The 72,089-nt window shown below is 38.4% G+C and overlaps 1 pseudogene; it reads right to left on the bottom strand.

Moving 5' to 3' along the window:
- Positions 1 to 54,525: 54,525 nt before the first annotated feature.
- On the bottom strand, positions 54,526 to 71,423 carry LOC103661992 (annotated as a pseudogene).
- Positions 71,424 to 72,089: the final 666 nt, after the last annotated feature.

Genomic DNA, 72,089 nt, shown 5'->3' with positions numbered 1-72,089 from the left:
GTTTTCACCACAACACGGCCACCAAAGAATTAGTTGAACTTTTTTCTATACGAAAGGCAGATGGAGACATGGTTACCTTACCAATACCTTCCCCAAACCTATTATTGTGGCAAGGATCTGTCCTATTAGAGCAGCGTGGACGCCAGCACGGGTATCTCAGAATGCAACTACCATATTGTAACAAACTACTGTTTCCCTCATTCACATTGTAAATGAGATACCTCAAATATCCAGAGTATAATAAAACCCTTGATAAAAAAATCAGATTTCCTTACAAGTATGTTAACTACTTCAGTGATTAAACTTCTTTAAATAGTTGAGCCAAACATATAATTTCACATGTTTACTATCTAGTTATTTGAGGCTTTCACACATGATTCTCAGTTCTTCAGATTTTAAAAGGGCTAAAACCAAGCTTTACTTGCACAAGAAAGAAATATTTGCTCTACACTTGTCATTATTATAAAAGATGGTGCTGATGAAGCCACAGATACATACAAAACCCAACTGAATAAATGAAAGGAACACTGTTATTTAAAAAACACCATCATGAAGTATTGCATTATATATTATATACATAATATATATATATGATTACATTATATATTATTTCATATACTATATTTCAGAACCAGTGGCAGTGGTGATTTTTTTTTCTTTTCTTAAAGAACAAAATTTTCTTTTTAATTGCCTTCTATGGTTTTTACATGCATTTCTATTAGAGAGTATAAATATACAGGGTTGTCAAATCCTCATGCATTGTTTGCAAATTATAGCTGTTATTTTAAACACAAATTAAGTGATCCCATGTATTTTACATGACAGGTTTATAATTGTTCACCGAGAATAATCATATAGGCCCTTTATAAAAATTGCCCATGTGTGACTCATCATATTATTACAGCGTTCACATATAAAAATTGCCCATGTGTGACTCATCATATTATTACAGCGCTCACATAAAATGAACTCCACAAAAGCTTAGCTTTTTGTCCCAGATGCCAAAGGATTCTGTGTTAGGAATGGAAATAAGTGAAGCTGGTGGATTTTCCTTTTTCCTTGTTTTTTTGTTTTGTTTTGTTTTGTTTTGTTTTGTTTTAATTGAGTACAGCTGAGACACAGCATTACATTAGTAGGTGCACAAAACAGTGACTCAACTTCTATGTTCTGCTGTGCTCACCCCGAGTGTAGCTCCCGTCTGTCCCCTCGTGATGTTTTTGCAGTATCATAGGACATTCCCTGCACTGTGCCCTTCATCCCGTGAGTTACTTATTCCAGAGCTAGAAGCCTGGGTCCCCCACTCCCCTTCACCCATTTTTCCCACCCCCACCTCCCTCCCTTCCCACCCCCCCCACCCAAACCGACCATCAGTTTGTTACAGGTCTAATTCTGTTTTGATTATTCACTTGCTTTGTTTTTTAGATTCCCCAGATGACTGAAATCATAGGGTATTTGTCTTTTTCAGTCTGACTTACTTCACTTAGCATAACCTCTAGGTCCATCCGTGTTGTCACAAATGGCAAGACTTCTTCTTCTTCTTCTTTTTTTTTTTTTTTTCTGGTTAAGGAATGCTTTATTGCACACCCACATCTTCTTTATCCGTTCCTTTATCAATGGACACTCGAGCTGCTTCCATGTCTTGGCTATTGAAAATAATGCTACTGGAAACAGAGGGATGCATGTATCTTTTTAAATTACTATTGTTTTTATTTAGTAAATAGCCCACAAGGGAATTATTGGCTTATACGATAATTCTATTTTTAACTTTTCTTTATAAACTTACACACTGTTTTCCACAGTAGATGCACACTCACTCTCAGCTTTAGTCTAGCTTAAGTGTTATTTCCTACTCTCAAAAATGCTATGTGGACATGGGAAATCTTGAAAGATGAGGCATCTCCACTGTCCTGCCTGATGTCATTTAGTGTTGTTATTCCTGATACTTTGCCCCTCATTTAGTATTTAAGAAATTATCCTCTAGAGGAAAATGATGCTAATAATCAGAAGCCATTTCTTTCTTTTTCCCCCACAGATATTTCTAGAACTTTTCTTTCTAGAAACAAGGCATAATCACTGTTACCATCTGAATAGCAGGTATCTGCAAAATAAGATTACACAATTCAGAATTGTAATTGTTAAAAACCATGAGTCATACTGCAGGTGACATGTGTGGAAATTATTTCACCAACCATAACCTTCATATGTACTTTAGATAACTTTCATCCTCTCAGAATTGTTATTCATATACTTCAGGTTTCAGAGATTGCTCTCTCTCTCTCTCTCTCTCTCTCTCTCTCTATATATATATATATATATTTTAAGTTTGGGAATAATAATTCTTAAAAGATTTATTTATGTTAAGAGAGATTGAGAGCAAGAGAGAGAGAGTGTGAGGATGGGGGGCGGGCAGAGGGAGAGGGAGAGAATCTCAAGCAAATGCCCCACTGAGCACGGAGCCCAGTACAGAGCCCACCACGGGGCTCGATCCCCATGACCCTGAGATCATGACCTGAGCCAAAATCAAGAGCTGGCTGATTAAGTGACTGAGCCACCCAGGTGCCCCAATAATAAATTTTTTTAAGGAAAGAAAGTTATATGTATTTATTCCAGGAAATTAAATCCTTCCCATTGAGAGTCTCTTGAAAGCCTAAAGCAAGGAGCCCTAAGAAACCAGAGGATTTACACAAGGTAGCTGAAGGAGAGAGTCTAACGGTGTAGTTCTGTGCACAAGGAAAAGGACACCATTTGCTATAAAACAGAGCCAGCAGCTCTCACTGTGGAAACTAGCAGGATGGGTCTCTAGAAAGAAATGGGGGCTGTATTGGTACCACCCTCTGTGACTTGCACAAGATCTGAAAGATTGACCTCTATCAAGGGCAAGGCAGCCTCTTAACAAACATTCCAAACTCCGGATTTGAAAGTTGGGACAGATAGTGGGACTTAAGAGATGGTAAAACACACCCTCATAGAGTCACTAGCACTTAACACAGTGTAATTTGCACAGTGAACACCACAGTATTCCATGGAGGGGAAGGCAAAGAGCAGAAAGTGGTGATGGCATGCAAAACACACAACCACAGCATTCATGACATGGGGGGCTAACCTCAAAACTGGCTGCCACTTACAGTCACTCTGAGGGAACATGCAGAAGTCTGACACACAAGAATAGAACCAGGTGACAGAGAGGTCTTTCTGCACGTGACTGTCATTTACTTGTGAACAATAATGTGCCTATTGGGAGACTTGATTCATTTACTCTAAGTTTTCAGATGATATCTTTTATTTCAAAATTAAATATGATACTGTTGCAATTCATAAAATGTTTTCTAGGTCTCACATATGAGGCAGATAATGGGCATTTGACACTATTGAAGAATCGAGTCAAAAACTAGATACCAAAGAAAACTACCTGACTCAGGAGGCCCTGCTGGCCAAAGAGGAGGCAATCGGTACATCAGTAACAATAAGGCTGCCACAGATTAAAGATGAAGTCATGACTTCAGGCTGACACTAAAATCCTATCTTTATGGTCACATGTGGAAGATGCTAGAAAGCCAAATCATTAATCACAAAAATATAGGTAAAGAATAAAAACCCTGTTTCTCCTTGAGATAAAATGTATCTTGAGATAACAGTTGATGAGAGAAAATGATTTCTTGAAAAAAATATGTTTTTGCTAATAAAGGAGGCATAAGAAAATTAGAATATCACCGAATTTAATCAACAATGAAATAAAACAGTAAGAAACGTAATGCAAAAATGTAGAACTTCATAACAAATCATGCTGGGAGCAACCGAACCCATTTATAATTTTAACATCACAGTAAGACAACCCAGAATTTATGTGACTTCCAATGCAAGTTACCAATACCACAGAAGACAGATTCCTGCAAACAAAAAAATAAGAACTCTGAATCAGAGCCACACTTCACTAATTTAGAAGAAATACAGGGGAGTGAGTATATAATCAGCAAAACTCAGCATGCAGGAAACTCTATAGGACAAATAACTCAGTTCCTCCACTCCCCCCCCCCCAAATAAATGCCAAGTGGTTAAATTGCTAGATGTGTGCCTTAGAGAAATACAGTCACTTTTCCATTTCCCTGATGTACAAAAATTAAGATTCTGATGCTTTGTGATTCTTCTGTCTGCATTCAATATCACTGTTTCCTTTTCTGTAAGCAGTAGTAACACTTCCCCTGGGGTTCTTAATGCCTAATTTTCCCCCAAATGTATGAAAAGACTGCCATTTGATAATCAAAAAGAAGCTAATTTATTTCTTTTGTAATAATTTTAATTTGGTATGAAAGCATTTTTAAAGCATGGTTGTATGGAGAAGATAATAGTGCTAAAATCGTAGAAGGTAATTTATGTGCAGGATGCTGGATACTTTGAAATGTACTCAAAGATTACACATTATCATATATAGTCATTGTATCATAATTCTACCAGCATTGATTATGAATAATATCATTAATAAACACCTGCAATAAAGTTAATTACTGTTGAGGCCATCTTAACTTTCAGGAAGTAGATTTCCACCTACTACTGGGTCCCCGAGTTTGTTGCTCCCGTGGCCAAGAACCCTTAGCCCTTTTTTTGCCATTTGCTCTGATTCCCAAGAAGGACCAAAACAAGTACTGTTTGCTGTACTTCTTCTGTCAACTGACAGATATTATAGTCCTTGATCTCCCCGAGGTCCGTCTCCAGGTGAGGTCTGAGGTTGGTACTACCGTCTTACTAAAAGCTGGGGAAAGAAACTGTAAAGTGTGTGCACGAGGGCGGGCCAGAGACCCAAGAGTAAAGTGACTTTAAAGGAAACAGAACATCACTGTTTGTTGTATTTGCTGATTGAGAGATCAGTAGGGGATGCAAAGGGAAGAAAACTGTTTGGCATCCCAAAATCTGTGAAAGATTTTCTCTTTCCTGGTGATTCACACCCTGATGGCTATTAGAGGTTGGCACTGCATAGTGATAATTGATACTAATTTGCTTGTGGTAATCAAGCAATTTTAAAGAGATATTTATAGATAAATCAAGAGCAAAGCATTAATAGTTTTGAAAAACTGAAGAGATCAGAGACAAACAGGAAATAAGCAGTTTGTTATTATAGTTATCTGGGACAATTACCAAAGGAAATTATGAAGTATAAACATATTTTTCTCTAAATCTGAAAAAAAAATTAGAAGATGAATTATGCTTCAAATGCAGCCTTTCTCATGCTGAGAAAGAGGTTAACTGATAGCACCTCACAGTATAGTTTTAAATCTGCAGCAGGGTTAAGAATCAGTGCAGAAGGGAACACCTGGGTGGCTCAGTCGTTTAAGCATCTGCCTTTGGCTCAGGTCATGATATCAGAGTCCTAGGATCAAGTCCCATATTGGGCTCCTTGCTCAGTGGGGAGCCTGCTTGTCCCTCTCCTTCTGTCTGCTCCCCCTGCTCATGCTCTCATTCTCTCAAATAAATAAAATCTTAAAAAAAAAAAAGGATCAGTGCAGAAGTCTATTAAAAAAGCAGATTTCAGTCCTCCATGCCACCCTAATTTTATGATTCAATGATGGGTGGGGCTCAAGTTTGTTGATCCGTGCACCAAAATTTTAGAAATACTTTTATATTCTCTACAACAGGGTTTCTTAACCTCAGCACTATTGACATTTTCACCTGGAAAATTGTTTGGTGCGGGCAGGTGGCCCGTGTCCTGTAAGACATTCAGCAGCATCACCAGCTCCTACCCACTAGGTGCTAGGAGCCAGCCCCACTCTCATGCTTTGTAACAGCTAAAACCTATCTGCACATTGCCAGATATCCCCTGGGGTGGAATTTTTGTAATTGATAATCTCAGAAAAAAAAGTTTTAAGACAGAACTTGTTCTTATAGAAAAAATAAGGAACACATAGAATCTCAAAGATAAAAAAATAAAATTAAAATCTCAGAAGATAAAATGGAAAATAGAAAACTAGAGTGTGTTGAAGGAAGAAAACTATGAAAGGAAGAAAACTATGCCTCCACTGGCAAATGCCAGTTTACTCCTACAGAGAATTGTTTAAGCATTAGAGTTGCCCGTAACCCCAGAGAACAGAGGAATAAAAACCAGGGTCAAGAACACAAGTACTTTGCTGGCCTCACACTTCATTAGATGCCTGCTCTCCCTGACCACGCTCCCAAAGTCCAGTTTCACTAAATTAGGGGAGTTACCTCACCCAACCAGACCCATCAGCAGACTTTCTACATTTTCTCTTTTTCTCTCTCCTTCTCTCCCTCTTTATTCCATTCCCTCACCAACCTCATTAGTGGGAAAGAAGAAAAAAAAAAAATATATATATATATCCCCCTCTCCTATGGTTGAAACTGTAGAATATAAAATTAACAAGTGGAGGTAGCAGGTGCTCACATTTCCCACAGGGAAGAACACCACTCTCCAGTGAATGAGAGACAAAAGGCCCACAAGAACATAAAAGAAACCAATATGGAATCAGAGAGGTAGAGATTTGGTGTATCTTTAGGTCCTGGCACCACTTAAGAGGTCAAGCTATATCCTTACTCATTCTGAAATTTTGGTCTTTAACACCAACTTGCATTCTACAATCCGAATTATTCCATTTATCCCAAGCTAGTTCAGGATACATTGAGATGAAACGCATTTCTGAAGACACATAATGAATATTATAGAACGTACTTGTTTTGAGAGCAGATGTTATAGCTTATTCAGGAGGAAAACAAAGTCAGCATAAAATAGAGTCTGATATTTACACAGGGAAAAAGAGTGAGTTTTTGATACTTAGTGACTCACTGTTTAGTGATACAAAAGCATCGGTATGGAAATGACCTCTTGAGCACAGAACTGAAGGACACTGGAGTACTTATGGCCCATTCATTTATTCTTCCAGTTTGTAACTGTGTTGTGAGAAAGGATGATCTAAGAGGACTGGATATTAATTATAATAACATATGAGAATGATGGGTCCTTGGCAAGACATACATGTATACATCTCATATGAGCCTATCTAATCTGGCAACACAAACCTTAAACAGGTTGAAAAATGTATCCAAATGTATTTATTAATAGTTAGGCAGCCCAGGGATAGGTATCTAGTTCTATGTTAGATGGCTTATAGGACTTGATCCTTTTAGCATTTATCATTGACTTTGATAAAGATGTAGAGGGTACATTAATCACATTTTCTAGGTACATGAAGTTGAAGAGAGTGATGGCAGAATAGAAATACCCTAAGAGGGGCGCCTGGGTGGCACAGCGGTTAAGCGTCTGCCTTCGGCTCAGGGCGTGATCCCGGTGTTATGGGATCGAGCCCCACATCAGGCTCCTCTGCTATGACCCTAAAAAAAAATTTAAAAAAAAAAAAAAAAAAAAAAGAAATACCCTAAGAACATAAACAAAAGAATGTGACGAGGATTCAGCGCATCGTACATTTGGGTCAAGGAGAACTGGATGGTAAATTGTGGTTCTATACATCAGAACATGTACAAAAAAGACTCAAGGTTTAATCTACTTGAAACAATGTATTTCAGCAGCATAATGGGAACACCAAAATGTTAATGCAATGTTAGCTGCCTTTATGAATAAATAAAGGAGGTGATTTTTTTACATAAATACATATTTACACATAAATAAAGGAGGTGAAAGTTCTTTCTGCAAGAATCAGATCACATCAAGGGTGTTATAATAGTTCTAGATAACATATGAAAAATAACATTGACAAACTAGAACTCACCCAGAACACTATAAACAAAACCACAAACTGTTTTTGAAATCATTTTATATAAGAAATGGTTGACAATCTGAAGTAAAAAATAGAAATTTGGGACTTGTCAGCTTCTAGTTTACGAAGTGATTTTCCACTTGTATTGATTTTACCTAGAGGTGATGAAAGAACCTTGAGTACACGGAAAAAACTATAAAGAGGAATCTGTATTAAGCCAAGTATCGTATAACCCCCCCTTGCCCCCGCCAAGTTTGGCTACGGAGGGAACTCTTTCTACCAGTGAAGTCTTACAGATAATATAAACAAGAAAACAAAGATAGTTCTTTTTTGTGAAAGGGAAAGATGAAAGGACTGCCCCCATTTACACAATAGAGCATTATACAAAAGAAACTCATAACTTGAATTATCTTTCTTCTTCTATTTAGTATTAAAAAACAAACATCAAAGCACTAAAAAAATAGTGTGTACATGTATACAGTGTGCATACATATGCATGTATGTGTATGCTATATATTTATTGTTCTGTATGTATATACTAATACACAGATTATATATATTTCATATACTTTATATATTTTATAGATGGTATTTTTACACCTATTGGTAGAATGGCCATGAGACACGTAGCCTGGTTTACATGGGATGATATAGGTTTATGTTTACAGCACTGGTGTAATTGCTTTCATATCTCCTGCACTCCCCGAATTATCCTGGTTTAGTTGATAAAGTTCATAGTCACCCTATGATGGGAAGCTAATCATTTCATAAGTGCCTCTTCTCCGTTAGTATTTGTTAAGTTTCAGGGTATATGCCATACTCATATAAAACTTCATGGTTTTCATGCAAAACTTCATCTGCAGGGGTAATTGTAATAAGACGTCATGTATCATGAGTATAATACATCTGTATATAACAAATCTCATGTCCATTTTTCTTTCCAAGAAACAAGATTATTAATAATTTAACCAGTCAGAATATCAAGAATTTTATTCTCCCAAGTATGAAAATAAAAGTGGATTTTATATATTTTATGGACAATAATATGGGATGTGATGATGAATCTGTGGAATTTTGTTTCAGGCAAACGTTGATAAACATTTATGTAAAAAAATTTTTTCTTTGCCTAGTACTTTTTTTGTGCCTGATAAGTCCAGTGAATCAATGATTTTCAGATACAGTTTACAATTCATATATAGGTAGACTACAGTTTTTTAAATACCCCAGTATTTCAAAATTTATGCACTTTTCTATCTCACATTCTTCTTTGTTTTTCTATATGCGAGGGCTTTATTGGTGTTATAGTCATCCTTAACTCCTTTTATCACATCAAGGCTTTTAATAATAAGCTTAACTAGCCAAATAGTGAAGATTTATTGCTTTAATAATACATGTTGGGATATCATACCCTTGGTACAAAATCAAGTTCTTATGTTTATTTTTAAAGGCCTTCTTATCTTTCATGTGTAAAAACTACTGTAACTCTCTGCTGCCCTGTGATCAATAGTATCCATCCATCTATCTATCTGATGTACTGACTGGGAAATTAAAATACCATCCTGTCTATGAGAAAATTGGCTGCACCGACAACATTAAGAAAGTCACTGTTACACTCAATGACAGATTGGAATCATAGGAAATGAAAATTTTAATGAGACTATCTTTATCAAACTAATATCATAATAAAAGCATTTATTATTTTCCATTTTAATAAATAACTATTCTAAGTGCTTTGCATGTATCAACTGGTATAATTTTCACACTCTTCTTCAAGGTTAGTACTATTATTATTTACATTTTATAGATGAGCAACTGGTTTTGTTTGGACTAAAGTAATGTGTATTAGCAATTGGATTTGAATAGGATTAGAAGAGTAGTAGTATTGATACTAACACCAGCCAAGTCACATATTTATTTTCAATGGCTTGTTTCTACCACTCTTGCTTTGTGAATGACCTCTAAGTCTAAATCCATTTTTCTTTTCAAATTTGTTTATGGTTATTTAAGGGATTAATAAAACTGATAATTATCTAATAAACTATACATTATGTGAAAGCCCATAAAATATAAAGTTTTTAGTTTCAAAAATAATTTGTCTTTTACTTCCTCTGCTTTTTCCAAATTGGAGAAATCATGTAAGACCACAGAATTTACTGAAAACACTATATGACAAAGCCTATAGACTCTAAGTCAGACTCATTTGCACAGTAATACTAATTTTTGTGTGTTTTAAACAGATAGCCAGCCAGGCTTTGTGATTTCTTGCCACAGTGATTCTGGCAAGACAGGAAACAGAAGCAGCCTTTCTCCCGGTCTTGCAATATGATGGACCCAATAATAAGATTACCTCAGGGAACCACAGATGCCCCTTTAGGGACAGGGGACTAGCCTCCAAGAAGCAGTAATTGGAGCAGGATAAACCTATGGCAATTGGAAAGAGGAGAGGTGGCTTCCTGTCCCAGCAGCAGCAAGGACTTGGACTCTGCCTTCCGTGCAGGGAGGTGACAGGACATCGGAGCTGCAGGTGGCTTCTGGGAAGCAGAGTCCTTGTCCCACGCTGGGTCTCATGCTCCAATTTCCTGAGCTCCGAGTGTGGAACAGCAGTGCCAAGGCCTGAGCGGATGGAGCAAACAGCCACCCGGGGCAGCACAGTTAGAGCAGGGAGAGGTGGGGGCACAGGAAGTATAACGATACCCCAACTTCAGCTCACAGCCAGCTTGCAGGGAGAAATTCTCAGGGACAGATCGAGGTAACTCACAAAAATAAGGAATTAAGATGTCTTCAGCTCAGTCAGGCTAAAATGCAGGCCCTCAACGACTGTGAGAAAGAGAGATATTTACGCTATCTCAAACAAAACGTTTTACTCCAATGTTAACTGAGGACAGAAACTAGAGTTGAAGCGGCAACCTCTTTAGAGATAGGCACTGATCTCCTCGGGCTCTCCTCCATCGGTTCCGTGTTCCTTCCTCTGACAAATACTTTTTTTTCTCTTTACTCGAGGCTTCTTATTCCTCCGACCCATTATCTCTTCCCATACCCCTCTTCTTACTCTCTTTAGATAATGACCTTCGTGGCTTTGTTCCCAAATATAACTGGCCAGATTCTTGCAGTGCTCAGTTCAAATCGCTGAAAAAGAGGTCTGTGTGATTCAGCTCCTCTTAAGAGAAACCAAGTGCCTAAAGTTTTTGGTCATCATAGTCTGGGAATCGGCTGGTGCATGAAATGCTCACTTTGCATTGGCAGGAGAGAGAAGTAAAGAATTTACATGGTTCAAACATTTATTCATTCAATAAAGCAAGCAAATATTATGACCCAGTCATGTTCCATGCACACTTACTAAAACAGATAGCAAAACCAGATAAAACTCCCTGCCCTCACAAAGCTGACATCAGAAACAAAAATAACCATATATAGTAGGTTAAATGTATTGAATGTTACATGGTTGGGGTTACAGACTAAAATAAAGCACTGATGGGTGATAAAAAAGAGGTGTTTAGTTTTGACCAGGGTGGACAGGGAGATATTTATTGAAAAGTAACACCTGAGTAAACACGTAACAGAAGTGAACAAACAAGCCATAGGCAGAAAAGCTTTCCAGAAAGAGGGAGAGTTAAGTGCACGAGAGTTCAGATGACGTGTGTCTGGAAAAGCTTAAGGAGTAGCAAGAAGGCTGTTGGGTCCGAATGGGTAAGCCTGACATTTGAAAGGGCAGAAGACAAGGAGGCTGTAGACCACTGTGGTTACCTGGGATTTTATCCAGAGTGATAGAGACTGACACCAGAGTGTTTCACACAAAGGAGTGACACAATTTTACTTTTAACAGGTTTCCACTCTACACACCATGTTGTGGATAAAATGCAGGAGTTTGGGGGAAAGTGGACATGAATTAGGAGTCGCTTGAAATAATTTCCATGAGAGCTGATGATGAGTAGGGCCAGGCTGAGGGGATGGGGCCAAACTACTTTGGAGGTAGAATCGATAAGATCTGCTGATGGGCTGCATGGGATTGGTGGCACAGAGAAGGTGGTCAGGACCCCCCAGGAAGGCACTGGCCTTGCCACGAGGAGGACAGAGTTGCTACAACTGCGTGGGAAGACCTGAGTGCCAACTGAAAAGAGAGAACCATCAGAAGCTCAGTTTCGAGGAGACTCTGAGATACACAGGCAGAGAGGTCTCCAGGCAACTGTGTGTAGACTTGGAGGAATGGGTCTGCGCTGAAGAAAGAAATTTGGGAATGAGGATGGTACAGATGGGGTATAAAGTTCTCTGACTGGGGGAGACCATCAGGGGTACACACACACACAGTCCAGAGCACCCGTCTACACCACACACCGGGACGCCCGAGAGAGGGCAGCTCAGCCTGGAAGGTGATGGGGGCAGGGTCACCTCACATGACTGTAGGATGGCACTCTAGTAACCCTCGCTTCCTACCTCTGAAGGACTTCGCACAAATGCTTCCTGGATCATCGTTACCTCAAGCAAAATTCTGGGAACAGATATTATTATCAAGAATTCCTCTAACATATCTACCCCACATCTTACTCAGTTGATTTGCACTATTTCACCATGTTTCACACAAAGGACTCCTCTCCAGCAATCGTGTAACCCACAGACTCTCCACCTAGCAGTTCCCATTCTTCCTTTCCTGTGCTGCCTGAGAAGTGAGTAGGAAGTAGATTCTATAGCTTTCATCCCCATTATGCTCCTCGTTACTCAAGTACCCTTCCAACGACCCCCAAGTGCTTCATGAGGGGGGCTGGCTGATTTGGCCTGATCTTCAGGACAAGCCTCCCTTCAGGACTACACTTCTCTTCATCTTCTGTCCACTGCCCCTGCTTTCCCATGTCCCATTCTCATACCTCTTCCTATTTCCTTTTACTTTTTAAAGATTTATTTATTTTAGAGAGGGGGGTGGGGGATTGGTGGGGGGAGGGGCAGAGACAGAGGGAGAAGCAGACTCCCCGCTGAGCAGGGAGCCCCATGCGGGGCTCTATCCCAGGACCTAAGCTCATGACCTGAGCCAGAACCAAGAGCCACCTAGGCGCCCCATGTCTTCCTATTTCTTTTTAATCAAATAATCTCTATTTTGTGCCACTATATTACAAATACTGTAACATGATATTGACAGTTATGGCCATGGCATGATAAAACATACCAAACCCAGCTGATTCATCTGTGGTGCCCAGTAGTGGACTGCTATTTAAATGCTGGAAGCAGATTCCAGTGTTTGGGGCTGCCACATACCACTTCAAGCCTCCCCAGGTGCCATTCATCATCATGCTCTATAAAATGGAAGGTGAACCATTTTACTGTGAGAATAACCGTATAACACCACTTCAAAGCCCTAAGCCAGAGTTGAACTATGGCAATTCCCACACCTTCTTGTCAGTCCTGCACTCTATAAATCATACTTATAACATTTCAGAGAACAACCAGCTATAATTTACACTGCCTTCAAAACTCATAGGTGGAAAGTCAACGTTTTTTCCAATTCTTATTCTATTTGCAATGGTAAACTCTGCATGATACCCCTATTTTCTTGTTCTACGATGCACTTTTTTTTTTTTTACTTTTGTTGAAGATACTCATGTTTCCTATAATCGCTTAGTTTTGCCTTTGTAAGATTTTTTTTTCTTTTCTTATATAGTCGGTGGAGAAACATCTGAAATTTAGAAAAGATGTTTCTTTTCAGAGTATATATAAATCTAGGTCAAAATCACTGTATTTTTGTTACATTGTGGGGTTTTTTTATTATATTAATGCAAAAATCATTTACAGTGATGTTTGTTCTGTGTCCTGCAGATGACATTGATAGGCAGTACAGGACATGCCATGATTAAGCCATGAACAGATGCTGACGTAAGCAAGCAGGGTACTCTAAAACCAGACCAAAGACGATTTCGAAAACAATCCCTGCAGAAAAATGAAACAAAACAAAACAAAACATACAAAACCCAAACATACAAAAGCAGCTAGGATGTCAGATTAACAAACATCGACTAAAATAACAACCTGCTATTGTTTGACACTTAACACCACACCACAGCTCATTTGTCATCTAACCCTCACAAAGAAAACCTACAAATACTCATATGGTAAATAATAGCCCTGATCAACGATCTAAGCAGTTGTGGACACAAAAAAGTATCAAAGACAAATGAGCAGGTCTGCTGGTTCCAAATAGAGAAGTGCTACATTTTTATGCACTAGGATGAAGAGTCAACATGCATTTTGCTACCAGCTTGTGTCCGAACCAATCTCTTATAGTGGGGGATCCGCTGCAGTCAGGAATATAGGAGACAGAAATCCAGTTCTGTAGTTGACTGTGCTGACTTTCTTCCTAGGATCAACGTTTCCTTTCATCCTTACTAACAGTCTCCAATTTTAATATGAGGTCTGTGTGGATCCAGGAGAGTTTATCCCATCCCTTACTGCCAGGTTAAAGCAGATGTAACCACTTGCATCCCAATGAACAATTCAGTGTTGAACATGTGGTCAAACAGAAAGCTTTGACTTCTCAGGACCTTTCAGGGAGAGAGCGCAGGAAGGAAGCCAGACTTCTGAACCACTCTGGCATGCATGAAACCAGGCCCAGTTATCCCCATTGCGGATTTCCTCTTATTAACTCTGGGGTCAGTAAGTTTATATGCTAGTAGAAGTCAGTAGAAGTCATACATCATTTTTCTTGCAAACGAGAACATCTTAACTGATGCAGGTCTAACCTGGCTGTGTAGGGTCCTCTGAGCCGAAGGTGCAGGTGACACAGAAGGGAGACCCATGGACCAGCTGGTAAATTAGAGAGGCTGACAGGTTATTAAAACCTACAAGGAGAAGGAAAAGGGTAGAGTGGAAGTTTTTCTTTTTTAGGTAAGTTGAAGGAGGTTTACCTGAGAAAATGCAAAGCTAGGCAATACACGGGAGGTATCCTTACAAAGTAGACCAAGGACTAAGGGACTGTTAGTTTATACTTCAGAGACAACTAACCTTAGCCAGTACAGTTACTGCAAATATAGTCTCCTGAAATGGCTAAATAAAAAGTAACTACTGACAGCTTGAGCAATTCTAAATTATGCACATTATTAGACACAAACACACAGGAGGTTCCATTATATGTTATACTCTTTTTAGGACAAAATTAGTGGGTTAGTCCCACACAAGCCTCAACAATGGGATGCGCTGCGTTTCCAGTTCATACAAACCCAATATCCTTGGGTTGAAGGATTACCTCACGTTGCATTGTTAATAAATAGTAGCTGTGTTGTACTAGCCACATCTCAAGGGCTTCATAGACCCCTTTTCTCTAGTGACTGCTCACTGTATGAAGGGGCACAAATACAGAATATTTCCACCACTACAGAAAGATCTACTGGAAAGTGCCAATCCAGTTCTGTGTGTTTGAAAAGCACTTAGCTTACCACTCTTCTTTTCCTCCAATTCTTTCACTCATTTGAGAGAAACACTGACTGAGGCCCCAGTGCTTTCTGACACTAGGATTTGGTCCTGCACAGAACAAAGCCCTGCACTCACACAACATGCATGAAATGGATAAGAAAATAAACACGCATGTCATGTTTGGTAGCAGTGAGTGCTTTGTACAAGCAGGTGATGGTAAGTGGCAGAGAAATAGGCATGGGAGACAGCCTGGATGAAGGATGAGATGATTATCTTGGGTGGAGATCTGAATGGAGGGGGATATCTCAGTGTGCAGAGACAGAATAATTCATGGGGAGGGAAAGGTAGGTAACTACAAAGGTGCGAGGCAGGATCCTCCCTACTGTGGGTCTCAGAAGAGCGGAGGACAGGACATGGTGGGTGTAGGCAGGAATGGGCAGGGAAACAAGAGAGCCAACTGGAGAGGCGGGTAGGTGACAGGTGGTGCTGACGTGGATCAACATGGGAGGACCGGAAGTCCAGAGAAATTAAGACTTAAGACTAGTGTATATTTTCTATCTTGATTATGTCTTCTATGTGTCTACTCTAGTTTTAGGCCACCAACACAGAGTCCGAGGCTTGCATAATGCGTGATTATCATCTCTGCTGAGCAGCAGTCCCAGTGCTCTCAATTCTGACTCACAGTTGGTATGGGAAGACCTTGGCAGCTCTCAGAGACACTGGGCTACATGGGGTCATTTCAAAACCTACGTTTGCAGCTTTACAATCATTAATAGTTTCAAGAAAACAACAGTCTTCGTGTCTTTTCTCATGAGGATCATTTTCTAGTCACACTGAGACACACCTCTTCACACCCTTTACCTCAATGGTCATTTTTCTTTTGCCAATCACAAAGGACTATGTCCTGGTGCTCTTGGTTTTCAAAGATAAAGGTCACCTCAGATGCAATAAAAACTGTGTGCTCTACTCCTCAGTTTTCTTCCTGTTTCCTCATTTCATAGCACGTCACACATTGCTTGCTTACAATGAATTCAATCAGAAGTCAAATAATCAAGAAAGACACTATGAAATATTTCATGAAAAGAACACCCAAGCAAATATACAGATTTAAATACTCAAGGAATCTTAATTTTTTGTTAGTAATACTGGAAGTTGACCTAACTCAACTGGATGGATTTCACCACCTGGCTATCAATTGTTTAAAAATAGATCATGACATAATCTAATTTAATCCATTTTTAAATTGTGTGGTCCTTATGGTATTTTTAAAAATTTTTTTACTATGTATCAGACAAATTTAAGGCTACCTAGATGGTGGCTTTTCTTGCTGAGTTCCCTCCTAATGGTGTTTTGTATGTTCCAAACTGTTCCTACATTTGAAATAGCTCCTAATTTTTTTTTCTTCATAACCCCCCTTTTTTATGACTCCCATATGGATGCTTTTCAAGGACAATTTTCTATTTGATACTCACTTCAGAAGATGGAAAAAAAACCGGCCTATTCCTCATACTTGTATTCAGTATAAAACCCATGCCTTTTATCTATGGATTCCATCCCTATTCATCTTGCAAGGAAGACATAAACTGCGTGTTACACCACGCTCATTACGGCCGTTGTTGCTCAAGTAATCCGGAACATAAGACAACAATAAGTAAGCCTTCTCTGTAGATTCAACAGTAATCCTCTTTCTTCTCTATTCTATTGAAATTTCATCTCTAAAATCCCTCTTTCGTCTCAAATTCAAACCCTGCCACTTCAAGCCTTTTTATTGACATCACTTATTTTCTCCATTGACCGCAAACTGTTTATGTCTTTGAGGAACTTTTATATCCTCTCACTTTCAGTTATTTTTACACTGATCACGATGTCTGTCATATACTTTTCCCACATCTGTGCTATTTATGTTTGCCTTTCAAGAGATAAACATTTTCAAACAACATCGATGCTGTGCTCTTATGTGATGTAATCTTCCCTCTCACGTCCCCAGGGCCAAGTATCTCCCCATGTTCCTGGGCCCAGAGTCTCACTCCTTCTTCAAGACGTTCATTTTATAAATACTGTCCTAATTACAAGTAAAATAACAGTCTGGCCCCTCTATGGGCCAGACATGGTACTAATATTAACTCTGCTCATTTTCTTCCCAAATATTTGGTTCCTCTCCCTACTCTCCAGAAGAGAAATTGGGGGTTAAAAAATGTAATTGCTCAAGTTTAGAGAGCTACGGACCTGCTCTCTGACAAAGCTACTCTACACGTACATATCAGAGATTTAAAAAATAAGAAAGAAAAACCTATCCGCATGAAAGGCCTTTCCAAGAATAAGGAAACTATATTTGTAACAGCCAAACCATGCAAATAATAAAAATGTCCGTCAACTGGAGAACAAGAAAACCACGTTACATTCATAAAATATTCTTCAGCAATATGGAGGAATGCATTAGTGATATACCCAAAAGCATGGATGAATTTCATAAACTCCATGGTGAGTGAAAGAAATCAGGAACAAAGAATATAAATTTTAATGTTCCATTTTATATGAGTTTTTTAAAATTCAGTTAACACAGTGTATTATTAGCTTCAGAGGTGGAGGTTTATGATTCATCAGTATTATATACTACCCAGTGCTCATTCCATCACATTCCCTCCTCAATGCCCATCACCCAGTTACCCCATCCTCCTCCCAACTCCCCTCCAGCAACCCTCAGTTTGTTTCCTATGGTTGGTCCCCTTCTCTGATTTCATCTTGCTTTATTTTTCTCTCCCTTTCCCTATGATCCTGTTTTGTTTCTTAAATTCAGATGATAATTGTCTTTCTCTGATTGACTTATTTCACCTAGCATAACACCCTCTAGTTCCATCCACATTATTGCAAATGCAAGATTTCACTCTTTTGATGGCTGAGTAATATTCCATTGTCATTTTATATGAATTTCAATAAAAGGCTAATGTATTGTAATAGATAACAGAAGTTACTGACTGCTGGGGGTAGGGATAACCAGACAGAGATGATGAACATGTCATATACCTGGATTGCTTCGACAGTAATGTGGGTATATTAATTCATACAAATGTATTAAATAGACATTTAAAATCTGTGTATTTCACAGTATTTTAATTTTACCTAATAAAAATATTACAAGTATTATTTTATTCACTTAAAAATGCAATTGAGCTCTATTATTTGGGATTGATCATAGAATTGAATTATAATAAGTAGGCCATAACTCTAATAAGGATAAACAAGCACGATAATACTGAACACGTTATCGAAGAGCATAAAAGATTCCTACCTAAAATTGAATGTACTTCAAGTTGAAAAAAGAGGAAGTGAGAATCAAAATATGTTCTTTAATCTTTGCATTTTAATGGAATATTTTTGTAACAGTTTTTCCTTAGTTGATGGGTTTCTGTTTATTAATCTTTGTTTATTTACCAGAAAGTAATTCAACCTCCAAAAAGCTGCAGAAACTCAGTTTGAGATTCCAAAGATCATCCTGCTATCAATTCATTTTTGTAACATTAGTGGTTAATTTGTGCTAGATAAAGGAAAATCTTTTCATTAAAAGTAAGCATTTCTTCCAAAGCTCTATTCTAATTAGATGAAAGCATCTGATTCTACTTGCAAAAAATCCTTCCAGCAGAAGCTTCGGTGAAAAAAAAAAACTGAAGAAATTTGAATAAAGTTCTGCCAGTACAGAGGACCATAAAGATAAAATTAGGCTTTTGATAATTCATAAGAAATTTCTTAACCTATATAGCTTTATATGTGACTAACAGATAAATATAACCAAAAAATTCAATTGCATTTATAATATTTTAGAAATTAAAATACACCCATTATAATATTATAATACACCTATATAACACCTACAAGGTTTAATGTTTCAATACTATGACAAACTGTCTCAGTCTAATTCTTAAAATATTTCAGTAAGTCCTACAAAGATTAGAAGAAATTCTAACACAAATGTCTCTATTTAAAATAATGGAATTGGGGACACCTGGGTGGCTCAGATGGTTAAGCATCTGCCTTTGGTTTAGGTCATGATCCTGGGGTCCTGATGTAGAGTCCTGCATCGGGGTCCCTGTTCCTTGGGATTTCTGCTTCTCCCTCTGCCTCTCTCTCTCTCTCTCTCTGTCTCTCTTGGATAAATAAAGTCTTCAAAAAAATAAAAATAGGGGTGCCTGGGTGGCACAGCAGTTAAGCGTCTGCCTTCGGCTCAGGGCGTGATCCCGGCGTTGTGGGATCGCGACCCACATCAGGCTCCTCCGCTATGAGCCTGTTTCTTCCTCTCCCACTCGCCCGGCTTGTGTTCCCTCTCTCACTGGCTGTCTCTATCTCTGTCGAATAAATAAATAAAAAATCTTAAAAAAAATAAAAATAAAAATAAATAGAATAATGAAAGTAATTGGGGTGCCTGGGTAGCTCAGTTGGTTAAGTGCCAGACTTTTGGCTCCCACTCAGGTCATGATCTCAGGATTGTGAGACTGAGCCCCACATCGGGCTCCGCGCTCAGCATGGAGTTTGCTTAAGGCTCTCTCCCCCTCTCCCTCCACACTTTCATCTCTCTCGCTCTCTCTCAAATACATCTTAAAAAAGCATATAAAATAATGGAATCAATTCAAATTTCTGCTTTCTTCATGAATACTCAATTTTGTACAATTCAACTGAGTGACTTACAGAGGATCCTAAGGTTTAAAGCACAAGGAACCTTGAATTTGGGGCACTAATAACTTTTCAATGCAGGGTACACATTTCAATAGAATGATTTAATAATCTGAATGTCATTTTCTTCTTGAATCCGTGCATTTGTCTGAAGATAATTTTATGCCCAATATCTATTTTCAACTAAATAGACTGTAATCTCAGTCTCTATATAGCAAACCAAATAATTGCTCAGAGCACTACATATGTACTTCTGTGTTTATAACACTTGGTGCAAAGACAGCACCATGTTTCAGTGAGGATAAACCTACGGACATGACATTCTTGTTTCCTGTTACTTAGCCATCAGTTATATGGGATGATGCAAACCAAGATGTGAATAAAGTATAATCCCAAAGCTAGTGATTCAGATTTTATTTCTTATCTCTTCAATCTTATCCATAAACTGAAAGATAAATATTAGAAAATTGTTTCTCCGACGTACGGTACTCAGCCCTTAAACATAAAAGCCCAACACAATAACATGTGGCAACAAACAAAACAAAATATCCCCATAAATATGACACAACTTTGGGAAATGTCCATAAAAGCAACAAGCCTTCTGGAGCCTCAGGATCAACTATATATAAAAGTTCACAATAAACTTGACTCTGAAGTATATAGATACAGAGAAATGGACTTTAGGTGAAAAACTGTGACCAAAAACCAGTTAAAAAAAAAAAAAATCCAGTCTTCCTCAGAGTATAGTATTATTGCTTTGGATTCTCAACTTCCAGATGTTTTTTGTTTTCATTTTTTTTCTCATATTTGCTGATTATTTTTAATTCGTGTCACTCATCAAATATTTTTTTTTAAAGATTTTATTTATTTATTCGACAGAGAGACAGACAGCCAGCGAGAGAGGGAACACAAACAGGGGGAGTGGGAGAGGAAGAAGCAGGCTCCCAGCGGAGAAGCCCGATGTGGGACTCGATCCCAGAACGCCGGGATCACGCCCTGAGCCGAAGGCAGGAGCGTAACCGCTGTGCCACCCAGGCACCCCTCATCAAATATTTTTTGAATTGACTTGAATACGTTTATCTTTGTAGTGGTTGTACCAGCAACTTCATTAAAATGTGGAAAGGTCAACAATGAAATAGCTTTAAATTCTAGGAGTTGATACAAATCATTAAATGAATCCAGCTCTTCTCCTGTGTTCCAACAAGCACTAGCAGGCTCAGAGGTGTGCACTGCTAACCCTTGGTTTGAACAGACATATCTTATTTAAAGACTCCCATTTTTACTTGTATAAATAATACTATAGCTACCGTTACCTCCATTACAGATTTCTTGAATTCATAACACCACAATTCCACAGCCCATGGAATTTTCAGTATATAGTAAAGTGATGATCTGGTTCACAAATTCTGTACCATAATCACTCTCACTTGATGAGCACCTGGCTTCTCTCCAATACTTTCGATGTTAAGCCTCATCATATCGGATTTGTTGGGGTTGTTTGTTTTCATTATTCAAATGATATAGGAAAACAGCTTTTTAACAATTTCAAACAATTCAAAGATACATGTAACAATGACTGAAAGTCTCCTTTCCCTACAACCATATTAATACTTTACTGTGCATCTTTCTTGACTTTGTGTTTTCCTTATTTACATGAATATATGTTAACATGAGATCTTTTTTCCCAAAAACTGAATCTAACTATATGTATCTTTATAAAGTTCCTCAATTACTTTTTAATGGCCACACAAATTTCCATGAATGGATATGAATGAACTTATTCAAACTGGATATAAATGATATACAACTAATTTTTAGGTTTTTGCTTGAGGGGGGAAAAAGCTGCAATTTTGTATGGACTAATTTTAGTGCAAATGTAAGCAGTTTTGTTGAAGAGATTTCTAGAAGTGTTATTATTCAATTAATGCCTGAATTTGTGTCTGAAATTCTTCCAAGCAGAAGAGTGCTTTGACTTTTAGTTTTGATCATCAAATCACTGTAAATGTTACATGAATAATTTAAATAAACTACACAGTGCAAAAACAAAAATCATATCCTATAGTTAAAACTGTGACAAAATATCAGAAATGCTTACTCTTATGACCTCTCTTTTTCTGTCCCTCTTCTATCACTCCTGATAAATATATTTCCAGCCAATTGTATTAATTTAGAAGATCTTTTTCTGAAAAACATAGATAGCTCTTGAAATATGACTTAGCAAATATCAATCAACTTAATATATTGAGTCAGGTGCTCCATGAGCATGACGTCAAACATCCATTTATAACTACTGGAAAACATGTAACAATGTAATTATGTCTAGAATAGGCAATACAGGAGGCTTCTGGGAAGATGGGTAGGAAGCACTGGGAGTCTGTTTCCCCACCTATACCACCATTGCACGTGAAGAATGAATGTGTTGCAAGAATGATGGAATTCTGGAATCTATGGAAGCCTTGGAACATCCAGGGGAAATGTACTTGGACAGTAAATTGAGTTACTTTAAGTCCATTTCAGCTCTTAGCATAGTAGCAACCACTCATCCCCACCCCTCAACCCATGGCAGGCAGCTGCGCACCTGTTCTCCTGGGGTACCTTTCACACAGCCTGTGAGAGTCAAGGCAAGCAGACAAGGACCCTAGTCTCTACATATCAGGGATCTCTGATGACTGTTCCTTCTGAGCTCAGAGTTGCAAAGAGATGGACAGCCACTGTCCTTGCATCCCCCTCCCCGCCGTCTAAAATGACTTCCAGAGGATTTAAAGGGCTAACTCCCTTTCCCCCTGTACATTTTGAACATTTTTATTTTTCCCTCTTGGGAACCAGACATTCAAATCTAGGACATTCACAAGCAACTGTGTATACATGGAAAGTAGGAAGTCACTGTGCAAGCCCAGGGAAAGCTGCACGCTTGTAAAAGACTGGGACAACCTGCAGCTGACACCACAGACTGATTTCAACAGAGTGCCTACAACAAACGAAAAACAAATATAATAAACAAAACAGCAAACCCTGGTGAAGGAGGAAGATCTGGCTTCCATATTTACCATGTTATTAGATTCAGGTGTTTAATTTTTCAGCAACAACAAAAATCAAAATGTATACAAAGAAAACACACACACACACACACACACACACACACAATCTGTCCCTGAAGGAGATCTAATGGCAGATCAGTGAGACAGACTTTAAAACAATGGTCTTAAAGGTGCTAAAAGAACTAAAGATGTGGAGAAAGGTAAGCAAATAATGTGTGAACAAAATGGAAATAGAGACAGAAAACTTACAAAAAAAAAAAACAAAGAGAAACTCTGGAGCTCAAAGGCACAATAACTTAAATGAAAACTTTATTAGAAGGATTCAAAGGCAGATTTGAGCATGCAAAAGAATGAATCCATTAACCTGAAGTTTAAACAATGGAAATTATTAAGGCTGAGGGACAGAAAGAGAAAAGATTGAAAAAAACAAACAAACAAAAAACCCAACAGGAACAGAACCTAGGCGCCTGTGAGACACCATAAAACAGTCCAACATTCACACTGTGGGGATGACAGAAGGAATACAGAGGAAAGGGCAGAGGGAATATGTGAAGAAATAATGACTGATACATCCTAAAGTTTTATGAAAGGTGTGAATATAAATATCTAAGAAGCTCAAGAAACTCCAAGTAAGATGAACTCAAAGAGATCCACACTGACATGCATTATACTCTTTTTATTTATTTATTTATTTTTGAGAAAGAGAGAGCAAGAATGTGGGAGGCAGGGCGGAAGGGAGAGAGAGAATTGTAAGCAGACTCCACCCTCAGCACAGAGCCCAGTGGGCTCAATCTCATGACCCTGAGATAATGATTTGAACTGAAATCAAGAGTTGGATGCTTGGGGCACCTGGGTGGCACAGCGGTTAAGCGTCTGCCTTCAGCTCAGGGCGTGATCCCGGCGTTCTGGGATCGAGCCCCACATCAGGCTCGTCCACTATGAGCCTGCTTCTTCCTCTCCCACTCCCCCTGGTTGTGTTCCCTCTCTCCCAGGCTGTCTCTATCTCTGTTGAATAAATAAATAAAATCTTTAAAAAAAAAAAAAGAGTTGGATGCTTAACCGACTGAAGCACCCAGGCACCCTTCATCGTATTCAGTTATAAAAACCAAGAACAAAGACAGAATATTGAAAGAAATAAGAGAAGCAATCACATACGAAATATCCTCAATACAATCAACAGATTTCTCATCAGAGTTCAGAGACCAGAAGGTAATATGCTAAAATATTCGAAGGACTGAAATAGCTAGATAGACAGACAAAACTGTCAACAAGGAATCCTCTTCCTGCCAAAACGTTCCTTCAAAGGTGAGGGAGAAATGAAGACATTCCAGGATAAACAAAAGCTTATGGAAAGTATTACCACTGGATCTGCCCAGTATGGAATGCTAAAGGGAGTCATGTAGGTTGAAATGAAAGGCCACTAGACAATAAAAAGACATATAAACAAATGAACATCTCAGTAAAAGTGAAGACACAGGTAAATATAAAAGCTATTGTTATTGTAAGTTTTAACTCCTTTTTTGGTTTGTTTTACATGATTTAAGAGACGGACACATTTTTTTTAAAGTATTATAGTAAAAATATGATTGTAACTTTGGTTTGTAACTGCACACTGTTTTCTCCATAGTTTCAGAGACTAACACGATTCAAAGAATTATGTTTTGAGACACACAATGCATAAACATTTTTGTGACAATAATACTGAAAGAGGTGGTGATAGAACTTTGTAGGTTATCAAAGTTAAGCTGGTATAAATTTGAATGTTATAATTTTGGATGTTAAATGTAATTCCCAGGAAACCACAAAAAATACAGCTATAGACTTTACATAAAGGAAATTAGAAAGGAATTTAAACCTTTATTTACCAAAAATAAAAGCAAAAACTAAATACAAACTATGACAGTAATTCAAGAAATAAATGATCAAAGGCGTTTGGGGGAAGCAATAAGGCACAAAATAAACATAACAAAATGATTGAAGTTGTTCTTCATCAGTGATCATGCTAGATGGAAACAGGTTAACCCTCTGACCAAAAGTCAGAGATTGGCCAACTGGATAAAAAAGCAAAAAGCAAAGCCAGAAAGGATGGCCCACCTATGTGCTGTCTATGAGACACTCAAATTAGATCCTATGATACACACAGATCAAAAATAAAAGAAAATGAGATAGTCCACACCAATAGTAACAAAAGGGTAACCATACTAATACTTTTATCAAAAAGGTTATGAGACAAAGAAATTATATATTAATAAAAGTTTCAATGCAGCAAGAAGATAGAACAATTATAAGCAGTCACTCACCTAATAACAAGCCATAAAAAGAAATATTTAAAAAAAGCAAAAAAAATTGACAGAATTGAGATGGCAAGTAGACACTTCCACAATGACTTCAATATCCCACTCTCAATAATGGACAGACCAGGTAAAAGAGAAGGAAATAAACGATGTGAATAATACAATAAACCAACTAGATTTACCAGACATATACAGAGCACTTTATGCCCAAACAACAGGATAAAAACTAAAGTGCACATGGGACATTTTGCAGATTAGGGCATATGTTGGGCCAAAAAAGAAGTCTCAATAGAGTAAATGGAAATACAAAATATCAGGAAAACTCAAAAATTGGTGGAAAGTAACCAATACTTTTTGTATTACTGTGTTACTAGATTCCTTTATTTCCTCATTTCTTTTTCTATCTGGTTGTTCTATCCATTAGTAAGAGTGGAATATTGAACCAGTAGATCAAAGAATACATCAAAAAGGAAGTTAGAAATCACTTAAGTGAAAACAGAAATACAGTATGCCAAAACCAAAGGACACAGCAAAAATGGTGCTAAGGGAGAAATTTATAGCTATAAGTGCTTAGATTAAAAAATAAAAACGATCAGGGCACCTGGGTGGCTCAGTTGGTTGTATTCAACTCTTAATTTTGGCTCAGGTCATGATCTCAGGGTTGAGAGATCAAACCCCACATCGTTTTCCCTCTTGGCATGGAGTTTGCTTGATATTCTCTCCCTCTGCCCCACTCCCCACTCACGCTCCCTTCTCTCTCCCTCTCCCTATACCCCTCCTCCTGCTCTCTCCTCTAAAATAAATCTTAAAGAAAAAACATGAATGATCTCAAAACCACCTAACTTTATAACTTAAACTAGATAAAGAGCAAACTAAAGCCAAAGCAAACAGAAGGAAATAATAGGTTAGTACACAGATAAACAAAATGGAGACTAGAAAGATACAGAAAAATCAATAAAAGCAACACTGGTTCTTTGAAAAGATTAATCTTTTTTTTTAAGATTTTATTTGACAGAGCGCACGAGAGAGTGGGCACAAGCAGGGGGGAGGGGCAGACGGAGAGGGGGAAGTAGACTTCCCGCTGACGAGGGAGACGGACACGGAGCTGGATCCCAGGACCACACTGAGAATTACTGTTCTTGCTTTCTTGTATTGTGCAGCCCAGATTGAAAACCGGATTAAAAATTCAGAAGTTTTCTTCACAAAAATATAATTAAGAACATGCATACGAACTTCTGCATATAAACATCCAGGGCGTCCTGTATCTCCGTAAGAGTTAAGGGGCCTGAGATTAAGAATCATTGCTTAAAACTAATCAAATAGAAGATAGTAGTTTTATAAGAATGTTGCTTTTCTCAGAAACCGTATTCCTTCTTTTAGTAATATCCTAACTCCATCACGATGGTCAAAATTGCGTCACCAGTATCTGACAAGCGAGGGAATTTTGGAAAGTCACGGCTATAATTTATTGTAGTTTACTACTGAACTGGGATTAAAGTTTGTAACAGGTCTTCACCTAAACCATCCAGGTTTTCTTACCTATAAATGAAGTGATTTCATTCATCTTGAGGCCATATTTCGGCAATACTTTTCTGTGATACAATCGTGACATTTACAACTCTAACTAGATACCCCACAGAGCATTGCAGCTAATTTGTAGTTTCTGTGTCTCTATGAACCGTCTGTGTACTGGGGATCAGAGGACGAGGGTCCTGGAAGGTGTCCCTCAGCCATGAGTCCATCACCCTCTCTAGGCTTAAGCTACTCACTTGGGAGTGCTGTCATGACAATTCCATGAAGTGCTTGAATGCACTGTTAGAGTTCAAAACACTATTTAGTGATATTGAATAATATTACCACTTATAAATTCTGTAGTGTGTTCTAAGCCCCCGAGTGTTTTCTGCATACTTTTTTCCCATTTGACCTTCAGAAATGTCTTATGAGATAGTGTGGAAATGTCCATTTTACAAAGAAAATTATGAGCACCAGAGAGATCGAGGCATACTGTTGATGAATTACAGAAGTGGGGCTTGAGCTAATACCAATATCCTTTCACTATTCACTCTATGATATTATTGGCACAATCCCACAAAGAAATATAGAAAATTAGATTCTATTTTTAAAAGTAGAATCAAATCCCGTGCCTTTAAGATATTGTCTCCCCATTATAATATTAGTAATTTTGAGTCACAATTAGGTAAATGGGATCTGGTGAAAAAAATGTTTCTCTTCTATCAATTTGAACATAACATTTGAAAAGTTTCTTTAAACTAATTAAAGTTCTTTCAACAAGATGGTTTGTGACTTTAAACACTGCTCAAGATTTTCTGAATAGCTCATTAGTAAGTTCTTTCTAATTTGCTTCTAAATGATATCTCACAGAGCAGGTCTATGAAGTCAAGTGTTTGGTTTTGTACCACAGCCCAAGGCAAATTCTCCCTCTTAGCTGATATGGCATGGATGGCTAGCTAGGACATCACTCGTGTACCCCTTCCATGGCGTGGAGTTAATGCTAGGAAATGGTCCTCCCGTTCACGAGGACATCTCAGGCAGAGGCAAGCGCTGAATGCACATACCCAAGAGCATGCTGCCTGAGGAAAAATAAGTTTCTACTGCATTGAGACACTGAAGTCTCAGTGTTTGCTGCAGCTGGTAATGTGAGTTATCAAATACAACTGTTCAACTCTTAAATCATATCCTAATTTAAAAAAACTATTCAAAATGTTCACTAGCGAAATCTGTCTTGCAACTGCACCTCTGGATAGTAATATGGCCCACCTTCCACACTTACAAGGAAGCACTAGAAAAATAAATATGTATCAACATGTCTTTAAAAATTATGGCATTTAAGCCCATGCAGAACAAGTGAAAGACCAAAAAGTGGAACAAAACAGAAAATGCAGAGACTCACATGTAGACAGTCACCCGATTAATTACAGTACAGTTGAAAAGAGTGTGTTTTTTTCTCCCCCAGTTAATTGTGTTGGACCTTTTTGTTATCCCTATGCCAATCTTTAAAAAATGGTTCTTGACTCCCATGTCACACCAAATACAAAAAAAAATATTCCAGGTACATTATAGAAATAAATGTGAAAAGATTTACATATATATAAAACATACACATATAAGGTAAAAATATATACATATTAATATATAATACATAATCTATAATATCAATATATAAAAAAATTTGAGTAATAGAGAAAATACATGCATATAATACAAATAATATTTATATATAATATGTTCAAAATATAAGAATATCTTCATGACCCTTGACCTCAGAGTAAGCAAATATTTCTCAGAACATAAAAAGCACTAATGAAGAGGAAAACTAGTTAACTGCAGTTCACTATAAACAAAGCACCATTAAGATAGTGAAAAGACACAGAATGGGAGAAGATATTTGAATCACCTAGAGAATGTACACAACGGAAAGGTAATAGGAAAACAGGGGAATGGGAACATGTGCTCTAGAAAGAGCCTTCCAAATGGCTAATAATCATGTAATGGTGCTCAATTTGATCAATCATCACAACAATGCAGATTAGAACCATAACAGGATATCTCTAAGCGCTCACCACAAAGGCTTAAAGGAAGCAGCAGGAATAGCCTATGACCGGATCTCTTTGAGACAATGTATAGATTGGTACAGTCACTCTGGGCAACATTTTGATGGTTTACCTAAACTGAACCCACACATTCCCTAGGACCCAGCATTTCCTTCCCTTGTCTGTAACATACACAGATGTAGAGATAAGCTCACAAAAAGACATGCATAAGGAGGTTCATTTAAACACTCTTTAAAATACCTCAACCCAGAAACATCCAAGTGGGTAGCAACAGAAGAAGGATGAACGAATTGTGGAATTCACAGAATATCACACGGCAATAAAATGAATGCACTACAATTATAGCCAAAAACATGGAGGAATTCCAAAACCATGTTGAATGAAATAAGCCATTCATAAAGTAGGATACTGTGTGATTTCATTAAAGTTCAAAAATAGAGGTAATCTAGGGTGTTAGAAGTCTGAACAGTGGTTACCCTCAGTGTGGTAAGGTAAACTGAGACAAGATACGGCTTACAGGTGCTCCCAGGTGACATTGTTCCTTTTAAGTGCCGCTGCTGGGTACTGATGTTTACTTTACCAATTTTCATCGGTGTGTACCTTTGTGTTCTTTTATTAAACAGAAAGTATGAACGGTCAAACATTAACCCCCCCCCCAAAATCAGCCATGATTCTGCTCTGTGGTTTCATATAAATTTGAAATCTATAACATTCATATTCTAAGTACAAAGTTCAGAAATTTGATAAGCCTCTTCTAACACTATCTTTTATTACACACAATCTCATTGTTTACTGGGCTATGATTTGATTTAAAAAGTTTCAAAATAACCTAAGATAAAGGGATATTTGATAGTTGCCAACCACAGAAAGTAGTTTCAAATATATAAGCAATAATGTCTCTGTAAATGAAATAGAAGAGATAAAACAATACAGGGAGTATGTGTACTTCATCAGTATCACATTATCTAAACTATTGAATGTGAAGGAGTTTTTTTGTTGTTGTTGTTTTGTTTTTTAATGTAACTCTCAGGCCTGAATACAGGACCAACGGGAGGAGGAAATGATATTTTATCACAGATGAATGGTTGTGTGGCCGCACGTCAGCAGACCCCAGGCCTGGCGGGGAGATGGTCCAGTGAGGCCAAAGAGGAGACCCGGACACAGCAATGGAGGCTTAGGCTTCTTGGGGAAGCTGACGGACAGGGAGTCCGGGAGCAGCGGCCTGGACAGACATCCGCTGCTGGGATCCACCTGCGGCAAGTTGTTGAATCATAGCAACTTCGTGCAGCAACGCCCTGAGTGCTCCCTTCCCTCCTTGCTCAGCCCAGGAGGTCAGGGCCTGCCATCCAGACACGCTTTGTTATCAAGAGGATGCTGTGAGTTGACCCCGCCAGAGCCTCTGACCTTGAACACTGAACATGTTCTGCACATTCTGCTCATTGGGGATGTGGAGGGAGGACAGGACGCCTACGTTCGCAAGACAGTGATTACCAGGAGCGTTCAGGTCACACTTGCACATGGGAACTATCCAGCACATACCATAGAGTAGTGTTCTTTTGAATACATGCTTGCTTTTATTATTCTTAAAAAGAATACCTAAGTCCAGGTAATACAATTTGTTTTTGAAGTGAGAGCAATAGTCATACTTTGCACACTACGTTTACCACGTACGTGCTCTAGGCTTGCTCTGAAAGGAAGTATCTTCTCTCGGATGAAAAATTATGATGGGATAGCCACGCGTCTGGCTCCCTTTGCACACCATAATAGAATTACGTGGTCATGTTGGCGGTGGCTATGTAAGATAGAACACGGACCATACTTTCATGAGGCAGAATTCCTTTTATTATAGAGAAATAGACTCAACATAATAGAAGAAACCACACTGCCTAAGATTCTAGGACATAAAATTTGGCGTTTCTCTTTAAAATAGTTTTTCAATAAATGTAAGTCTCTAGAGGCCTACGAAATTCCTCAGAATACTTTTTTTTTTTTTAATTAGTGGCATCTCACATTTTCATGCATTCATTCATTGAAGAAGTTATTTATCAAGCAACTATCCTGTCCTGGGCAAGAGACTAGGTTCTGGGAATACAAAAACGAATGACACCATGCCCTTCCTCAATAAACTCACACTTTAGGGAGAAACACAGACTTGTAAACAATATGGTATATTCAGTCATAGAGCAGAAGATGGTGCCAGCTCTCAGGGAGAATTAACTTGGTTTCCTCTGTGCCTGCTCTACGTAAGCCTGAATAGAGAAAATGGGACTTGATGTGATTCAGATGTGTTTGCACCCACACTCCCACAGCAGTGAGATCTTGTATGAATGCAGCACAATACCACAGTCAGGAAACCGACATTGACGTCATCGTGGCCCCATTCAGATTCACCATTTTATGTTACCCTGTGCGTGTGTGTGTGTGTTTAGGTCTGTGCAATTTTCTCACACGTGTCCATGCAGGTGATCACCACCATAGTCAAGACACAGAAGAATCTCACCACGCAGATCTCCCATGATGCTCTTTTACACCATGGCTGTCTCCTTGCCCCTACTCCTCCTCTTCCTAATACCTGGAAACCACTAACCTGTTCTCTAGCTCCACCATTTTGCCATCTAAAAATTGTTATGTAAATGGAATCACACACTCGGTTAAGTATTTGAGATACATTTTCTTTTCACTCAGCGTAATTTCCTAGAGACCCATCCCCATGCCTGCATGGACCAATGTGTGAATAGTTCCTTCCTCTTCATTGCTGAGTAGTATTCCACAGCAGGAACACACAAAGACTGGTTTAACCCTTCACCCACAAGAGACGCCTGGCTTTGTTTTCCCACTTTTTTAACTGTTTTAAAGTTGTTATGAACATTCATGTGCAGGTTTTTGTGTGGATGTAAATTTTCATTTCTCTGGTATAAATGCCCGAGAATGCAGCTCCTAGATCACGGTGCATGCATGTAGAGTTTCATTAGGTACTAACAATTCTTTGAGAGCCTGTGTCGTTTTACGTTCCTATCAGCGATGTACGGGTGTTCCAGTTTCTATCCATTCTCACAGCATATGTAAATATATAGGCAGTTTCCGTTGTTAACAATTTTCATAGCTGCGTTGTGGTCAGGCCAAAAGTCTCTCCTTCACTGTGGTTTTAATGTATATCGAATAGTAAATAACATCCAATCTTCATCTCTCTCAACTGGTGTGTTTAAACCATTTATATTTAATGCTATTATTGATGCATTTGCATTTGGGTGCATCATTTTTTTGGGTGCATTTTTTTTTAAAGATTTTATTTATTTGACAGAGATAGAGACAGCCAGCGAGACAGGGAACATAAGCAGGGGGAGTGGGAGAGGAAGAAGCAGGCTCATAGCGGAGGAGCCTGATATGGGGCTCGATCCCATAACGCCGGGATCACGCCCTGAGCCGAAGGCAGACGCTTAACGACTGTGCCACCCAGGCGTCCCATTTTGGGTGCATTTTTATGACACTTTCTGTAGGACTCTATTTCTCCTGTTTCTCATTTTGTGTCTCTTTTGAAATATGATTTTTTTTAGTATTCTATTTAAATTTAAATATTGACTATCTCTATAATTTTTATGTCATTTTTCAGGGACAATACACATGCTTAACATTTCACAGTCTACTTAGAGTTAATATTCTACCACTTCCAATAAATTTAGAAATGTAGAAACTTTACCAATATAAAGGTATTGTATGATGGCTATCCCTCTTTTTGTTGTAATTTTCATATGTTTTATATGCAAAAATGTTACCAGATGGTTATAACTTTTACATTCAACTACTGCAAACATTTTTTAAAACTTAGGAAAAAAATAGTTTTTCACACTTAGTCACAAATCTGAAATTTATGTTGCACTTTTTTTTTTCATTTTTTAAGGTCCATTTTTACCAGTGGTATCAGTTTCTGTCTGAGGAATGTCTTTTAGTATTTACTCAGAACAGATCTGCTGACAACAAATTCCTCTAGTTAGTTTTCATCTGACGATGGTTTTATTTTCATTAGAAGAATATTTTCTCTGGATATGATTTTTTTTCCATCAGCACCTGAAAGATGATGTCTGGTTTTCTATGGTTTCTGATGAGCCATCTGAAGTCATCTGAATCCCTGTTCTCCCAAGCATATCATTTCCTCTGGATGTTTAGAGGATTCTTATTACCAAACCTTAGGCTTTCAGCAGCTTTATTCTCATGCACTGGACATAGGTTTCTTTGTAATTTGCACTTGATTATGCAAGTTATATCTTCTGCCTAATTTAGAAAGTTTCAGGTCTTCAATTATTTTTTTCCCCTGAGCCATGGTCTTTCTCCTTTTCAAGATTCTTATGACATAAATATTAGAATCTTGATGTTGTCCTCAAAGATTCCTGAAACTTAATTTTTCTTGAAATGTTTCCCCCACCCCCTAGTGCTACAGATTGGAAGATATTGTTTATTTTCAAGGTTTCTTATTCTTTCCTTATCTCCATTCTGTTTTTGAGTACTTTCAGTGATTTATTTTTCAGTTGTAAATTTTCCATGTATTTTTTTAAAAAAACTTTTATCAGTCTGCTAAGACTTTGTATTTCTATTTGTTTCAACAGGTTTTGCCATTTCTTCATGGAGCACAGTTATAATAACTTAGTTATGGTCCAGATATTTTAGCATATAGTCCCTCTCAGGTTTGATGTCCACTGATTGTCTTTTCCTTTGAGAATGTGTCCAACTTCTGGGATTCTTTGTAGGTTGTGCTGCCAGGCGACAAGATGGCCCGTCATGTGCCACACCCACCTCGGTATTCAGGTTGGTTAATCCCTTCCTATGCTGAAGTAGGAGGGATGTGTTTGAAGAACGGATTGCAGCAGAAGTAATGTTTTAGGATTTGAGAGAGAAAGAGAGAGAGAGAGGGAGAGAATGTTTGCATGCACAGTGGGGATGGGGAAGAATGAGAAAGAAATACAAGCAGACTCCTCAGTGAGCACAGAGCCTGACATGGGGCTCAAACTCACAACCCTGAGATCATGGCCTGAGCCAAAAACAAGAGTCAGATGCTCAACTGACTGATACCCAGGTGCCCCAGTACAGGTATCTTCAAGTGAAGTTATAATAAGAGTGCAGGGCACTCTCTCTCCCTTCCTCCTGCTTGGATCATCCCCTATGAAGGAATACACTGTCATGACATGAGCCGCTCTATGGAGAGGCCCACATGGTGAGGACCTGCAGCCTCCTGCTAACCGTTTGGTGTGTGAGCATGGAGGTGGATCTCCTAAGCCAGGTCCGGCCTTCCGATGCTTGCAGTATTGGCTGACAGTTTAACTACAAACTGGTGAGACAATGTTCTACCCCATAGGGGCTCCCTTCCCACCCTCCAACACCCCCCCCCAATCAAGCAAAAGTTGGCTGAAGAGTGCTTTTCTATCTTCACTGGAAATGAATACAACATTTTTTTTTATATTGTTTTTAATAATGGGGTGACAGTTACAATAATAGATCCACAAAATAAAACATAAGTAATTCTAACACTACTGATTCATTTTTATATTTGTAGGATAATTATAAACATTACAGACAATTGCTTTAAAACTACTATAAAATTTTAATGAAACCATTCACATTCCTGTCCCTGGTAATAAAGTGCTTTTGTTTACCTTTCTAGATAGGAGACAAAGAACGATGTGTATACAGTCATCAGACATCTCACGCACACCTAAGAGATTTTTCTTAGCAAACTTCAATAAGCTGTCACACTCTTGTAAGCTAACTATAATAAGCTGAAAGTATTTCAAAACAGGAGCTAATATATCCTTTCGCGTGCTGCATAAGCATTGCTACTCAGGATGTTTATTAGATTCTGACATAATGATCCTTAATAACAACTGTGATCTCAGGAGTCCCATGCTGCCATCTTTTTACACATGTAGCTCAGATACCAACCCTAGTCTCTAGCAGCTGGCACCTCAGCAGCTGGCTCAGCAGTAGAGACCTAAATGCAGAATTTGCCACTTAAAAAAAAATCCAATATATGTATAGATTCATCCTCTTCAAAGTGTTTTGCTACAGTGGGTTTTTGGTGTGTGTTGATACGCCTTTTGTCTGATTCTGTAAAAATTCCACAGGGGAGTTGGAGGTGGGGTGCTTACTTTCGACACTGCACACTCCTATTTTGTCTCTACCCTGTCTGGAATGAGAAGGACCTTGGAAAAGTTTAATAGTGTTCACCTATCTACTTATTTCTTCCAAATACAGGGTTTCCTAAATAGCAATTCAAGTATAACAATTCTTTCCATCCTGTTACACATACATTTTTCTCTTGATACGTAAAATTTAAATCTACTTAGGGTACCTGGGTAACTCAGGAAATTAAGCATCTGCCTTCGGCTCAGGTCATGTTCCCAGGATCCTGGGATGGAGTCCCACGTCAGGCTCCCTGCTCAGTGGGGAGTCTGCTTCTCTCTCTCCCCCTCCCCCCTGCTCATGCTCTCTCTCTCTCTCTCAAATCTTTAAAAAAAAAAAAAAAGGGTGGGCTTTGAGGGAAATTTGCACGTTCGTGTTCGTGTACATGTCTTTTAAGGCATGAACATTTTCTTCAGGTTCTTCTGGTTGTGGTCATGCTTCTTTGTGAGCTAAATTTTGCCAGAAATTCCAATTATTTAAGAAAAACTAGAAATCTAAATTCAAAGTGAAATATCCTCAGTTTTAAAATTGGCCGAACTGGGCCACCTGAGTGGCTCAATTGGTTGAGTATCTGCCTTCGGCTTGGGTCATAATCTCAGGATCCTGGGATCGAGTCCCCACATCGGGCTCCCTGCCCAGTGGGGAGTATGCTTCTCCTCTTCCCTCTGCCCCTTCCCCCAGCTTGGGCTCACTCACTGTCTCATACAGTCAAATAAAATCTTTAAAAAATAAAATAAAAGATAAAGTCTACTTAATGTCTTTGTCTTCTATGTTAGTTGAGACTTATAATTGGATATTATGGATCAAAAGTGTATTTGATATAGAACAAAATACCTTAGAAATTGTATCATAAGCAATAAATACAAAACTTACTCCTTCTCTCTTTTGGTGAATAGGTATCATTTTTGTCAATAGTTCTATGTAATCAACAAAAGCAAAGTATACATTTTAAAAGATCAAATCAGGGGCGCCTGGGTGGCACAGCGGTTAAGCGTCTGCCTTCGGCTCAGGGTGTGATCCCAGCGGTATGGGATCGAGCCCCACATCAGGCTCCTCCGCTATAAGCCTGCTTCTTCCTCTCCCACTCCCCCTGCTTGTGTTCCCTCTCTTGCTGGCTGTCTCCATCTCTATCAAATAAATAAATAAAATCTTTAAAATAAAATAAAAGATCAAATCACATCATTTTATGTTAAATTAAAATTTTTTTCAATAGTATTGTCCTAACATGTGTATACACACATAACTTCCCCAGTGAGGCATATTTATAAATTAAAAGTGACTACATTTAAGAAGTTCTGCACTGAATTTCCTTAGAAATCACCTTAAAACACTCTAGAAGCCTAAGAAACTCTAAAGCTCTGTGTGATCTTAAAAATATGTCTGCATTTAGTATTGATTGCTCTATCTGCAGAATAGAAAGCTCTCAGAATCACTCAGAAAGGCCTATGTCTGCTAGAGTATACAGTCTGAATTCTAAAAGGTATTTGCCATTATTTATAATTTGTGGAATGGATAGCTAATAATATCTGTAATCTTGGTAGTTCTAAGAATAATACTATAGTCTACACGGTAAGACTTAATCAGTATTGGCTGAAAGCCCTGTAAGTACGTCTAATGCGCCCTTTTCACGGCTATGAATAACTCTAAGAAAATGTCACTATTTCACATTTGGATCACGTGTAGTTCTTGTGGAGTGCTTTCCTGAAACCGTACGAATGTCGTATTTATATGTAGGCAACTACAGGCTGCTTAAGGAGGAGGTGTGTTGAGATCATTAATTGGGAAGGCAGACAAATGTTGTTATCCCTGGTAGTTTATAAAACGACCATTTATTACTTGTGATAGAGCTTGGATGGATCTTCGGCTCATTCTTAAGAAAGAAATGCCGCAGGAACATCCCAGACATGCCTGTGGTCAGAAGATCACTCCCTTCTCTTAGTCCCAGGGTCATTTTTGAGCCTTCTATGTCACAACACCAGATCTCTGTGTATCCACAGTGTTGTGAGATAATTATTGATGTAACCTTATCAATGCAAGCAAGTAGAAGATATTGACACAGAAACTTCTCAATGCCTGGCATACTCCCCAGGAGGAGACCCAGCCTTTCAACTAACACCTGGAATTGCTTGTAATGCCAGGTACCTGGCTCTCCACTCACCTGGAGGGGCAATATCACCTCTATCAAGCAGCTGGCTCTCTCCACCCACTGATTCCAAAAAAACTAAAAGATAGCGGAGGTCTCTGTAAGTAACAGAGCTGCATAACACATAGAAATCAATAAGGTGTATACGCAACACGTAGAGTTGGATGGACCAGATGATATTAGTCCAATACCCAAAAATACACTGGGTGACACTGAGAAAAGCATTTCTCTGACAGGACAGTGGAACATATTAAATCATATTGCACTTCTCATTGTATCAAATAGCCGACAACAGACCAGACTAAACACAAACTAGAAACACCACCTAAAATATACCAGAATATGCTATAATTTATGCCATTTTTTCAAGTAGGTGAATTTCCAAACCTTTCATTTTGATTCCTACACATTTAAAAGTTAACAGCCACTCTACTAAGACTTCACTTTACTGATTGCACAGTTACAGCTTCATATCTAGGATGACCATAGAAATGGTCATCCAATTGTGCACAATTTTGAGAGTGAAAGGAGGAATATCAACAATCACACCAGAATAACAGGTGTAAACAGGGACTGCCTTGGGACTGAGACATATGGTTATCCCAATGAACCAGGTTTTTCTTTGGATAGGAATCAAAATGGCCAAGTACTGCCAATGGCTTGAAAAATATCAGGGGCCATCCATCAAATGAGAGAGGCTAAATTGGGCACGATCAAGGCCATACCTTACATATTTAAATGTTTAATATTTTGTAGAGAGTGGATACCCACTTGCAAGGAAAGTTTGCAAATAACCAAAGAACCTCAGAAATCCAAGCTTTTCCTTAAATCGCATGCAAATGAAGCTTCCCATTGTCCTTTTAAAATAAACAAGGGGGCACAGAGGCCTTCACATAATCACTAAATTACAAAGAACAGATGTGAGCCATTTAGGGGTATATGTGCTTGCTGGCAGAGAGAAAACAAGATAAAACAGCATGCACTGAACCAACCAGATTGGCTTTTTAATGACTCATACATGTGTGATTACTAAAGACAGCAACAAAAATAAAACTGTTCACCTGACTAAGGCTAATACACTTTAGTTACTTTAAATTAACTGCTCATTATGCCATTTTCCTGTGTCATACATCCCTTTTTGACAGCCACATAGAAACCACCTTTTCAGAATTTATAGGAACAAAGACAACACCTGACTCCCTTGTGTTAGGGCATTACTGGTTTTGTGAACAACTGCTCTTTTGGATAAATGTGTTCTTTCCTAAATTATAAAATTTATTCAGAATCACTTCTAAAGTTCATACTCATAATGTTATATTTAGTGATCTTTACGAATCTCTTATTTTTGTTAGCACCATTTTTTTTTTTTTATGTTTTGAACTAAAGCAGGGAGTGATCTTACCTTTAAAGTATATCAGAAATACAACTTTAAGTCACAGTTGCTGACCCATCCCCGTTCTCCCTCCTCATCCCCCACACCCACTCCATTCCAGTTCATACTCTCGGACATGTAGTCCACCAACCGACTCATTCTACTGAGGCTACTTCTCAGCATGCCAAATATGAAACATGGGTCTTAATCTTAAATTACATTATTGCTTTTTGAGTGTGTGTATGTATATATATGTATGTATATAGACTATGAGGGATAATAGTTAAAAGTGTATGTATACATACACTTTTAAAAGTATGTATTTTAAAAGTATATGTATATACATACATATATATATGTATGTATATAGACTATGAGGGATAATAGTTAAAAGTGTATGTATTACAGAGAAGAAGTGTTATGCGATTTCAGAGCAAAGAGAGTACTTTCAGAAGTTTCATTTCAATTTCAACAGTGGGGCAAAATCAAACTTCAGCCAAAATGGGAACATGATGGCACTTGGACTCACTTAGCAAACTCCCTGACTTCTCTGGTCGCTTCTCTCCAGCCACCAGGGCCTTGTGAAGATGCCCCACTGGACATATTATCCCAGAGCTCAGTCTTCTCCAAAGAATTGTGAATACTGCACAGAAAATGGATTTAAGGTAAATTGGGAAGTGATGCTAATGTGAGTTAGATACTCTCCAAGTGAAACCATGAAGTATTTTTTACGTAAGCATCTTGCTAGATTAGTGCTCCCTGAAACACACCTTACAGTACTGCTCTAGGGACCCCTGATTGGCTCAGCTGGCAAAGCCTCTGCCTTCTGATCAGGTCATGATCCTAGGATCCTGGGATCCAGTCCTGCATCAGGCTCCCTGCTCAGTGGGGAGTCTGCTTATCCTTCTCCCACTCCTGCTCCCCCTGCTTTTTCTCTCTTTCAAATTAATTAAATCTTAAAAAAGAAGTATTTTCTCTATAGTTCCTCCACATAGACAGGCTATATCACTCCATGCCTAGAGGAGATACCAGGGGAAAGAAAGTTTGTTAAGTTAATGCACAGTAATGAGACTACACCACAATAAGTCAGTTTTAGTAGCTTTTCTGAGCCTAGTACTGAGCTAGACATTAAGATTCCAAAAACAATAAAGGCTGACTGACTTCAAGCAATTCTTAGTTTAGTGAGGTTAGTGTGTTCATCCTCCAAGCCAGTAAAGCTAGGTCTTTTTTAAAGAGATGTTGTGAAAGCAATGTCATTCATAAAAAGAATTCTACAAACATAGCAATATTTAATTTGGACAAATGAGACGATTCTTTTTTTAAAAGATATTATTTATTTTATTTGAGAGAGTGGGCCTTCAAGAAGCAGGTGGGGGCAGGAGGAAGGCACAGAAGGAGAGGATCTCAAGCCCACTCTGACTCTCCGCAGAGACGGACACAGGGATCAATCCCAGGACCCTAAGATCATCACCTGAGCTGAAACCAAGAGGCGGACGCTCAACCAACTGAGCCACCCAGGGACCCCTTGATTCTTTGATTTTCTGGCCTTAATGATTTACAGGCCTCATGGGAACGTGGAGAGAGATTAGGGTTTCTCAAATTCCCTTATAAGCATCCAATTCCACTCATATCTGTATTAAGAAGTGTTTGTATTGCAAATAAACCAACTTTTCAGTTAGAAAAGTAAACCTTACTAGAGCAAACATATATGGTAAATATAGTCAGTCTTACTACTTTTCCACTTGTGATGGATATAAACAGAGAGATAAAGAAGAGATAACCAATAGATAGAACACTAGAACTATGGAACTATGATATCTAGTAAAAATCTTTCATGAAATGAGTACTATCTCCTCAAGTAAGACTTTTCATTACTTTTGGCACTGGACAAACTTCCAGACTAAAGTCAGATCAAAGTCAGGATTTATACTGACCTTCCTATGTTGACGAGTCTAAAGTTCTCTCAAGCATGGTGCCTATAAAATTAAGTTTCTGAACATTTAATTTAAATTAAATTTAGCAAGCAAATAGTTTTTGAGCACATTTCATATGCAAAGCATGATGTCAGGCATTGCCAGAAAAATAGATAAAAATTCTGTTGAGGTAGGGGTGGGGGTCTTAAAAAAATACCATATAAAATACATACTAAAATACCAAAACCATAATGATCCAAAATGCTTTTTCTATAATAAAGGGCTTTGTTAATTTCAGTATCACAAAAAGATCATTTACTTATTTTAAAGACAACCTAGTATAGCTAAAAGAAATGGCATTAGTTATACAATCTTCATTTGATATAAAATATTGTGATTGTTGTGGTCTCTTTTTAATGTTTATTTTCCTATTCACAGTAACTGGATGTCACATTGAGCTCACCAGAATGATCGATTTAAACTTTCAACAAATCTACTAAAGTCAGAAAGTTACGCCAGTCTATTTGTGTTCATTAATTGCTCCATTCCTTCTGCAATGTTTGAGGAAATTTGGGAGGGCACTGTGTTACACACCATGGTGCAAGGGTGAATAAGACAATCTCATCTTTATCGATCTCATTGGAGCATGAAAAAATAAACTATATGCCACATTAAAATGTGATAAATACTATCCAGAATTTTATAGTTTTTATGGAATGGTAATCTTTTCACCCAAGATTCTGTGTTTTTTGGGGGATTAGCAATAAAAACTGCATCTATGTTGGGACCAAGAAATTAGCCAAGTGAAGATGTAGGAAATGGCCCAAGAATCCAATTCTCAAAGCTGGGGAGGGGGATTCTTCTTGCTATGCACCCCAATCCCTGATTACCTAAATTCAAAACTACCCTCGCTTATGTTAAGGATTGAAAATAAAACAACAAACATGGGGCACCTGGATGGCTCAGTTGGTTAGGCGTCCAACTCTTGATTTCAGCTCAGGTCATGATCTCCAGGTCATGAGATCAAGCCCCGAGTCGGGCTCTGCACTCAGTGGGGAGTCTGCTTAAGATTCTGTCTCTCCCTCTGCCCTTCCCTGCCCCCACACTTGCATGTGCTCTAAAATAAATCTTAAAAAATAAATAAAAGAGCAAACAAACATAAATCTCCCTGTCCCACTTGCAAATGTTTCCTAGAGGGGATAAACTGCACCACAGTAACCAACAACAGCAAATGCTCAAAGAAGTACGAACGTGGCATCCTGGGAACAGCAAACAATCTGTACACAATTCGTATTCACTCAGTAACCATCAAAATCTCAAAAATGCTACAATGTTACATTACACTTCTGCTGTTGTAGGACTCTGTCTTCAAAATGTTAAAAATCTGGGGTAGCTTTCCTCCATGATAGAACACTCTACTCACATTCATTTCCTCTACATTCACTGCCAGTAGCTAACAAACACTAAGAACACACAATACTCCATGCAAGAACTTTGAAATGTTACGCATATATAAGGAAAAAGTGTTTAGAGAATAGTTTATTGTCTACATGGTACTAGTTTTGATATACGGAACTTATTGACAGCATTTATAAAGGTGAATATAAGTTGGAACAACTCGAGACTGCACAAGGAGGTGTTTTTGTGAATTGGCAAAATGGGAGCATCTCCAGGAGCTTATAAATGTTCCAGCAAGAACCAGTAACTTAGAGATTGCAGCAACCCTACCAAGCAGGTATGTCATCTTGTGACTTCAGAAGAGATGGAAGTAACTTTGTGCTGCCAAAGGGACAGCTCCATACCCAAGGGGTGATGGGTTGGAAAATCAATTACATAGTTCTGTGCTGGGAGGAGGACAGGATTTCTTCTGTAAAAACAGAACTGGAAGTAGGGATATGGACTAAACATGGTAGCATGCATTGTTTTTAACTGCAGTTAAATAAAAGAAACTCTGTTATCACATCCAGAACACACTAAAATATAAAAGGCTAGCACAGGAACGGAGAGAGATAGAGGAGCACCTGTGGTAACCACGTCGTTGAGAGATCAGAGGATCTTGCAGTAATCACGTGGTGTAACTGCAGCCCACAACAAGCAGGATAGCTCCCCATAATCTACTCAAGAGGGGCACACCCAAAACAAAGAAGCCCAGTTACAGGTCAATATGGATTTTATCTCAAATTTATAAATAAAATACTTATTTATATATGCAAGTAAACAAGATTCTGTGCAGTCACTATCGTAAATACAAAAAGGGATGAGGGGACTGTAATATTTTCATCTTAATTATCAACTTACTTTTGAAATGCCTGTGTGCCATTGTCACTGAGGAAACGGGGAGAGAGGCAGATGGCCAGGGCATGGCACCTAACTGGCATGCCATAACTCTGCAGCAGGTTACTTCACAAAAAGAAATGAATAAATGAAGTGAGAACTAATCTGGCCCCTACTGTAAAAATATCCTAGAAGGGGCTCTCTGGAAAGTGAAGTTCTACTTAATCACTATAATGAACCACGTCAAAATTGGTACAAAGGCTCGACTCCACCTACCAGGTAACGATCTTCTTTTGTCCCCTGCATGTCCTGTTTGACCATGTCCCTGTACTCATCACCCCATATGGGTTGTGTTGGCCACACAAATGTCATTTAAAGCAGGCAAATGACTTCTTTTGGTATTAACTTTGGTGTCAATGCCAATTTTGAGTTTACCGCAGAAAATGCTAAGAACTCATGGTTTTGATTTTCCTCTGCCAAAAAGCATTGGATATGTGGCTGCTTTTCCAGCAAGTGTACTTGAAAGGTGCCAAATCTCATTAAGGAAGAATAAAACATAGATGGTATGGAAGTGATGTTTAAGAAGATTTCAAAGTGAGGCGTTCTAGGATTAAAATTAGTCAAAACTAGAGATACCCAGGATATAGACTGTCGTTAGAATGAAGTGTGACTTCCTGTGCTACTCACATCATCACCACTGCACTTCCCTTTCAGTCATGTTTCCTATAACCCTAGTTTATCCTAACTTTGTCTAAAATTTTAATTCCCATGTTAGATGTTCTTGTCTGCATCATCACAACTTCGGTATTGGAAACTGTTGTCACAAAGACTAACATCTTGTTCTTTCGCCTCTTTAAATGCAGAGGGGAGAAGGTCCTGTCTAGTCCACTTTCTGAGAATCCACATCAGTTCTATTCTGCCTGCATCTGGTAGTTGAGAGTACCTGGGCTTCTTTCCTCTCTTCAGCCAGAATAAAAAAGGCCAATTCCCCTTTTAGCCCCCTCAGATCCCTGGTGATGTCCATTTGCTTAACCAATATGGTGATTTTTTTTTTCTTCCCAGCTAATTAACATTTCTGACATTTACATTTTCCCTCGAAAATGACACTCCAATTAATGAAAAGGAAATTTAATGAACATCAGTAAAATAGGAATAGACACTTGGAGTTTTTAAAACTACAGTCCTAGACGTGAAACTTAGAAAAGTAGGTAACGTTCAAAAGTAACATGGAAATAATAGTTTTTAAAAGAGAAGCTTAAAGTAGAAGGCTGTAACTATTTAGAAACAATATCGCATTTCAGGGCCATATTTATCAGATTGAGATCGTGGCTCTTACACTCATATTCCTTAAGCGGTTATTAAAAATGATAACCATTTATAGATAATTATTTCCTAATATTTGAAATTTTCATCGTTGCTGCCCTTCATCTAGAAGCTTTGCTCGAAATTACATCCGATAGTGTACAGAACTCTGCAATCAGATACCATGTGGAAAATTCTGTCCTTAATTCTCTACTTCTTACAGGCAAACCCAGTGTTTAATTAGATAAATGATTGGTATGTTATCCCACAGGAACTGCAAGGACTTGGAGCCATGCTACTGTGAGAAAATTGGACCTCAGAAAAATTCTTGCGCTTGGTTTCTCACAAGAGCCACCATTTATGGAAGACGATGCTTTTTGGCTTCTGTTTAAGCTTCTCTCTTTGTCCTTGGTTTTTAGAGCAACGTTTCCTTTCCGCAAGGGGCAGAAGGGTTTCATCTGGCTTTTGACTTACAGTATCTGAATCATGTTCTGCTTCTGTTTGCCAGACTCCCAATTTTAGCTTTGATTACTCAGAGAAGAAGGTATGTAATATGACCTCATGACCTATTTATTAATATTTTAATTTTATTGGCTTTTTCTCAACTAAACTTTCTTACAGGCTCAAGATTCCAAATTGGATTTTACTCTTGTTCTCGGGGAGACAATGTATCCGTTAATGGATTCTTCAAATAAAATTTAAAATCACACTGAAAAATATAGGACCTGTCTAAAAATGGGTTAAATATTTCAGTTAGGTTATTCATCCAAATTAGTGGCTGAGGATTTACTAAGTAGGTCAAAATGAAGTATTAATGCTTTATTTGATGGGATATAAATAGTAGAAACTTGTAAGCAACAAAGTTAAATATTTGCTTCTTGGCCTAAGATTATTCCCCTATTTTAAAAAACAAAATATTTAGCCAAATTTTAAAAGAACGCATTTTCTCAATAGTAAGCAAGACATTTAAGTATTTAAATGATGAAGCACCGCCAGTAAGAACATTTAGCTTGTATGCAGGTAATGCTGTCACAGCTATAAAGCACTTTTTGGCTCTTAACCTTGTAGTAAGTTTTCCTTCATTTCAAAGGACAGACTGGAAATACTGTCACCGGTACACAAGGCTTGGGATGTCACATTCTCAATTTTGTTACAACAAAGTGAGTCATTTTCTTTGTTACACGTTATAAGGATGTTATTTTCTACATTGTATTGCCTCTATAGAAGAAGAGAGGACTGTATTTCAAATTCTAACATGTTAACTAAGTTATTCACTAATTTGTTATCTGGAAAGGAAAACAGGTCTCCTTGATGTTTATCTTTAAAAGAGGATCATTTGCGTTTGCATAAACTTTTCTAGGCAACATAGCTTACAATTGCTGTGTTTCCAGTTTTCTACAGAAGACTGTATAGAACAAGGCATTCCTCGCATTTATATTAGATCATTACATTGAGCTCCTGGAAGTCAGTACAACTTGGTTTACCTTGGGCTAACCTTGATTAGTACGACTAATCAATATTCTTCTATGCTTTTATTTTAGCATCCTTTCTGAGCATCTACTACTTAAAACACTATGCTAGCTACAGCAGAGGTTTTCAAAAGGAAACCTGTCTTCAAGCAGCTTACAGAATATACATGGATAGGAGACAAATACATAAGCAACTATCAGAAGGGAGAATGATAAACTGCTCTGGAAATTCAAAAGAAAGAGATCAGTATTGTAATTCAATGTTATTCTCAGACTTTGTTCTGTGCATGTTGTGAAGCGGGAATAAATCTCTCTTTTTAAAGGAAGCTACACATTTGAAACTGTACTCCATGTAGCAAAAGAGCTAAAGGGTCATGCTTAACTTTTCATGGACTGCTTTTTTCCCCATTTTTGGTAAAGTCTCAGAGGCCAAAGTAACAGTTTCAGAAAAGGAACTGAATGATAGCAATGAAGCCTAGTATATAACTTTTACCTCCTCTTTATGTAGCTAGTAATTTTAAATTAAGTCCTCCAAACCTAATCATTAGTAAAAATGTTTACATATTTTTATTTACCCATGTTTTAAGATTCTGTTAACAGATAAGCGCATTGTGGCAAAATAATTGGCTTATGAAGTATATTTATACATTATACTTTTTATACTAAAATATAAGATTTTAGGGGCACTGGGTGGTGCAGTTAAGCGTTTGACTCTTGATTTCAGCTGAGGTCCTGTTCTCGGGTTGTGAGATCGAGTCCTGCATCACGTGGGGCTCCCTGCTCAGCAGGGACTCTGCTTCCCCCACTCCCACTGCCCCTCCCCCTGCTTGTACTCTCTCTATAAATAAATCGATCTTTTAAAAAAGTAATAATAAAGTATAAGGTTTTAATTAGGGAAAACGAGTAATATTAATGATCATGATAATTAGAAACTAAACCAGTATAGCCTAAAAGTCAACACAAAATTAGAAATATTTTAGGAAAGGAATTGAAGAAGATCTGTAACCCTTTGTTTCCAGAACAGAACACTTACGCATTCATCAATTCCACAGCTGTAGACAGAATTGAGTGAACGGACGGAGCATCAGACCGAACTGAAAACCATTATCTCGGCCAAAGGAGGCCTAACCACCTACTTCCTGACCAGCACCTGCCCTTTGAACAGATATAAATCTACCATCTATTTCTCTCTCCATCTATTACCTACGAGCTTCTGTCCTGGGTTTCGGTCGTCATTTCTTATGAAAAGAATTGAGAACATTAACACAGCACATCTCACAGACTCTCTGATTCACCCTTCCAGGCTCCGGGACCGGCATTAATTTCTAGCTAAATGCATGTGGTGTGTTTTGAGATTCCTTAAGTCGTGCTATGGATGAAATGTTTTTGCTACCTTCAGCTTTCTTAGATGGTTTTTGCTCTTATAGGGAATTCTTGGCCTTAGTCTTCACTGGTTTCTAAAACCTATTTTATTTATATTCAGTTTCCTCTTCTTGTTAATTTTTATTATCTTTTCTAATTTCTAGCCAAAGTATAATTATATTAAATATCATAATAACATTATACTCTCTCACCTATATTTTTCTGGCTTTCTTAAAGCTTTCAGGATATTTATTCCAATAATTGGAGAATCATCATGTTCATAAAACTTCAGTATCATGTTTGGCCTTTGCTCACTAGCAAGAACATTGAACTATGGAGGCTGTATCTATCTCCCTGTGGTTTAGTCACTGCTCAGTGGGGCTCACAGTCCAAGTACAAGAGAAAGAGAAGTCTCCCTCAAAAAGCCCTGCCTGTCTCTTATTTTTCTCTCTTCGTTCCCAATCTCTCATCACTTCTCACTCTTGAATCTATGTGTTCTTAAAAAAAGAAAAAAATTTTTTTCTTCTGTGACAGCACTAATAAGTTAACTTATTTGTTCATTGTCCTACTCCATTGTTTTGTTGTTCTAGAAAACAGTCACTTGGACCTATTTTAAAAAACAAAACATTAATGAACATCAGAGTGCCAGGCATATGGATTCATATATGTGAAGGTCGGGATGGTGTCTATTAATGGTTTTTAATCCAGAAAACAAGTCTCCACTTGTCGACAGGCCATTTCTGTGCTCTCTCCCACATCAAAAACCTACCTTTTCCTTATAGATGGAACAGTAAAGAATCATTTCCCTTGGCACCCTAACTAAGGCCTTTGGCGACTACAGATGACTTCTTCAATGTGATTATTCTCCTAAAGTTCTCCCATAAATGTCCTAGCAGTCTAAAGATCTGGAACCAAGGATAAGAAAACAATTACTGAAAAGGTTAAAAAAAAGAAAGAAAGAGGGAGTAAGGAAAAAGTTGAATATATGTGTGAAAAATCTTGTAAAAACATATTGCTTAAATTTAGTATTAGGCATTTTGTATTTTATAAACTTAATAAATAACAACTTATCTGGTACATAGTAAACTATACTTCACACATGTCAGTTCATTTAATACTTTTAAAAACACTACTTCACATATGAGCCCATTAACATAGGGATAAATGAAGTAATTTGCTCAAGGTTGTACACCTAAGTAATTATTAGAACTATTGGTCAAACCCACTTAGTATGGCTCCAAAATCTATACCCTTAAATACTATATTTATCAACACATGTGCAGTTCTTTACTGTTTGAAAATAGGGTGTGTAGCTTGGCTTTCTGAAAGGTCGTTCCCATATGTGCAGCAGCACTAATGAGTTTACTACAGAAAAAAAAGGAAAACAATGTAACACCCAAAGCAATCTGCACATCCAGGGCAATCCCTACTAGTATCAACAGCATTTTCACAGAACTAGAATACTAAAATTTGTATGGAATTACAAAAGACCCCCAAAAGCAAAAACAATCTTGAGAAGGAAAAAGCTGGAGGCATCACAATCCCACATTTCAAGATATACCACAAAGCTACAGTATTCAAAACAGTGTGGTATTGGCACAAAAACAGACACATAAATCAACAGATCACAGAGCACAGAAATAAACCAACAATTATATGGTCAAGTAATATATGACAAAGAAGCATGAATATACAACGGGGAAAAGACAGTCTTTAATAAGTGGTGTTCAACAAAAGAATGAAACTGGACCATTTCTCACATCGTGCACAAAAATAAATTCAAAATGGATTAAAGACCTTAATATGAGGAATAAAACCATCAAAATCCTTGAAGAGAGCACAGGCAGGAATTTCTTTGATGCTGGCCATAGCAACATATTTCTAGATAGTTTTCCTCAGGCAAAAATACAAAAGCAAAAATAAACTATTGACAATACACCAAAATAAAACAGCTTTTGCACAGCGAAGGAAACAACAGAACAAAAAGACAACCTAATGAATGGGAGAAGATATACACAAATGGCATATCTGATACAGGGTTAGTATCCAAAATATATAGAGAACTCCTACAACACTAAATAAATAAATAAAACAAGTAAACAAGCAATAAGTAATCTGATGAAAAATAGACAGAGGAGGAGGCACTGGGTGGCTCAGTCGCTTAAGCATCTGACTTTGGCTCAGGTCATGATCTCAGGGTCTTGAGATCAAGCCCTGTGTTGGGCTCTGCACTGGGTGTGGAGCCTGCTTAGGACTCTGTCTCCCCACCCCCACCCTCACTGCTCTCTTTCTAAGCACACACACAAATTTTGTTTTGTTTTGTTTTTTTGTTTTTTATTTTTAAAGTAGGAAAAAGAGGGAAACAATAGAAAACACAGCCTTAATTTTGTCTCCTTTGGCTGGTGAGCATTAGATTTCCCTACTTCTACCAGAAAAGGCAGTCATTCTAGAAGAGCTAAGGGTGTTAGCAAAGAAAAAGCAATAATCATCCAAGAACAGAGCGCTGTAAATGTCGGGTAAGAAATTGAGGAAAGCTAGTAACTTATTGCCAAAAGAGAATAAAAGAAGTGACACAGAGAGAGTCAGATGGGTGAAAAATCAGACAAAAATGCTTACAATCAGAAATTGTGCTCATCTGAGAAAAATAAAGGCATGTCTATTACCCTCAACTTATCAACTTCTCATGAAAGGACAGGTGTGGGATGGAGGCTGGAAGAATTACAGGGTGAGTGATGGTGTTGCAGTTGTCCAAATATTCAGTGGCCAATAATAGATAAAAACACTAAAAATACATAGGGAAATAAATTAAGAAAGATGTGAACAAATTGGTTTTAGCCCACAGTTTAAAGAGTTTAAGAGCTATCTGACACTACAAGCCAGATGATCAATAATAAAGCGGGTGAGAAGAATAATAGTCTCCGTAGGAACCTGTGAGTATGTTACAGGAAAAAAAAAGAGAATCAGCAGACCTTAACATAGAAAGATTATCCTGGATTGTCCTGAAGGGCCCAAAACAATTATGGGGGTCCTGACAAGTAGAAAAGGAAAACAGAGAAGTAACACCAGAGTAACGCAGCATGAGAAGGACTCTACCCACCACTGCTGGCTTTGAAGACAGAAGGGGACAGAGTCCCAGCTAGAGTCTCCAGAAAAAGTACACAGCCTGGCTGATGTCTTGCTATTAGCCCAATGAGACCTGCATTGGATTATTTCCATTAGAACTCTAAGGTAACAAATCTGTGTCATTTATGCTACTAAGTTTCTGGAAATTTGTAGAAAGTCAGGCCATGGCCATGAATCCCTCTGCAGGAGCTTCATCCTGTCACTGCAGTGGGTCCTGACTAGGGAATGAGTTCCCATGGCACAGCTAGCTAGAGTCTGCTGTGCAGAAGAACAGGAGCTCCTCCTTCACGGCTCTTCAGAGGTTGTCCTTGCGCTCTGAAGCAGCTGCTTAAATCTCTGTGATGCTCACAAGCACTTACGTCGATGTGCTTTGATCCCCATCTCCTACTGCCCTAAACTATTTCTTACCCTTGAAAACATACCTGATAGGGCTGAAGAGAACTACAGCCATGTCACTCCCTCTTATAATGGAGAAACCAGACATTTAGTCCATAGGTAACCATGGAGTGAACATGCTTGAAATAGCATATTAAACTATATCCTAGAATATACACAATTATGTTTTAACCATATAACTGCATATGTAACAGTATATAATTATCTGTTATTATATAAAGAAGCATTAAGAGGCATTATCAAGACATGACTTGGACTTGGGTTAAGATGGCGGAGGAGTAGGGGACCCCTTTTTCAGCGGACCCCTTTATCAGCGGGTCCCCCGAGTCGAGCTGGATAGGTACCAGACCAGCCTAAACAACCACGGAATCAGCCTGAGACGCAGGAAGATACACCTGGATCTCTACAAATGAACATCTCCAGCGCTGAGTATTGAGGTACGAAGCAGGGAGCCGTGAAACCGCGCACAGATATCGGAAGATAAACGGAAGGGGGAGGGAGCCGCCGCCTTCGGGCGCCGGGAAGCGGTAGCCACCTGCACGGGGGAGCAGGCGGGCTCACAGAGGGCACCGCGAGAGAGCGGACTGAGACCATGAGCTGGGAGCATGCGCCACCAGACTTTTCACGGAGCTCCGGTGCGCTCACTGGAACCAGACTGAGACCCGGAGCTCCGGGAACAAGCGGGGTCAGCTGGCAGCGTTAGAAACACAAAGGACAGAGACACCCCGGCCCTGGAAGTGAGGGCAGGGAGGCTGGGTGCGGGGCGCACATCCCAGGATACTGCAGGGTTGAGCAGCACCAACAGAAACAGAGTTAAAGTGGCCAGAACATCAGTGGAGAACGGTCCGCGATCCCTCTGTTCTGAGACAGAGGCTGGGATTCAGCTACTGCTGCTCTGACTCTCAGAAGAGGCACAGCAAACCACCAGGGAAAGCCGCCAGAGAACAAAAGCCTGGAAAGACCGGCTCACAGTGTGCCCATCCCCATCCCCCCTCGCAGGGGACACGGAGACTCTACCCAAACAGAGTTGCCTGAGTATCAGCATGGCAGGCCCCTCCCCCAGAAGGCAGGCTGAAAAATCAAGAAGCCCACATCCCTAAGATCCCTATAAAACAAGGGTGCACAGCCTGGGTCCTGGTCAATAATTTGGGCTCTGGACAACCCTGCAACCTCTCCTCATCAGAATGACGAGAAGGAGAAGTCCCCCCCAGCAAAGAAAAGACAATGAGTCTGTGGCCTCTGCCACAGAACTAATGGATATGGATATAACCAAATTATCAGAAATGGAATTCAGAGTAACAATGGTCAAGATGATGTGTAGACTTGAAAAAAGTATTAACGAAAATGTTAATGAGAATATAGAATCTCTAAGGGCGGAAATGAGAGCGAATCTGGCAGAAATTAAAAATTCTATGAGCCAAATGCAGTCAAAACTAGAGGCTATGACGGCCAGGGTGAATGAGGCAGAAGAACGTATCAGCGACTTGGAGGATGGGTTAGTAGAAGAAAAAGCTAAAATAGAATCTGGACTTAAAAAAATCCACACTCAAGAATGTAGGTTACGGGAGATTACTGACTCAATGAAACGTTCCAATGTCAGAATCATCGGCATCCCCGAGGGGGTGGAGAAAAACAGAGGTCTAGAAGAGATATTTGAACAAATTGTAGCTGAAAACTTCCCTAATCTAGCAAGGGAAACAAACATTCGTGTCCAAGAGGCAGAGAGGACCCCTCCCAAGCTCAACCATGACAAACCTATGCCACATCACGTCATAGTGCAATTCGCAAATATTAGATCCAAGGATACAGTATTGAAAGCGGCCAGGGCAAAGAAATTTCTCACGTACCAAGGCAAAGGCATCAGAATTACGTCAGACCTGTCTACACAGACCTGGAATGAGAGAAAGGGTTGGGGGAGCATTTTTAAAGCTCTTTCAGAGAAAAACATGCAGCCAAGGATCCTTTATCCAGCAAGGCTGTCATTCAGAATGGATGGAGAAATAAAGACATTTCAGAATCGCCAGTCACTGACCAATTTCGTAACCACGAAACCAGCCCTACAGGAGATATTAAGGGGGGTTCTATAAACGTAAAAAGGCCCCAAGAGTGATATAGAACAGAAAGTCACAACCGATAGAAACAAAGACTTTACTGGCAACATGGCATCATTAAAATCATATCTCTCAATATTTAGTCTCAATGTAAATGGCCTAAATGCTCCCATAATGACACAGGGTTGCAGATTGGATAAAAAGACATGACCCATCCATTTGCTGTCTACAAGAGACTCATTTCAAACCTAAAGATACATTCAGACTGAAAGTAAAGGGATGGAGTACCATCTTTCACACAAGTGGACCTCAAAAGAAAGGTGGGGTAGCAATTCTCATATCAGACAGATTGGATTTTAAACTAAAGACTATAGTTAGAGATGCAGAAGGGCACTATATTATTCTTAAAGGAAGTATTCAACAAGTGGATATGACAATTATAAATATATATGCCCCCAACAGGGGAGCAGCAAGATACACAAGCCAACTCTTAACCAGAATAAAGAGACATATAGATAAAAATACATTATAGTAGGGGACCTCAACACCCCACTATCAGAAATAGACAGAACACCCATGCAAAAACCTGTCTGGGACACAAAACAGGTCTCAGCCGATACCAAAAGATTGAAATTATCCCCTGCATATTCTCAGACCACAATGCTCTGAAATTGGAACTCAACCACAAGGAAAAATTTGGAAGAAACTCAAACACTTGGAGACTAAGAACCATCCTGCTCAGGAATGATTCGATAAACCAGGAAATCAAAAATCAATTTAAACAATTTATGAAGACCAATGAGAATGAAAACACAATGGTCCAAAACCTATGGGATACTGCAAAGGCAGTCCTAAGGGGGAAATACATAGCCATACAAGCCTCACTCAAAAGAATAGAAAAATCTAAAACGCAGTTTTTATATTCTCACCTCAAGAAGCTGGAACAGCAACAGAGGGACAGGCCTAATCCACTCACGAGGAAGCAGTTGACCAAGATTAGAGCGGAAATCAACGAATTAGACACCAGGAGTACAGTAGAGCAGATCAACAGGACTAGAAGCTGGTTCTTTGAGAGAATTAATAAAATTGACAGACCTCTGGCAAGACTTATCCAAAAGAATAGAGAAAAGACCCAAAGTAGTAAAATTATGAATGAAAAAGGAGAGGTCACAACCAACACCAGTGAAATTGAAGGATTATTAGAAATTTTTATCAACAGCTTTATGCCAATAAATTAAGCAATCTGGAAGAGATGGAGGCCTTCCTGGAAACCTATAAACTACCAAGACTGAAACAGGAAGAAACTCATAACATTTCATACTACCAGTGTATGATTTGATAAATTGTTTATAGTTTACTTTTTAAAAATTTAATACATTTATGTTTTAAAATTTAACCTCAGGGGCACCTGGGTGGCATCTGACTCTTGATTTCAAAGATTACAAAGATTCAAAAGTCAACCAATGAAAAGGTGACAAAAAAAGATAATTCCATCATTATGTCAATATTTGGGGTTTTTTATTAAGTCTTTTTTAAAATTACGTCAGTATTTAATTAAATATAAGACAGAAAACTGGAATTCCTTCATCACACATTATCAAAGGATTTGATATTCATTTAACCAAAATAAAACACTTCAAGAACTGCAGACTATTTACACATGTATTGAAATATTTTAATGAGAAAAACTACAAAAACACTGATTAAAAATTTTAGATTATGGAGGATAATTGAATATGTTCGGAAATTCCAGATACAATTTTTTTGCTTTCCTTTTCAAGACATAAATCTGGAGGGCCTCAAAGAAAAATGTAGCAGCTAGGTTTGGAAAAGGTATAAAAGAGACTTTCACTTTTAGAATGGATATTTTTTCCCTTTCCTAAAATGTATATTTCTTCAAGAAGCATGTTTATAAATTTCACTGAAGAAATTATATTTTTAATAATGTAACAGACCTGCTCCATCAAGGGGTTCTCTAATATAGATAATATCTATCACACTGCAGTCAACTACAAAACCAAAAATAACAAAATTTAAATTTAGAGAAACACTCTAAGGGAAGCCTATTTAAACCCTGTAACATTTAGAAGTTCTCACAGCCATAAATACATTTCACAAAAATATAGTTTCATCAGTGTCATGTAATGTGAACAAACCTACCATTCTCTAACATTTTGAATAAATGATTAAACAGTCAATGCACAGTTGGATTACTAAATAAATTGAAAGTCAAGGAGTCAGAATTTCTCATAAAAATAAATTACAGTACATCATGGTCTCAGTTGTACAATTCTATTGTTAGTTCCAGATCTACTTGGGAAATTTTAAAACCAGTCCTGAATCCTGCCACTCCAAGTCCTTGATTAAGCATGTTTATATAAGGTGCATTTCCATGATTAACACCCAAACCAGTAAGGCTTGGGTGTTTAGCAGAAAAACAGGGCTCATGTTTTTTCCAGGAGTGTTAAATGAACATTCTGGAGGTGGACTGCTAGGTTTATCTGGAGGCAACGTGTCAGGGTTTGAATCATTAGTACCCTTTAAAGGAGGCACTGGAATTAGGTGATGACCTGAAAAGTGTAGGACATTAGTTGCAACAGGTCTAATCCAATTATCACTGATAAGTTGAACAAAGTAGACACTAGAGCTTACCACCTGCTAGTCACATGAGCAAGAACTATCTGTTCGTTTGCATCTTGTCAAATTTTCCCATGCTCTGATCCAGCCAATGAGACAAAACCTAGGGTCCAAAAATGCCATTTGAAACTTCTAAAACTCCTTCCAAGGTAGATCCCTCTCTGGTACGTTTGTCCAACTGACCAATAACACAGGGTGGTGTCTGGTGGGACACTCGGCCACTGTACACTCTCATTGGACACAGAGTGCCAAACGTCATCAGAACTATGGCTGTGCAGGCAGTGTCTACAGCAAAATAATTATTCATTTCAATTAGCATATATGTAGTACAAAGAGCAGATGCTCCCGCAAGATCAGTTAAAACAAGCGGATGCATTCAAGGAGCGAAGATACTGCTAAGTCCTAGAAGAATTCTACACAAGCTTCGACTAAGAACTGCCACGTGCTCTCGTTGCCAACTTGTATCAGCAGCTTCAGAGACAGAAGCAAAAGGTTGATTCCAAACGGAAAGCATCATGAACAAGTTAAAAGAAAGAGCCACGAAAGTACAAACTAATAATTGCCCCGTGTGTATCCCGAGCTGCTCCAAAAAAGAGTGCTTTCTTTTAACATAAAGAGAGCTCCCATGGGGGCAAATACAGTGGAGACCTCGAGTCTTTCAAATCCAAGTGAATAGACCAGGCTTGGTTTCCTCATCACCACCCAGGAACTTATCAAACATTCATTAAACTAAAAAGATCAAACAGTCAAGTAGGTATTAGCAGGGAAAGCTCTTACTGATAGCGGAACTACGTCACATCAGCAGGATGTCAGCACATGTAAAGTTTACTGCACCGAAGAGCAAGGTCTCCCAGGACCCTCAGTCAGCTGCGACAAGTCTAGAGGTAAATGGAATTAAGATTTGGAATAGATGAGATTTGGGAATCTCCTCTTCATGGTTGGTCATGTGGTACACCCTCTGTGGATCAAAGACATCTGTAAAGGATACATGTTCACAGACTTAACTACCTTAAATCCTAAGTGAAAATCACCTTAAATGTCGGAAATTTGTAACACATACTCTTATGATAAAGCCTAAGTGAGTCAAAGAATTACATGATACAAAAAAATTCTGTACATTTACAGAAAGTGAATGGGCAGGCAAATAATATTGTACGTAAAATACAGTGACTCAAGAAAGGTTACAGGCCATATTTCACAGCTTATAAGCTTTTTTTTTCCCCCTCTAACATTGCATTTTCCTAAACCCAAATGACCTTTTTTTTTTAAGATAAGTATTTTCAATTAAATTATCTAAAGGTCCATATTTGATAACTATGTAATGATTTAAATTAAACATGATTTTTTGGGTCATGATGTGCCCTAGTCATTCCCCTTTAGGTCTATGACCTTGAGCACATCCTTCAGATGCATTCTTATAGTTAAAGCTCGTAACAAATTTCATCTTATTTCTAATTCAATGTCAGAGAATTAATGTGTTGACATTGAAATAATTAATCCCAGTATAATTAAAGTGATATATATTTAACCACTTAATAGAACAAGGAGTGCATATAAAAAAGAATCTAAGAACTAGATTCTCTACCTGAAAGGAAAACAGTTATTTTGATCTCTATGCTAATTCAACCCATGGCCCCCAGAACAGAACTATAGGGCGCTCTATTTCATTCTGTCTTTAATGAATCCAAACTGAGTAACTGGAACCAATAGCCACTTATTCACAAATGTAGTCTATTTCTAATTCTTGGCCAAATAAGCTCTCAGAAAGATGATTTAAAAAAGAATCTTAGCACCCATATATATGACAAAGGTATTTTGGCTTGCAAAGAATGAATATAGCTTCTATTCTGGCAAGATTTTTAAAAAGATAAAATCAGCATCATCCTTACAGGAAATAACTCCTAACCCCCTCTGTTCTATTTGAAGAACAGTCACAAATCATTTTAAAGTCCTCACTCCCAGTGGTGAATTCTCACACTGTCCTAGGCTTTCTACTTTATGGGATTTGAAAAATCAATGAGATAATTTCATTCAGAATAAAAATGTGAGCACCTTGAACTTGGAAAGGAGCAAAAGACACCATAGCACATCAACATCTTCCATTTGGCACCAGCTGGTACAGAGGTTAAGAATTTCTAAAAACAAAACCACAAAAACCAGGAAAGAGAGAGGGAGATGGCTAGTTGGAGGAGGAAGGGTGATATATAGACAGTACACACACAACTCCATACCAGCTCAAGCCCTTAATCTTGGTGCAATGATGGTTTTGGTAAGGTCCTGAAAACACTAATGGAAGTGAGTGTCCATGTAACATACCAAAGAAGGTTAAGGAGCACGAAGGAAAGCTCATTCATCACAGACGCAGACAAACTTAGGCTCAATTGCCCATTCTGTCACTGGTCAGCTCTAGGACTTTAGGGCAAGCTATGTGCCCCCTTTTAACCTCAATCTTGTCATCTGAAAAATGAGGCTAATAGCACCTACTTTATAGGGTTCTTGTGGGGATTTTATGAAGTCTCAGGTTATGAGTGTCGAGGCTGTAGAGGCTGTGGTTCTAGAAGGAGAACCCATGGAGAAGGCAGATCACCCAGATTCTAGTCTTTGTTGAGCCCCACACCAGCTGTGCACCTCGCATGTGTGACGGAAATTCTCTGAGCCTCATCTCATCAATTTCGTCTGAAAAATGCACACAATAATATCACTTCTACCTTCCTCATTGTTTCTATTCAAATCAAGTGAGATCAATTTATAAATGGGATAATATTTTAGGATAATATTAAGTATGAGAGAGAAGCACTCTTTAAAGACCTTTTTACTTTCAAAGTACCCTCCAGACTCTTTAGGGAAAAAATGCATGAAAAAAAGCACGCATTTACATTACATTCTTTACTTTAAAAAGGTTAAATGTTTGTTAATTAAAAGGCCTAATTAACATTGAAAGGTTTAATGCTTACTGAGATCAACTATCTTCACTTGCATCAACTAAATTAATAAAAGTGAGATTAAATAGTATTTATACAATATTTATCTTGAAATCTCATATTCTGTGTTAAGTCATTTTGTCCCATTTAAAGAGACGGACTTTAGTAAAGTAGTATTTTCCACTGAGAATGACTTAAAATAAGAATCTTACGTTATTATGAAGCCTCTTAGGTTTTCACTTTGGATTTCAAGCAAAGTAATCCACCCTGCTTTCTATATTAACTGCAACACACAAAAAAAGCCCTTTATAACAAGGTATCATTAGTCATAGATGTTTTTAAACAATCACTCCAAATCGGACTCCTTGAACAAGTATGTAAAGAGAAAACAGTCATTACAGCATTTCAGAGGAAACTCAGAAGGCCTATTAGGATTGGTGGGGTTTCCTGAATATCATGCAAGTTCTCTGACAGTTAGCAAGAGCTAAAAACAAAACAAAACAAAAACAAAAACAAACCAAAAACCACTAGGCTTAAAAAAGAAAGTTATCTGAGGTTATGATGCATTTGACTTATTTCAGGAAAGTTTAAAATACTCAAAGGGATGATGAGTTGCTCAGTAGTGCCTTTTTTTCCCTTGGGAGTGGGGAGGGCTCTCTGAAATATAAATGTCAGCAAAAGAAAACCAAATATTCAAAAAGCTACTGAGGTTAAACAAGTTTTAATTCAGCTTTACAAGAAAATCCATGTCGGCCAGGCTCAATTGCTCCTGCCACTCTTGGTTAGCATGGTATGGGTTTAGCAACAGGTGGAATCATTCATTCTGGTGTCTGTTCACCCAACATGTATTATCGAACACCTGTTACCTATCAGTTAGTTTCTAGTCCCCCCGGTTCCAGAAGGAAAGCAAGCATACAAAGTTGCTCATCTCTTGAAGATCACATCCTAGAAGTGAGAGGAAATCGATGAATGTGTATTTACGTGAGGTGGGAGTATTTGCTAGACAGAAAACCAAGGAATAAGGGACATGGGGAATTTAGGGGTAGGAACAGGAGGTAGCAGTCCAAAACTAAATTATTTTTAACTTTAAAGCGGCATCTGAAACGCGTACCAACCAGAGCCACAGTCTGAAGAATACAACTGTGTGTCATAGAACTCGATTACAAACTGAACTTGCCAAAAACTGGTCATCAAGAAGGCCTCAAAAAGTAACAATTATAATGCCCCAAACAGCAAGTTATTTGTTGAAAACGTATTGAAAATCTAGGTACTGCAGTAGGCGTTTTATGTATATTACTTTTTGTTATGACATTTTTGGGTTTCTTTAGAGATTGTTGTAGATGCAGCATGGCTACATATTATTGGCAGCTCCTGCCATCAGGAAGTAGAGCCTATGTCACCCCACCCTGAATCTGGTGTTTCATTAGTAGATGGTGGGAGAAGTAACATCACGGGGAGTCCCAGGGCCTCATTTCAACGGGAATGCAGCTTCTGCCTTTCACTCTCTGGGACCCTGAGGGTGCCATGCAGTGAGGAAGCTTGCAATGGAAGACCACTAGCGCAAAGATTCCAGACAATTCAGCTCGGGCTCAGGCAAGCAAGCAGTTTCTGAGAAAATTTAAGTGAGATTGGCAGAAAAACCTCCCAGGTAACCCACACAGTCCACAGACATAACAAACCTTTGTTGTGTGAAGCCTTTAAGCTTTGGGGCAGGTTTTGATGCTGCAACAGACAGAGAAACTGAAGCTGCCCGTGTTCAGAGGAGGCTCACAGCGAGAAAGAACAGAGCCAGGACTGTAAGTCATGTCTGTCCGAATGCAACTGCTGACCTTTGTCGCACTGCAGGTCTAATTTTCCTGAAAACCCATTTCTTTATCATGAAAAAATGAGGTTAAAATAATCCATAAATTTCTACCATAGTCAACATTTCTATGATTCTGTGAATCTATGAGCATTTAGGTGCATTCCCTGCCCAACCCCCTCCTCAAAAAATCACAGTATCCCAGCAATTTCCCGGGTAAAAGTTCTTAAATCACTAGATTAAAATTCCAGTTGTATCACTAATGCTTAAGCAACCTAACTGAAAACAAACTATTTTCAAATATGTAACAACAACAACAACAAAGGTGGACGGATTATAATAGCCATCCAGCACAGCTGTGAGGAGATGGAGTAAGGGGTATGAAATGCTTTCAGTGCACGCACAGAGTTACATTCAGTGCAGTGGAGCAGAGAACGTGTGTGTGTGTGTGTGTGTGTGTGTGTGTGTGTGTGTGTGTGTGGTCATAAGTAACATCCAAAGTAATACCTGCTCATTACATGGCATCTAAGATTAAAGATGATCCCCAATCCTCCGATGGTCCTTTCATTGAGAATCAAGGTCTAGAATCATTCTCTTTTAGAATTGTTTTGGAATTCTAAGCCACCACGTAAGAAATCCAACTTTTCTGAGATTATCAGGCTGTGGAGGAGGTCAAGTTAGTCACCTGAAGAGGTCACACAGAGAGACAGACCATTCTCGTCAGTCCAGCCATCTCGATCCAAGTGACGGGGGTTCATGAAGCTTTCTGAGGGTGCCAGCTTCAGCTCCATGTACATAAGGGGCCACACAGACAACAACCTACTTCCGCCCACCAACCACCAAAATCACAAATGATGACATATTATTTGGTGACAGTTTATTATATAGAAATAGATAACCAGGACACACGTGTTTCTAAGTACAAGACAAACAAAATTCTTAAAATTTCTGTCTCAGTTAATAACTTCACGGCTGCTTGGAACAGATTTTCTGGCCCCTTCTACCCCACACTGACCGACACACACACACACACACACACACACACACACACACACACACACTCTCCTGCATACAGATCTAAATCTACATAGGCATATAAAATTGCATTACTTTCAAGTTGCTCAATAAACTATGACTCTGTAGTGATAAACGTACTGTAAAATAGAGGATAAAATATACTAAAAATGATGGCAAACACAAATTTGACTATTAAACTCCACCATGAAACTCACAACAACCATGAATCAAGAAAGAAAAAATAAGACTATATAGATCTCTCATTGCTGAAAGGGAAGAAACACTACTACTCCAAATTATGCCCTGTTTTCCTAGAAACAAAGGAAAATTCTTTCAAGGGTTCATTTTATCTGGGCCACTAGATATCACACAAAAAAAGTCTGACATTAATAAGAACTCAATTAGTTTGTACATCAAAACCAGAAACCATAAAAGAAAATGTTAAATGTGAACTTAATACGATTTAAAAAACAAGAAAACTTTGGACTTTTTTCTAAACCATATAAAAAGAGGTAGTTTCCTTCATATTAGAAAGGTTCTTATAAATTCATTAGAAATTGGGATACTGACATGAACAGGCAGTTTATATTAAAAAAATCAATGAAATGGCTTTGAAATATATGAAAATACAGTCTACTAGCTATTAGAAAATGCAACTTAAAATAAAAAATGATGCAGTGTTTTCAGATCTCTGGCAGAGATAAAATAGACGCGATGACCCGACACGTGCTGGGGGAGCTGGAGGTACCATCCCTCTCACGTCACCGTGGATGTGGGTCTCCACGGCTCATTGGCAGGCGTTTCTGCAATAACTCTCCAGCATACACCTCTAGGACTCCACCCTACACATCTGTTTGCACACATTTGCAAATATTTCTGTAAAGATTGTCATTAAATCACTGTAATAAACATTTTAGTCTAAAAATGGACAGTCTGTTAATTGGTAAAATATTAACATTCAAATATTGAAATTTTATGCAATGTTTAATAGATATAAGCATGTACCCAAATACATAGAGAACTCAAATATTTATTCTTAGGTACATAAAGCAAAGTATAAGTCAGTATGCTTTTTACTTTCTCATTCATATAAAAAATGGAGCATGGGGTGTATATATGCACATATGTGTGCAGGCATTTGGATGGAATATTTTTGGAAAGATTCGTAAAAAACAATATATCTGGGAAAACTTATTTTTTTTAATTTAATATTTATAAAAAATATTCTCTGGGAAACAGGGGAATAACATGGGTAGCAGCCTCATTTTTGTATAATTTTTTCCCTATTTATTTAGATTTGCATTTTTACCATGTGCCATTATTTCTCTCTAAAATTAGTGGGGTGGGGAGAAATTCAATGATTTCCCAACGGCTTTCAAATGACATGCAACAAAATAATTGTAATACATGAATGTGGTATTTTGGGAGCTGGAGGTTGTGTAGTTACATTCCAGAGAATCCCAGAATCCCCCTGAGTTACTTGGTACCACGGCAGAGTCTGATGGGGAGGCGAAGTGGTCAAAATCCTACCTCTCACCCTCACCAGCTTCAATCAAAGCATTCCACTTTTATCTATTTTATACATTGCAGCTACACAAAAGGCTTTGTTTGAATGGGAAAATTCCACTGCTAGACAAGTCTGAGAATTCTTGGCATATAAGAATACACTAACAACATATCCCCTAGCTGTCAACTGTGACACAGGACACAGCTGGCTAGTTTGATTTTAACTTCCATCATTCCATGATAGTTGAAGGACTCCTTATTTAAAAATCTATGCAGCAGCCACAAATCATAAAGCCGCCTGACCTCTCTTGTTTGAATGCATTCTGATTATGGGACAATATCTATAAAAAGCATTGGCAATTTATTTACCAAATTTTCCAACAGGGGGGAGAAAAACCCAAACACAAAAACAAATGTTTTGTATTTAATTCTGTAAGGTTTCCTGTGCTTTATATAACAGAATAATTTCACATCAGCCTTTATAACTTTGTCACATTTACTGAGGAATCAATTGTGGGAATCTAGAACTTCAGAGAGCACAACTTGATGTTTTCCTTAATAAAAAGTTTTCAGATGTGAAGTCTTGCCGGTTAATATGGCCTATGCTTGCATCACATTCCTTCTCTAACTGCAGCTAAATAGGTCTTCTTTCTCACGTCACTTTCCGCTATCATTTAAAATGTGTTGGCTCCAATATTTTATTGCCGAAAGCACAGCCTGCTTGTATGTCTGAGACCACATCTGCTTCCTCAGGAAAAGTGCCCTGTGCAACAGAGAGCTGCTGCTACAGTCACTGGTTTCTTCCTACTGTCTGTAATTCGGGCAGGAGGAGCTTCTCCTGATGCTCCTGATACAAACAACAGGTCAAACACCAGTCTCTCTTGCAAGGCATAATTCCTACAAATTGTGACTCCTCCCCCCTCTTATGTTTAACATCCCTTTTCAGCACACTTGTCCACTGGACTCTATCCAGATGTCTAATAACTCCTAGCAACTGATCTTTCCTAACAGTTGATCTTCATTTCTGGATTTAATTTTCATCACTATTCTTCTTCCCTTGATCCCTTCCCATCGGCCACCCCTCTGGGACTTTTCCTTGGACATTCCTATCTCCGGGCTAAGTGATGGCTTCATTTGTTCTAGGCTCCATTGAGATCCCAGATAAGACGAACTTCTATCCACCTGGAAGGAGAGGTCTCACAGGATTTTCAAACAAAATTCAAGGTTTGAGATTCTATCAGGTCAACAATAAGGATTTAATTCCTGAAAGCTATTCTATATGTACAATCACAAAGACTTTTGAAAAAATCTTATTTGACAGAGAGAAAGAGAGCGAACATGAGCAGGGGGAGTGGGGAGGGACCGAGGGAGAGGGGGAAGCAGACTCCCCACTGAGCAGGGAGCCCAATGTAGGGCTCCATCCCAGGACCCTGAGATCATGACCTGAGCTAAAGGCAGACATTTAACCTACTGAACCACCCAGGTACCCCACGAAGACTCTACATTAGAAACTGACTAGGTATTAATGGGGAACTTAACATTGGTCATCAAAAGCCCATACCCCAGAAACGATATTTTTACTAAAAAAAAATAAGAAATGGAAGTTTTCTCCACCATAAACTCTGGTACACTTGATTTTTACAACCATATTGACCTGTTCCCTAAACTTCACTGATCTATTAGGTAAAGCAGCACCAAGCAGTTTGTAGGAATGGATTAAATGTTAATGTCTCCTCATCATTTGGAACTGAGCCACTGGAAATTTGCAAGCTATCCTGCTTTGTTGTTGTTTTTAATAGATAGAGGGCAGGTAAGGGAATCAGATCATCAGAGGTAACCAATCCCCTCTCTGAATAATTCTGGGAGAGGTGTTAACTGGATTAAGAAAGAAGGCCACTAACAATAATGATCACATTCCTCTCTTCTAGTTATGTTAATATAATTGCATATGTACATCCAAACAATATAGTGAAGAATAGTAAAGGAGAAATGAACACCCTATGGTGAATCAATCTTTTTCAAGTCAAAGCTGACGTATCAGTATCAGCTTCCCTGAGGGAGAGTGTGGAAAGTGGGGGGTGAGGTGAGCCTAAGATGGTAGGCAGGCTGTCTGGGAGAGAGGGGTGAGCTGAAGAGCTGTCAACTGCAAAGGGAAAGCAGAGAGGATGTAGGAAATGTTCCAGCAAACCAGCTGTGCACTACTACTTTAAACAAGCCAGAGAAATCACTACTTTTTTTCATTTTAAAAAAATAACGCATCTCTAGAATGCAATATTCTTGCTTAATTCTCAATTATCTACGTACAGTTTAGCACTAATCTTTGCAGTTGCTAATTTGCAATAATGTCACTCTTCCAAAGCATCAAGAACATGGTTAATAAAAGCCAAATGGAATAACACAGTCATGAGTGAAGTTAAAAATAGAAATATGGGACATCCGTACAGAAAGTGTTCAAAATCCATGCACATCTTGCATTAAGCCAGATTCCCGATGTGTCTGCAATCCTGGAGGGACAATTTTTGCACACTGGGAAGTTGCCTCATTTTTCTTATCTTCCTCAGAGGAACATATTATCAAGATACCTACAAAGCCTCTTAAACACGGAACTGTAATTTTCAACCACCCCCATTCATATCTCGAAGCCAGTATCTGAAACAGTACTAATGTCTGGTCTTTGAAATCTAGGAGAAGTTTAAATACCCAAAAATAATGTCTCTGTGAAAAAATACAACAATAAACATTCAGAAAAAATTTTGATATCCTGCAAAGTGGTGAATACATTACAAATCCTGATTTAAATCTATAACATTAAATTCTTTTAATAAAATTTTAATTTGGGAATATTTTTAAAGATGCTTAACAGAGAGAGTGAGAAACACTGACAGAACGAGTGGGAGAAGGGGCAGAGGAAGCAGCAGACTCCCCGCTAAGCAGGGAGTCCAACCCAGGACTGGATCCCAGGACCCTGGGATCATGACTCGGACAGATCGCAGACGCTTAACCAAGTGAGCCACGCAGGCACCCTGGAATATTTTTAGATTTTCCAAAATATTGGGGATAGATTATAAGGTTTCCACATATTCTACACCCAGTTTCTCCTATTATCAAAATCTTACCTTCTGGTTCATTTGTCATTAATCAATACTGATATACTCTTTTAATCTTAAGTTCATACTGTGTTCAGATTTTCTAGCTGGTACCCAGGGTCCGTTCTGCGGCTTTATCGGTTCGGCAAGCCATCCAGGATACTGCATGGTTGTTGTCACGTCTCCCTAGGCTTTTAGATGTGACAGCTTCTCAAACTATTTTTGATGACCTTGACAGTTTTGAAGTAGATCGGTCAGGTATTTTGTAGATTGTTCCTCAAATGGGAATGCAAAAAATTTTTTCCATGGTTCACCCCAATTGAACTTTTGGGGAGGAAGACCACAGAGGTAATGTGCCATGCCCATCCTTTATCAATAGTACATACTATCAACATGACTTCCTGTCGCTGATCATGATCATTTGGCTCAGAGAGGTTTTTTCTGGTTTATCCGTTGTAAATTTATCTTCCTGCCCTTTTCGAGAGAAGTCACTAGCAGGGAGTTATGTTCCCCCTTTGCAGATTGGAGTATTTATATAAATTATTTGTAATCCTTCTACAGGAGAGGTCTGTCTTTTCTCCCCCATTTCTTACTTCCATCATTTCTTTGTATCAGCATGGGTGTGAGGATATTTTATACTTTGGTTACACAATCCAATATTACTCTATTGTGTTGTTCAAATTGTTCCATATTTGGCCATCAGCAGCTCTTTCAGGAAGCTCCTGAGCCCCTTTGACATAATCCCATGATTGTGGGCTTTTTTTTCAGAACTTCCGGACTTTCTGGAAAAATCAGATGTTCCAGGCTCATGTTACATATTTCTTGCCTGAGTCCTAGAACCAGCCATTTCCCCAAGGAATCTTACTTGCTTTTAATGGCATTAGAAACCAAGGTCTGGGCACCAAGGGTGCACACTGCCACTGAGTCTGGTGGCTTCCAGGCTCCACCCACTGCCTGAACAAAGAACTGTGGGTGAGGTCACTAATGTATGCACATATATCTGTACATGTCTCTCCGCGCATCCATCCAGACCTACATTGAGCTAAATACGAATTCATGCATAGATCACCCTAGTCTCTCTCTGCTTACCTAAAACTTCTCACCAGCAGTGAGAAGCTTGGCTCCCAAAGCTTTCCAAATTATTTGCTTATAAGAATCTGTAACTTTCTCTCAAAGTCTGTTTTCTAGGGGGAGCCTAGGTGGATACATACACAGACACAGACTTGAAAAAGACTTCAGAGATCTTCGGATTCATCCTCACTTTTACATATGTGGGGATTGAAGTTTACATGACTTATCAAAGGTCATAAAATGAGTTGTGGACGTATTTACAACAAAAAGCCAGGTGTCTGCTTATTAAAATTATTCAACATTTTAGGTTTTAGAGTGACGCAGCCAAACATTCATATTACAGATGAAAAACCTTAACATCCAGAGAGTTTAATGGTTTACATCTGGTTAATGACAGACTAAAAGACCATGTAAAAGAGGAAATAATGACAAGCAAATCCTACACCTACCTGAAGAAACCATTAAAATGTTAATAATCAAAAATGTAGTCTTCAGCTAAACTAGGAGTTCATATCACCGTATATTAGAGACAGATATTCTAAGTAAATGTAAGAGTATACCTACAATATTTTGAAATAGATAATGATCCATGACTCAGTACTGAAGGAAAGTGAATCCATTTAGGTAATTACAGAATTGCTCACTGAGATACAACAGTTTGCTTAAATTCTGCTTTTTCCTACACAGCAGGGAACAATGTCATTCCAATGGTCTTGACACTCTTCACAGTCATGAAGGAAATAAATGTTGATATAAGTCTGCCAAAGTAACGTGATCAAAGACCTACTGTTATTTGATTTGCATAGGAGTTAATATTCATGGAAAACACTAGTATATTTCATTACAGGTAAGCAACTTTTTGGTTATTAGTGTAAGTCACATTAGAAAGTACAAAATATAATTTTTCTAAAAAGTGGTTTTTACAGGCTTTTTAGAGTGCAATTTGCAGAGGACATTTGCAAAGTAATATAAATGAGCAACATACACTAAAATAAAAATTAATATAACATTTAGCTCCTATCTCAGGCACCAAAGTTTTATATGCATTACCTTATTTAATCTTCAATGAAAATACTTTCCTTATTTTTGTTTGAGGAATCTGTGGCACAGAGCAAAACAAATCTAAGAGGTAAGGTGTGCATTCTAGCGTCTATTGAATTTCAGCTTTTCTTTTGAAATGAAATTGCAGGGCCTTTGTGTTCAGAGATCACCTTGTCTGGGGGTTCTTTCTGCTACCTGCATGTTAGATAGCCTATAGGACTAAAATAGAATATCACTCTGGGACCTTAGATGTAGTCCTCAAATTATGCACCGAGTCACATGGATTTTGTTTTGTTTTGTTTTTAAACACTACTCATTGGACCCCAACCTCAGGATTCTGGAGTAGACTCCCATTATTTCTATTCCAAAGAAGTGCCCAAGTAATGTCAGTGGCCTGGACACCACACTTGAAACCACAGATTCAGAATATTGAATTAAAATCTCTAGAACTGGAAGAATTGGAGCCTGACCAGCATTTGCTGGTTTTTAATTGAAATTTGCAACCATACAAAAATGTATGGAGAACGAATCGCATGTATCAATTAACCCAAGTCAACAAGTATGGACTGTCTTGTTTTATATATTACATAAAGTTTCATTTTTTTTTCTTTTCCTTTTTTTTTGGGGGGGGGGATCCCATTTCTATTTCCTTCACTTTTCTTTTCCTTCTGTTCCCTTCATTTTTTCTTTCCTTCTGTCTTTCTGGAGACTATTTGAAAGCAAATCCCAGAAATGATTTCCTTCAAAGAATTCACATGCCGGGCACCTGGATGGCTCAGTCAGTTAAGTGTCCAGCTCTTAGTTTCGGCTCAGGCCACGATCTCAGGGTCGTGAGACTGAGCCCCGCATCTGGCTCCCTGCTCAGCGCAAAGTCTGCTTGAGATTCTCTTTCCCTCTGTCTGCCCCTCCCCCTGCTCATGTTCCCTCTTTCCCTCTAAAATAAATAAATCTTGAAAGAAAGAAAAAATTCACAGGCATTTCTAAGATTTTTCTTAAATAACCACCATCCCATTATTACACAGGTGCCTCTAAAGCATACTCTGCCCAGATTTTAATACATAGCCAGGATTAGGAAACTCTAATGCTAGTCCCAATTCCTTATTTTACATAATTCAGGAAAAACCAAGAGACAAAATGACCATTTAGAATATGGCCATTTAGAATATAGGTTGGAGGGCTGGAATTTGAGGGTTAGGGCATGAGACCTCTATCTTTTAAACTACATTTTCCTGTAGAAAATAAAAAATACAACACTTTACAAGAAGGAAAACAAACTGTAATAGGATTGAAGAAGTAATGGTGAGGAGAGGGATTATTGTGTTATGTTTGGATTGTGTTACAATGTATTGTCTAAAAATCAAATGATTGTCTCTGCAGATGTGCTTATTTACAGATATTGGTATGTATGGTGTCCTGGAAAGTTGATTCAAGCCAGAACTTTAGTTCAGGGTTACCAACTATGTATGGCTTTAGTTTCTAGCTCACCAAATACTTGTCCTAAGTCCTAGAACAAGTTACTTTTCAGTTTCCTAAACTGTGCAACATGAATAAGCAGGAGCAACTAAAAAACAAAGCAAAACAAAACAAACAACCACCACGACCACCTGGAACGATTTTTATAAAACACTAATAAGTTCAATGGACAAATTAAAAAATACTTCTTTGGCCATGCCTTTGTTTTAGAGACTGTAAATGATTGTGACTATTTCCATTTAAAAACGTGCATGTAGGGGCTCCTGGGTGGCTCAGTCGGTTAAGCATCTGGCTTTGACTCTGGTCATGATCCCAGGGTCCTGGGATCAAGTCCGTCGTCAGGCTCCTTGCTCAGCGAAGAGTCTGCTTCTCCCTCTGCCTCCATTCCTCCCTTGCTTTTGCATGCTCTTTCTCTCAAATAAATAAAATCTTAAAAAAAAAATAAAACTAAAACGTGTATGTGTTCATGTTTTTAATGTGCAAAGTATTACGGTTCTAACTTTGAAATATTCTAAATCTGTTTAAGGACTTGTTATATTTGATTTAAGCTATCCATTAAATGTACCCGTTACTAAATAGTTGAATCTGATCTTCAAACTACTATTCAATTCTCTAACATTTTTTTTCATTTATAGATCATTGAATGATGTATGAAAATCAGATATCCTTTTTAGTTTACTGAAAGGTACTGATTATAAAATTTCACAATGAAAATTTAAAGAGCTTATATTAATGGCCCCTTGATGAATAGAATAAATAAAGAAAATTAAGATTGAACAAACTTGTCAGAGTTGAATATTTTTATTTTTGTAAACATACAGTCTGGGTTTCCTCTAGCTCATATAATCTAGGATAGGGGAAACCTCAAATAGGTGAGGAAGCTTGGAAATTTTCAGTTTAAAATTAGCTGATGAAATCCAGCTTCTTCGTATTCTTTAACACTATAAAGTAAAAGAAGGAATGAATCTGGATAGGCACACGGTGTGAAGGAAAGTGTCTTCTCTTGGGTTTTCTTTCCATTTCAAACTTAGCTTCCTCATTCTCTTGTGTCACCAAGAACTCTACAATGCAGCGTGCATGGTGTGATTACAGAATGAGAGAAATGCCTGAATTTGATATGAATTCTATCAGAGGAACCACATCTGCCTGCCTGTGACAACTCTCATGAATGCTACACACACAAGCATGGTGATGCAAACGTACATAAAAATAAATTTTAGTGTCATTTGGATTCAGGAGTGTTAAAAAAACAAAACAAAACTGAGGACATATGTATCAATGTCTTCGGTACTTAGTACAACTGATTTATTGCTTTCCGGAAAGCTGCTTTCTTTTTCAGGCGAACTATGTTTCAGCATCAGAATGAAAGGCAGCATGGAGATCTCCCCTCTGGGTCAGTCCAACACTTTGAAAACACGTCCCCACAGCCTGATTCACCTTGTAGAGGAAAGAGAAGATGCCAGCCCTAGGTTATTCTAAGGAAATCAAGCAAAGCATGGCCTTTTGCTGTTGGAAGCGCATTATTGACATAAACTGAATTTCTTCTCATTTTGTCAATACTCACACCAGCCAAAATACAGCTGGATGAATTTTCATCAAAGTTTGACATTTTAACAGTTGGATCTAAGATACAGTTTATGTGGTCTCTTCAAGATTTACATGGAGGGGGTATCAGATGGGTGGTCATCCCTCAGAGTTGTTAAAACCGAAGTCTCGTCGGAGACAGCCAAGGTTGCCAAAAGAGCTACGCCAGAAATACTGGAAAGACGCTGGCAGACGAGACAAACTTTGGTTCCATAAGTTAGCTGCCATTCAGAAATCACAAGGGCACACACTTTGATTTTCAGTTTCAGTTTCTACTAAAGATGCTTCCTACATGGGCAGTTTGTCTGAGGAAGAGAGGAGAATCGTCAGGGGTTGTCTAACGATGGTATCTTGAAGCAGAGGGCGGCAATAACGCCCCCACCCCCCCACCCACCCCTCCACCCACAGGCTACGGAGACCTTTCTAAGACCGCTTCTGACCAGGAGCCTAGTGTTGTATCAGACACTGGGGTGGATCAGTCTCCCCAGGAAAGAAAAACAAAATTACTCTTCTGTAAGTAACTGACTCCACGCAGAGGCATTCTGGCTCCAGCAATGGATCACACAGTGTGCGTGTACTTGGAACGGGAATGTGCCAGTCCTGCGGGATTACATTCAATCCACGTCAGGATATTTTATACTCTGACCCCACACACATATCAATTACTCAACAATGACTGTGAGAACCAGGCTCAGTAGCTAAAACTGGATATAAGTTATCAAGATCAGCTTGACACACCTGCTTGGTTATCATTCATAATATTCATTCTTAAGCTTAAAGACAATAAAACACTCGTAAAATTTAGCAAACAAAATACTCAGCCCATACCTCTCCAAAGTTGTTCCACGCTGAGAATGGTCACCATTTCCATCATTTTAGTTAAGAAATCTGAAGTTATTACACTTGGATTTATTTGGACAGGTTACAAAATAATTCCACTCTTAACATGGTTTTATTCTTACTTTGTAAATATAGTCACGGATGTTACCCATGAATGTCTCACAGAAAAGCGCAAGGCACTCCTTTGTCATCGTTTATCACATTGTGTGTGCTCGTTTTGTTTTTCATAGCAAGTTCTTTAAGGAAATAAAGACTATTCACTTTATTCATTTGAGTTTTGGGGGTTCAGTTTTTGACTGGTTCTCCTCTATACTGCCTTTCAAATCTGAGCAAACCCAGTGACTGAAGTGAGAGTAGATGCTAATGAAGTAACTAATCTTCCAAAAGGGTTGATGAAAAGGACTATTTCCATTTCTAATACTGCCAGTGGTCAAAAAAAATTATTTTTATTTGTTGACATACAGTGTAGGAAGTCTATGTGCTAGAATAGGAGATGAAATGCAGACACACTTCATCTTACTGTGCTGTGGCTTTGTCTTTCACAGATATTATTTTTTATTTAAAAACTAATTGAAGTCTCAAGACTTCAGGGGAGGAAGTCACTGCAGATGTGGTGGGAACAGCATGAGAACTAGAGTCAGAAGTGGGGCCTGAAGATGTGACCGAATCACTGCAATCTCATGATAGAACTTGAATGAACAAGTTGCTCCCTATGGATGAGCAAAGAAGTGGTTTCCGGACAGGAGTCTATTCCTGGTGAAGATGCTGTGAAGATTGTTGAAATGACAGCAAAGGATTGAGAATATCACATAAACTTAGTTGATAAAGCAGCAACAGGGTTTGAGAGGATGGACTCC

This window comes from Ursus maritimus, unplaced genomic scaffold (assembly GCF_017311325.1).
Source record: "Ursus maritimus isolate PB19 unplaced genomic scaffold, ASM1731132v1 scaffold_7, whole genome shotgun sequence".
Classification (NCBI taxonomy): domain Eukaryota; kingdom Metazoa; phylum Chordata; class Mammalia; order Carnivora; family Ursidae; genus Ursus; species Ursus maritimus.
The sequence above is the reverse complement of the archived record's forward strand: the minus strand, read 5'-3'. Positions and strand labels throughout refer to the sequence as shown.